Source organism: Coffea arabica, chromosome 8c, assembly GCF_036785885.1.
Source record: "Coffea arabica cultivar ET-39 chromosome 8c, Coffea Arabica ET-39 HiFi, whole genome shotgun sequence".
Classification (NCBI taxonomy): domain Eukaryota; kingdom Viridiplantae; phylum Streptophyta; class Magnoliopsida; order Gentianales; family Rubiaceae; genus Coffea; species Coffea arabica.
Window position 1 is genome coordinate 40317935 of NC_092325.1, and position 60094 is coordinate 40378028.

The following is a 60094-nucleotide window of genomic DNA, read 5'->3' on the forward strand; positions in this document are numbered from 1 at the left end:
TTTCTAGTAGATTTGGCATTGGGGGATATCAGACTAAGAATGACAGAGGAGAGAAAGGGATGCTAATTTTCAAGGCAGCTTTGACCGAAGGATACTTGGGAGACAGTAGATTTCAGTTTTCCCGAGGATGAAGGAATGGGGTGGGGCTGTAGATATTGATTCACTAGCCTCCCAAACTTGAGGAGAGCAAAGGGACTGGCTACCAAATAGAGGAGTGACCCAAAAGACGATGATTTTAAAGTTCCTTCTTCAAATATTTCTTAGCTTAGTAGAGCTTGCTGAGTCTTGTTTTAATTCTGTGTGAAGCTATTGAAAAGATGTTAAATGTGCTTGTTTCTTAGTGGGTAAACTCGACCCATATTGAACAGTTTGAAGATGTAGAGAAATTATTGAGAAAAGAAGAATAATATGAATGAGAAGGAGAGAAATTAACTGGAAGAAGAATGAACAAGGACTGAACAAATCTTAAGCGAACCTTGTATTTAATTACTTATACCTGCAAACCCAGTGAAGAGTATGCCATCAATGCCAAGCTTTTTTCTGTTTGCATGCTAGCAACTAAATGATATCGTGAAGATGAGTTCCTGCTTCAATCATGTAATTAAATGAATTCTTTTCTGTCTGTGGTTGATTCAGGGATTGCTTGTATATGGGAGACAAGGCCGGGAAATTTTTCGAAGCAATTTAGATCCAAATGTCTGCAGAGAGGTAAATGTTCTCTTGCTTACTCCTAGGTCCATAATCACATTTTATTTGTATCTCCGCATGATTACTTGCTTCAAGGTTATCCCTGATAATGATAGCCTATTTTTTGCCTTGTTTACGTGCAGATCTATAAAACGAAATATTATTTGTTTTCTAATTCTTTCACTGGTGTGCTATAAATGTGCGCCTTTTCATGGTTTTGAGCATGTAAACTGAGAGATTGATTAACTGTTATTGGGGAGAGCCTATGATGTTCTAAGCAATTCTCTATCTTTCATTCATACTGATAAACGTGTGCCTTCTCTTGCTCGCAGGCATCCATGTATTCTCTTAAGCATCAAACTCCTCTTATTGCATTTAGTGAAGATCGTTGCTTAACATTATTTGAGCACCCTCTTGTAGACTCACTTCATACAGTATATTCTGAGCCAAAGGTGCCTAAATTGTCAAATTTATTCTCATGTTAATAGTTTCAATCAGTTCATCTCTCAGTTGTTAAATGTGTTCTATCTGTAATCTTTTGACAGGCAGAGATCATACCTACAGTCGACCAGCTTTTGGCGGGTGGGGATATACAGGTAGGTTGTTGAATATGGACAGATTCTTATCCTTTACTCATAAATATTTGTATAAAGAACTTTGTTACTAATGTTGAACCTTTCTCACTGTGTTTGTCAGAATAAACTGTAGCATTAATCTATGGTCTTCCTTTTTTTCACACTGGTTTCTCTGAGTATTAGAAGATTTCATGTAAACAAGGATCAAATTTACCTTTGTGCTTAAACTTACATGCTTCAATTCCTTTATGGTTCCTTTGCTGTTCTTCTTTCGCCACATTTGCAATCATGCCAATATCTATCTTGTCTAAACAAATCTCCAAGGGTGGTGTAATTATGGATTTAATTGTTGCATATCAGTAAATTGATCCTTGGTTTCTATTAATGGGATTCTAGTACCAGTTATGTTGCTCATCTGTTTTATCTATTTATTGTGTGCCATCCTCTTATTTCATTTCTGAAAGTGCAAATTTTCTTTCATTAACATTGCATTACACGTGAACCAAATGCCTTCAATGATGCTTTTAAATTTCAAGTGAAATTTCAAATCATCGGCCTTGTTGGTCAGAGAAATGCATAACTATGTAAAATATTTACCAATAATATTCTTAAATATTCTTAAGTTCGCATGGGTTGACATGAAATTGGATTTTCAGAAACTGATATTCTTAGACTCCGCCGAGGGAGTGGCTACTACTTTGCGGCCATACTGGGCAGAAGCAACTGGAGATTATGCATCTGTAGTTCAAGCTGTTCCAGATATGCTAGAGATTGTTCCTTCTGGTACATCAAAGGGAAGAGGAGTAAGATTGCTTCTTGATCATTTGGGTGCTTCCCCAACTGAGGTATTTGCCTAAATGTTCCCTTCCTTTTTTTCATTTTTTTCAATTTCAGTAACCCCTTGTCATCTTGAAGCTACTATAACCTCTACCCAAGAACAAATTAATTGTTAGAGAACTCTTAGAGATCAAATCAAGATCGTACTAAAAGCTAAAAACCCATTCCTATGTATACTTGGCTACAACTGGTCTTGATGTTTATGCTTTCATCACCACTAAAAAGTTTCACTGGCTTTCCTTTTCTGGATTGTAACCTTGAAAAAGTGTCTGCACTGACCAAATAATAGGTGAGAGGAATCTAAAAAGGATAAGAATAGTATTTGATTGTTGTATTTCAATTTTCATCCTTCACATCATTCATTCCCAAACAAAAAAAAATAGTAGACTATTATGGTGAGCAAACATTTTAAGGTTTGATGCAAAACAATTGGTGATTACAAAACTATTCTAATCCGTAGTTTTTGTAAAAGTTAAACAAAACCTCTATTTACAAAACTACTTTTTCCACCACCAAATGTAGATTATTAGATTATTGTTCAACTTTTACATGATATTAAAGTGTTTCGGATTGGAATAAGTTGAGGATACATTTATTTGAAAAGTTTATTATGGTATGGTTTGAAAGAAAGTCCAGCTTTTTCTTTGGAAGTGGCTGTCCCCCTTTCTGAGCGGGGAAATTGCTGGAACAGAGTCAGAAAGGCCTAATTCCTGGTATAATATGCATTAACCTCCATTGGAGCTGCATAGTGTGTGTATCCTGAGAAGTAAGAGACTCTCAAACACTTAGAACTTAAGCTTTTAAATGAGTTTGTTAGCATCCAGTCATCCAAGAGCTCATCTTGCATATAATGTTACTATTTCTGTTTAGGTAAAACAAATTTATTTGTTGGTTCTTTATTGGTAAAAATTCATTAATGTTTTTGCGTTCTATTCTGTTTGCTTTCCATCCATTATCAGGTGATGGCGATTGGCGATGGGGAAAATGATGTTGAGATGCTTGAATTGGCTTCTCTGGGTGTTGCTCTTAGTAATGGATCTGAGAAGGCAAAAGCGGTAGCCGATGTGGTTGGCCTGAGCAATGATGAAGATGGTGCAGCCGATGCTATCTACAGATACGCATTCTAAGATTTACTAAGGTGAACTTTTTTTTTTTCCTTTATTAAAGGATGATATCCTTGTGATTTTTGCAATTAGAATAGGAAAGAACTCCACCAATTCATAGGGCGAAGAGCTTTTGAAACCCTTACAGGTTTTATTTTAGTGCTATTTTTTTCTCCCTATTTATTATTGGTGTTAGGGAGTAATTTATTACTTTTAGAAGCCTCGTCTCAGAAATATTAAGGACTAGAAAATTAACATCCTTTGTATTTGAATTTTAAAGCAAGACTGTGCCAGTGAATAATTGCAAATACTGCCAGCACCTAACTAGTGATGGCTGGATGGCACCCTGCTGAGGGATTAAAATGCTAGATAGTTAGTTGAATACATTTCTTGAAATTTGTAGTAGCTAAGATTTTCAGTATATCAGAAAATAGAAAAATTTTCTTCCTAAACTTGATGGTTGAAAGTTGTAAAGTGAAGCTTTGCCCTCTCCTTCCCCTGAGTGAATTATCCTTGAGTCGCACTTTCTTTGCTCCAACAAAGTGAAAAACAAGTCTAATGACCACTATTATGTCAAATACAATTCTTGCTGGGGGATAGTTCTTAAAGAAATGATTGACCTCCATGGTATTAATCTGGGAGAGAGCGACAGAAACCTCATCAAATGGATGTGTGTGCCTGTATTTTTTTTTTTTTTTTTTTTTTTGTGGGGGGGGGGGGGGGGGGGGGTAGAGCACTGATGACTGCAGTTATAATTACCACACAACCTGATTCATTGAAATGAGTAAGGCTGGTCTTTTGAAGTTTTAGATGTTTTTCTTTTGTGGTTCCTTTCCTTGCTTTCTCCTTTCGAGGCAATTCAAAGGAGATTCAAGCTGGAAAATACCGATTGGTAAAATTCCGTTGGAATCGGTGTGTTCCTTGCTGTTGAATCATTCTTGCTCAAATTCAAAAAGAAAAAATGGCATGGCTTAATTCATCGCTGCTGAAGAACAGGTGAACTACAAAATGAATAACCGGGATCATAACGTGTAGTCCTTCAAAATGAAAGTAAGCAAGCAGCCTCAATATTGTGGAGAACGAACTCAGCAAATCAAATACTTCTAGCTAAGAAAATTCATCCAAAAACTAAAAAAAAACAAAAAAGTATTATTACCCTTGAAATATTTGTGACTGATTTTAACCGGCATTCCTCCTTTTGCCAGCCAATATACAGTTTTCTCTGAATTAACGAAGAATGCAGCTGCGGATGCTGTAAGGTCAATCAAGAATTGGTTAGATCTCTAAACTTAAATACAAACAATATTATTGTTATACCCAAGAAAAGGAAAAAGTGTTCCAACTAAGTATGGGCATGAACAAGAATTTCATGAGGGCCTGAGCAGTGTAATTAAGGTTAGCCTTTGCATAAGGCATGGTGCGAACAGCAGCAGTCTGAAAACACTAAACAATTATGAGAATCAATCTCGAATTAATTATGCAAATATAATTTCAAGCAAATATTATCTCTTGCTTGAAGAGAGGTTAAACAGCTTTCCCGTTGTATGTATTGTTATCCGCATTTAGGGCGCATTTGAGTAAACTAAAGTTCCGAAATCTGAATCTATTGAATCACTGAATTGTTAATTTGATAAGTGAGCAATTCAGAACTATTTAATTAATTAAAACGTTCTATTTTTAATTATCAAACATATCTGAATACATTAAGTTCTGAATCCATTAAATTTAAGTATTAAATTAAATTACCAAACAGGACATTAGCCATCCAAGTGCGTGACCTGACGATTCAGCAGGAATAGTTTCTTTTCATGATTCAGGTCACTTAACATATTTCTTTTTTTGAAGTATAACTAACACATTTCCGTTACTTCATGGTTCAGATTGCTGTTTTAACAACTTGTGGCCTCTCTCTTAATGCATTGGTACCTGGCTCAAGAAAATGTACCTGGCTAGTAAATAATTTTTATTCAATTGTCACCAGCTCTAAATAAAATGCTCTTCTCTTAGAATAAAAGATTTAATTAACGAAGTCACAAAAAAAAAAAAAAAAAAAAAAACATTGACTGAACATAATTATTCTAGACCATCCCTCAGAGAAATTGATTAACAGCATTATTCAAGTTACTGGTCCTCTTGCAATACCCCTCCGAAGATGATGCTATATGGATCAAATCCAGAAAATGGAAAATCAAGAATGACGAAATTGTCCTAGAACCCAAGCAAAAAGCACCTTAACAAGCGTTTGAAAACAACCAACCAAGGAAGATGTGGAACCGCCACCTTGGGCTTAAGTGAAGCATAAAGATAAGGCAGTTCTGATTCGAATTCTACCTAGAAGAGACATCGAAGAAAGATTTAGGTTAGGCATTACACAAAACTTTGGAAAACAACATCCAACTCATATGCAGTAATGCAGAGGCGGTGGTGGCCATAGCAGGAGATGCACATAGTTACTAGATGTTGCAACTGCAGCAGCAGATCCTCCTTCGCTTTAAGCTGATTTATCGTATTGTGTATTTCTCCTGGCACACTCCAAGATAGTTTTGTCTGCAGTTATAAAGTATGCTGCAATAGAAGCTGCACGAGATTGCGAATCAAGTATGAATTAGCATCAACTAATGAGAGTGTTTTCACTTCTTAATCTTCATCAGTGAGCAATGATGGTCAAAAGCACGCAATTCTTATGCAAGTTCAAGTGTTTACTGAAATTATATCAGCCAGTATACTGCAATGATCTTCCCCAGGAAGCATTAAAAGATATGTACAGTTGAGAGGACAAAAGTCGTTCTCATTCATCTTTCATGACATATATATGCACCTTCCAAAGTTTCTGTACCATCAATGAACTTGACACGCAAATCGGAGTTTAGTCTACATACCAGCAGTACTCAGTTGAAAGATGAAAGTAGAGGAAATTTTTAAGGCTGTTGAAGCTTTTAAGAGATGCAGAATATTTATGCATTACATGGGTTTAGAAAAGATTCGTACGCATATAAGATCCAACCGATTAGTTTAGGAGAATAACAAAAAACTTGAGCCCCAGATCCACTGTGTGGTTCTTGGAATTTACTGGGTTAACTAAACCAGAAGCAGATCTGACACACAGTCTGTAATGTAATCAAGTCTTCCCACTTCCTTCAGGAGAAGAATGCATCGCTATTGAATGTTCTAAATCTATATACATTTATGAAAAAATCTGTGGGTTGCTAATTACAAATTAAAGTTTCCCTCAGGTCTAAATTCATGCACTAGGAAGTGGTCTTATTCTTTCTTCTTGATACCTTACTTGAAATGCGCTATTAAATTTCAAAGAAGTCTTGCATCGTGAAACCTTATTGGCCCGCAAAATGTTTGGTGAAAACCAGAACAAGTCAACTCAGTTTACACACTCGAGTAACTAGCAAGTTATGGAAGCAGCACAGCTTTTACCTTACGAATGCTGTATAAATTTATCATAAGCAACAGAGCAAGGCCCTCATTTTACAGCTACATTAAAATGGACATTAAGATGTGTCATCAAATTGAGAAGTCAAGTCCCATGCTTACCGCCAGATATAATGAGTGCCTGGGCAGTATAGTTGAGATTTGCCTTAGCCCAAGGAATTGTTCGAACGGCAGTCAACTGAAATTGTTAGGACAAGTCCAAAGAAAAAACATTATCAGAGATAAGCACGAGTTTGTACATTTCACCAAAGGCAGGAAATAGGACAAATATGCGGAATCTAATGGAGATCTGACATCTCATATTTCTGGCCCATCTTCTCATTCATGGGACACGAATATGTTTGCTAAAGTGCAGAAGATCTGCATGAGCACATATTGGGTATTTCAAGTTTATCCTAACCATCTAGACAGTAGCTCCACCTCCCACCATCTGCATTCTACTTTCAAGGGGCTCAAAATATAAATATTCGAGTATGTGCTTTAGGGATTAAATTGCACAAGTCGGGAAAATATTAAGCTTAGATCCACGTTCACAGTTGACAGTAAAAAACAATCTCAGTAATTAAACCTCATTATCCTCCAATTTAAAATCCTTAACAACACTGACAAACAAAGGCAGTTTTACATGCTTCGAAAGTTGGAACCAAGCAGACAATTGTAGAGCGATAAACTGCCAGGATTCTCGGGAAAAAAGCCAGGAATCTAACCAGTCCTATGACATATTACCAACAGCCAGACGTGCACTTAGGATTGCATCCCAATACATCCAATCACATATAGCAACACAAATTGCTCCAAAACAAATTCAATACCGTTGGGATAGCACTGGCAACACAAGCAATTGCAGCTGCCTTGGCTCCTGCACGTACACCTTCTGCGAGGAGTGCACAGAAACCATGATTATTTGCTTCTAAGAGCTCTAGAAACATGTCACTTATGCATAGGCACAGAGACATAAAGATCTTGTTAGTGTGTAAAAATAATCATATGCTTTACTAACAACACAAGGAAATCAAGAAAAGTGGAATGCCAATCCCTGGCAAGTTGGAGTCCAAAGCTACACTAACAGGATGTCATCATTCATGGAAAACAAAAGTCATGACAACAGCTTACTACCCTTTTGCTTGGGAAGTCAAGCAAAGATGTCCAAAATTCATCCTTCTGCTAAACAGTAACCAAAAAAAAAATTACTGACAAGTTTTCTTTTAAGACTCAGTAGTCTTAAACTATAGAATAGCTTGTGTTGATGCCTTAAAATGAATATACAGCCTAAAAAAATATACAATTGCTAATGTGCCATTTCCATCCCTTAATACTTCTTTTCAGCTTTCTCTTCAAATTCACATAATTCTCCAACCCCAAAATAGTAATAAAGTTCCCATCTTGCTTTCTCTTTTTCCTTTTTCCTCCAAAATACATCAGGAAATCCTCGCAAGAATTTTTTAAATGCCTATGGAATTGTAAGATTCATTAAAGCATCTGGTCACCTGATGAAACTCAGACAAACATCGCAGAATAAACAGGCCCAAAAACAGAACAATGATCAAAATGCAAAACTTAAAACCAACGAAAGTTTCTTTTCTTCATCAGCTTCCCAAAAAGCTAAAAAAAAAACCCAGAAAAAGAAAAGGAAAGGATTCTTTTTTCCTTTTGGATTCCAACCTCGAGTGCACTCCCTTGATCGACGAATCTTCTCTTCTTCAACTGGAGATGTAATCCACAACGATTCCCTTCTTTTGTTCAGCCAGGTATTTCTCATTTCTGATGGAATTCCCATTTTTTTTTATTTTTTGTTTCTCTTTTTTGTTTCTTTCTTTCCACCTATGCTGCCTCCTCAAGAATCTGTCGAGCAAAAAGCCGAAATAAATAAAGAGAAAAATGTAATTTTGGTCCCCAATATTTAGTATATATGTAGCTTTAGTCCTCAAATTTTTTGCTAAAAATAGATCCAGTTCTCAACATTTAACACTTGTACAGTGTTAGTCCCTAAAATTTTGATAAGAACAAAATTGGTTCTTGATGTATCCAATTTAAAGCAAATTTAAGCGAATTGGAAAAAAAAAATTTCCAATTCACTCACGGGATTTAGTCTGGTTTAGTGTGTCCATTAATTTGAATTTAAGAATTTAAAAATAAAGAAGCAAACTAGCGGCTAATGCTAAACAACAAAATTAAGACTAATTAACCAATAAAACCAACTGTTAAATAAGAAAATTAAATCCAATCAAAGCGTCCAACTCATCGATCCAAAACTCATTTTCACTATCTATCTCATCAACCCTAGGTGAAAAACCCTTTTCGAGTGTCATTCTCATTATTTAAAATCAGGCGTTGTTTTGCTTCTTTTTTAAGAAAAAAATTAATTTGATGAATGCGTAACTAAATTCTATTTATCGAAACTTTTAAGAACTAAGATTGTGAAAATACCAAACATTGTTAAAGATTAAAATAACACATTTGCTAAACATTAGAGATCAAGAGTAGACTTCTCCCATAAATAAAAAGCCCATATAAACGGTCAAGGGGAAGACAAACTCCAATTTGGCTTTCGCTTTTGGAGTTGAATTGAATAAGTAAGTACTTTCTATTTTTGTTCCCAGAGAGAATAACAAAGAAAGAGGAGGATAAGGGCACCGAACTCAAATAGAGTTCTGATATATGAGTAATAATAATTAGTATGTGAAGGTGAATATCTGATTTTAAGTCATCCAACTCAAATAGAACGCGTCAAATATGAAAACCTCAAAAATTAATTGGACCCACTAAATAATATAATAGACTAGTAACCACTGAGCCAAACTCAATAGCCACCGATAAATCCCACTTGTGGGCGGTAGGTGAAGGTTCAAATCCCATCTACAGCAAAAAAAAAATCTAAGAGTGATGCCAAAGTACCCCTTTGATCTAATAAGATCTGTATACATGTTAGTCCCCAACACAAGTTTCTTTACGCTCCACCTCCCCTCTAGTTTAAGGTAGAATATGTTATATAACAATTATCGTTTCCGACAGAAAAAATAAAAAAAAAGAATAATAATAAGCTAGTATATAACTCTTAACCAATCTCTTAAGAAATCTGCCAAACTTGAAACAACGTCTTAATCCATGTTTATATGCCCAGATTAAGATTAACAGATTCCGCATGGAGTGGCCAATCAGCTAGTTTCTGTCATTTTATTCATTGAAGCCTGAAAATCAAACGGGTCTTAGTTTATGTGGTAAACAATAATCTGGGCTAACAGGCTAAGATAAGATGTAAAAAATTTCGTCTGAAGCTGCCAATCAGTTTAGTTTTTATTCATGAAGCCTGAAAATCAAAACGGCAACATGTCAAACCCCAACTACAAAACCAGCAGAAAGAGTTAATACAGCTTCACAGAGTATTTTGAGCCCCAAAATAGCTGAATATTGCTCCACATGTCGAATGACGGAGTGATGCAAGGCTGAGAAAATAACAGGTGATACATTTTCTTCGCTACTATGGAAATTTCTTCTCTGCCTGTCCTGTTTCTTCTTATAGGGTACCCGTCCTTCTGTTCTAATAAGAAGATGCCAAGAGGATACAAATTACTTTGTCCTAAGTTGCCAATAGGATCCAGAGGCCGGCCACCTCATCCCCCAAAATAGATACCGAAATGCTGAACTAAATTGGGCATCAGCATTTCTATGTTAACACTGGAGGAACTCAAGGAGTGAGAGATCAATTCCATAGCCAAGCACTTATCAGATAGATGCATCAGAAAAGCAACTGGATTCAATAGAATTACAATGACGAGGACCAGCCTGAATTTGTAAGTCATGGGGAGGCAATTATTCTCGGGGAGGTATAACAATAATACCCCCCCAGCAAGAGGAGGACCGTCTTCCTTGTTTTTATCCATCAAAATATGGGACCATTGAAAAAAAAAAATTTGCATCTGGCACAGAAAAATGTCACTTGCATGATACAAGAAGCAATCCGCCGGACTATAAGTGACATTCTTTGACATAGAAGGCAGATTGCATAGCAATTGGATGGTAATGGAAATCTATTTTAACAAAATCAACTTGCATTCAAAAACCCCAAGCATCTCAATCAAATCATTCCATTAAGTATCACCCATTTAAAAGGGAGGAAACAGCTTATCATAAGCAAAGAGAAGATACAGTGATGGATAATAATAATTGATACAAGAAAAATACTACATCCTTCACTTTTGAGGTTGAAGCACACGCAGACTCGTCCAAGACCTCCATAATGATATAAATAATAGTATTCTGCAACAAATTCCAACTTCAGATTGAATAAGATAGGGAAAATGGAAGGTCAAGATAATTGTAAGGAGAACGAGATGCAAAACAACATTGAAATATGTCCAATGATTGAGGGAAAAAGGTAAAACAAGCAGCATACCAGCAAGCCTAGAAACTCTGATCAATAAGATAATCACCCAGCCTTTCAACAATCATGTTGCACTGACCGGCAGTCATAGGCTCATCATATATACCAATAATCAAAGCCAAGTTGGTCTTCTTAACAGTAATCCCTCCAGGCCCCTGAAAATTTTGTCTGAAATATGTCACGAAATACATAGTACAATGTAAAAAGACACAAGAGGAGGGAGTGGCCAAGACTCCCCAAAGAGACCATCCAATACCAAAACATTTCATCAGGTTCTGTTCCAACTGCACCCTTGTCTTCTTTCCCTAACTCTTCTGTCTCACTCAATCTCTCTCATCATACCCAAAAATGAACAAAATGTAATATTGAACTTACAGAATTTACTTGTTGAAATTTTGAACAAGCATACAAACGTATCTCCACTGAGAAGAGAAATGCATTAAGAGGCCGAAGTTCAATGGAAAATGTCTCTTTCATCACACACTCTTGTTTCTACTCAGTTTTTCTTTCTTTTTTTTTTTTTAAATAGTACCGCGTAAAATATGGTGCAATTTTTTGAACAAAGACCAATTCTATAGACCTACTGAACTATTGATATCCCAACTTAACAAACTGCAGAATTATGCATTCCAATTTGACGAGAAGCAACTACTTAGTATCGAAGCTGGAAGCTTTTCCATGTGAAAAGTTGTACTGGAATAAACAGATGACAACTATCATAAATCAAGACCCACAAGAATATGTAGGGAATAGATACAAATGTAATACTCCCGCAGACTAGAAATATAACGTCCAACCATTACCTTCTTTCCTCTGATAACAGCCCCTGATTCCCCTTGAATCACCATATACTTTGTGCCACCGAGATACAGTCCAGTTGGAGCAAGGGTCCCAGGTTCAGAAAAATCATTCATAATAGCTGCGATCTCCTCTGGCTTAAACTGTTGAAAAACAATCAGAAAGAAGAATCAGTTAAAATAAGTAGGACAGATTCAATTAAACTACAACTACTAAAATGCAATAAGCATGTCATTATACAAATGAACTAGACCAAAACACTTGGGAAAATAAAATCAAAATCAACAAAACAAATTAGATGACCAGAGACGCATAATTTTACAATAAAACAACAGTGAGCAATTTTCAAGTCGCCATGCCAACGCCTGCATATTTGGTTACCTTCCAATTGCCTTGCACACTAGTTGCCCAACAGTACACAAACCAGAACCATCAACTCGTACACTAACCCAGTTTCATAACAATAAAGTGATCATTGAGATCCTTCTTCTAGCTTCCATGCCAAAGAGACAAGAGTAAATTGATTCAATAAGATATTTCACCCTTTCTTTTACATTTGAAGTTCACAGGATCAATTATGAACTCCAATGCAATATGAGAAGAAAAAAAAAAGCAAGGCACATAAAAGAGCATTCTCAGGAGGTCAGGTAAACATTATACAGGGACAATAAATCATGCAACATATGAACTATAGTAGCCAATAAAGCCAAATTCGACGATACGTACTCATCCCTCCATCCCATAAAATTTGTCTTCTTGGTTTGGAAGCAACTTTTAAGACAACTTCATCGTAAGAAAACAAGGCATTTAAGTTTAAAGAAGGCTATTATTTAAAATACAGAGCATATTAAATTGAATTTTTCCAAAAGTGAAGAAATCATAGATGTTACAGAAAGGGAAAGCATGATTTTAGTAATGGCACAGAGAATATTAAACTGTACAAGATTAAAATTTATATGAAGTGGTTATGACGTGGAACCTTCATTCCGTGCCCATGTGTACCTTCCGAAGCTACAAAGCCTCGAGCCCGATTAGTTAATGATTCAGTCTTTTTTTTAAAAAAAAGGGCACAAAATCAAATTTGCCAAGAGATTGCCTTCATCAAAATTGGTTTTTGCCCAGCATTCCAACTACTCGTAACAAAAATCAAACAAACTAGCCCCAGTAGAACAAAAAAGGTAGTGTCTTTGCACAAACGCAACATCCCTCGAACCCTAAAACTCCTTCCGAATTTCCACTGATACGGAAATCTTAAGACTTTCATCGAAATGACCAATCATCTGCCAATATCACTTCTCACGAAATCCATAAATCTGCATTTATTATTATTTGTTAAGTCCCAAAGTCAATTAATTTGTTGAACTTATCGCTTTCTCCCTCAGACTACAAGCACCCAATCTGAGCCCATCTCAGAGTCAGAACAAAATCACGAGAACAGCTAATTTAATCATACAAATCATAGGAAATCAGTACATCATCTTCTACTGAAATTACCCTAAATTTAAAAATTCAACAAGGGGGGGGGGAATCTGAAATCTGAATTAATCTAACTGAACTAAATTATTAAAACCCTAGTAAATCAGTCCACGGCAATAAAATCCAGTAAAGGACACCAACTTTAAATGCATAAACAAAGGGAGTTCAAAGCAAATCCAATCAAAGGAGAGTTGAACAGAAAAAGAGGTGGACCGGAGGGAAATTAGCGCTCTGAGCCCAAACGGTGCCGTCATGGCCGATAATAGCGGCAGATGTGAGATGGGTCCCCTCGATCTCACACATCAAGTGGTCATCAACATACGATTGCCACGACATCTTCTCCTCCTCCTGCTTCCGCTACTCCTGCCGACTAAGGTGTAGACTTTGTCTTAGATCTTTGAGGTTATTTTGCTCTTCCTTCCTTTCTTATCGAGAAATTGAAGAAGTGGTGAGAGGAGACGACCACGGTTAGGGGATTTATGTTTGTTTATTGGGAGATGGAAAAAAAAGAGTTGCGTTGATTTTAAGCTTTTAATGTTTGTAATGATGGCGATGAGTGATGATGATGATGATGATGGTGATGGGTATATGCTATCGTATTTTGGCAGAATTCTGATGCCTTGAATTACCACAATAGTCCCCTCATATTTTAGATACTGACTAATTGCGCCCCACATTTCTATTTTACCAATTTTATCTTTTTTCTTTTTTTCAAAACAATAAGCAGTTTCTATTGATCACAAAAGCTATACAGTTGCGAGCAATGGCTCGATCAGACTATACAATCACTGTACTTGCACACTAATAGCTAGTTTGGGAGCATAAGATAGAAAAGAAAAATGAGAAAACATTATGAAAGAAAAAAAGAAGAGAAAATAATGGCAGTGATTTTGATGTTATTTGAGAGTTTAAGAAAATAATGAAATGACTTTGGATATATATGTTATTAAAATTTTGTTTAGTGCTCATCTAAGTATAGAATTTGTATTTTGAAAAAATTTGTAGATTTTCTTCAACGTTCTATCCAAATCAGGTAATAAATGAGCATAAAAGTTTTCTAACTATATTTTCGGGCGTGAGTAAACTCACAAATGAGAGAAAAGTATTCCTTGCCCTTACTTTCATTTCTTTTTCTATTAAATCCCATCTCCCAAACTAGCTATTATAGGAAACAAAAGCTCCTCTTTTGAGATTCTAAATTTTATCCATAGTGGTATGTCTGAAATTCTGAATCCCTAGTTCAAAATTGTCTCTTTCACAAATAGTCGAGCATATATTAGATCAATATTATATAGGAGATAAATGTTGGAGGAGTTTCTCATGCTGATTTTGACACGAAAGATAGAAGTAGAAGTTCATATTTTTTGGTCTATATGAATTGGACATTTTCAAAGGTATTTTTTAAAAAACGTTACTATAATTTTGTATATTATAATCTTTCACAACATATGTATTTTTGGGTGTTTTTAAGATTCAAAATTTTGTTAGGATATTTTTAAGAATTTTCTTATCCATCCTCCTCCCCCGCCCCCCATCCTCCTCTCCATTTCTTGTAAGCAAACAATTGAATTTGATCTTTGTCCTAAAAAGATAATCACCCGATCTAAGCCTACCAAAAACGGTACATTGTGTATGCAAATGTATGTGAGTCTACATATATGTGTGTGTGTGTGTTTGAAGGATCAAACTATTTCTCTTCAAACATAAAGGGCAAAATACAGATTTTTGAACCATGTTGGGGTTTTTTTTTTTTTTGGGGTGGGGGGGGGTCTTGTTAGAAATTTCCCTAAGTTTAAAGAATCACCGCAAAATTAGAAAAAGGGGATGTGTAGTGGGGGAGAAAATGAGTTGGTCGTGTCTGAAAAATGTATGTGATGTCGCGTTGTCATTCACTGTGGACTCCACGTGCCCACTTGAGGGGACTACCCTACCTCCTCTTATTTTTATTGAATATTTCAGACTTGTACTTTTCCTCTTGATTTACGCTTTCCTTTCCTTTCCTTTCCTTTTATAGCGGTAATTGGCCCAAAGTGGTCCTTTCCTTTCCTTTCCTTTTATAGCGGTAATTGGCCCAAAGTGGCAGTGGAGCAGGAGGAACCCAATAAATCACCCCCACTATTATTAATTTATTATGGTTGAAATGGAGAGCCAATCAAAAAATTATTAATATGGCTTTAATAATTCTTAATTTGGAAAAATTAGAGTGATTACGTAATGATGATAAAAATAGATACTATTATTTTACTCGTTCATAGATTTTATATTTCTTTTAGTCGTACTTCGTATGGTAGGTCTAAAAATTTCAACTTTTGAACCGTCCGATCGAATATTTAAGTACATAAACATGTCTAAATCATTGCCTTAAAATGAATGCTAATTCAATATTTTCATTCTTCCCCCTTTCCTTCCTCTCATCCTCCTCCAAAAACAAAAAAAAAAAAAAAAATTCAAGGAGAAAGAAAATCAGTCAATCAGAAGAGTAGAAGAGTACCATGGGACTCGGAATAAAAGAATAGACACTCTAGATGGATATTAAAAAGATATTAGCTAGAGATTTATTCGAGTTGAAAAAAAAAAAAATGTTACTACTATTAGTGAAGAAGCTAAACCAACTCCAGTTGGATCATCTATTGGGCTCTGAACTTACATATTGACGTCATTTGATGATCTACCATGATTGGGTCTGTTTAGCCTGCGAACTACAAGCCCTCCTTAAAATGTCCATCCATCACTGCTACTGCCTACTAGGCCCAACACTCAAGTCCACATTCATTGGGTCATGCCACCAGAATCTCGAGTCTGCTATATTACTATAGTTGTTGGAGAAGGGCTGAATCCATACCTCTGCACAGTAAATCCATATTATATACATTTAGTAGACATTAATGCCTTTAACTTTTATGCATTAACACAAAGCTTTTTAAAGTATTTAAAATGTCTTTCTATATAATGAAAACAAGGAGTAATAATATATTTTCTAAAGAAAAAAATTTATGTACCCCAAATTTTATATTAATTCAATGGTGGAATTTCTTTTCTTGTTTATTTTATTCCAAAATTTATGTTTTCTCTGAAGTTGATTTGGTTATTTCTTTTTTCTTTTTATGAGTTTTCTACCTTTATTTTGTTGAATTGTTTTTTTTATACTAATTTACGTATAATCAAAGAGCGGATTTTAGTTTGAAGAAGTCATTATAATTGCATGTTGAACCTTCAAAATTGCGGACATTTTAATTCTATGGAATTGAAATATATAGACATTGTTATTTACATGTTTATTTGTAACTGAAAAATCAGGAACGCTTAATTTGATATTAAATTAAAAATTAAATATCTTTAAGTATTCATAAGATGTTTCAAAATATTCTTTTTATACGATGTAAATATTTTATCTCCTTTTCTATTTTGTCAATATATGTTTCTTAAATCCACAAGAACCATCGAATAAACTTAATAAATACGAGCATTATTCTCTATTTTTTTTTTTTTTGTCAAACGGCAATGTACGAGCATTATTCTCTATTGAGTGCACGAGATGTGGATTTAGCATGGAGGGGCATGAATTTAGCCTTTCCCTACTCCAAAATATATACGTAGAACGTACCACAACCAAGGCGATGGATACGTGGGCAGTCTCGTACTTTCATTTTATACTTGAATGGAATCATTTTGGGTGGTTTTTAGGGATGACAATGGGGCGGGGGATGGGGGTTGTCAAATAACTCCCCCCGTCCCCCGTCCCTTGCCCCCCACCCCTGGTCCCGTTTTTTCCACGGTCTCCCGTTTCCATGTCAGATTAACTCTTTTTTTATATAATATTAAAATTTTAAACCATTTAATTGTCGTAAAATGAGTATTAGTATACAAGATGGCAGAAATTCATATCCAAAGCCCCAGCATAACTTCAAAGCAAGATAGAGCTTTTCCCATTAAATAATAGCATTTACCGGTCTCCTGAACTAATTAGTTAAAGATAACCCGTCCATAATAAGTTATATCCATGACTATCTAAAAGGATTTAATAACTCAGAATTCAACAAACTAAAAACACTTAATAATAAATCAAACTTTTCTCTTCATTAATATAATTCAACAACTTCAGAACATTTGCTCTTCATCAACTGGAGATGTGATAACTCACTTGATATAGCAACTCTGACATTTGATGTTAAAATAAAAGAAGAATCTTGTCACCAAACTATAGTGTATAACAAATAATTGGAGAAAAATAATTTAAATGAATTAAATTTATTTAGTACCTATTCAGTAACACAATCAACATCATCTTTTTCATCCAACAATGTATTACATGACATCCCTCCTGAAGTAGAGCAAGTAGCTGCAGCAAAAAAAAATTAGCCATTGATGAACCAACCCAAGTCAAAGGAAAAGACCAAAAACAACGGGATGATTTTGTGAAACGATGGAAATCAGCTGAAAAATCAAATAGCAAAACTACATTTGGTAGTTCTTAATCTCCAGCAACCTAAACGTGAAGTATTAAAAAAATAAAAGTAAATTTTAAGTACCACGGCCCACGGCAAAGGAAAGAGACATCTAAAGGAATTGACAAAAATGGGATCTTAAGTTTTAAGCACCACGGCAAAGGGATTGACACAAATACAATCATTTATTCACCACGCATGTTTCATTAATCTATCAAGATAAGAATGATAAGGAAGCAAACCTAGAAAGAATTCAAGAGCGGATGAAAGCAAAGCGTTAAAAAAAACGCAGAATAAAGAGGGTAGAAGGTCCAGACCGTGTGACAGTCGGCAGATGATGTGAAGGAGCAGCTTTAGAAAATTTAGAATTATTTTATGTGTGTGTGTATATATATATATATGTTTTTGCGGGTCCCATCCCCGCCCCCATCCCATTTTTACTTTTACACCAATTGCTATCCCTAGCGGTTTTGGACAATTTCAGCAACAACCGGCCAAGGGAAGGGTCAAGAGTCCAAACCATCGACCCTAGAAAGAGGATAATATAATGGTCAACCAAGCCTAAGACAAATGTCTTTTTAACAAATGTTTCGAGAACAAACGCTTACCAGCCCCACATCTTTGGGTAATTTCACACGGCCAGACAGAAAAAAGCGCAGTGGCGCCACCTGTTTTTAATACAACCGGCTCAAAGGATTCGCGGTTTCCTGCTAAAGTCGCGTTCCTCTTCCGCCTCTCCTTCCCCACTTGACCTTCTACTTTTCCAGTCAGTTTTGAATAAGAAAAGCTACTAAAACGCAAAATAATTATCTCTTTTTTAAGAAAACATAAAAAAAAGGAATAGATATAATCTGTTTCTTATACTATAAATAAAATCCATTAATTTGTGCTTTTTAAACGACTAAAAATGTTTAAACAGAAAGATTCGCAACCAATTTCGTAAAACTTCTTAAAAGTGATGTGAAAATTGTCCAACTTACCTCTCATTTTTTGATCATTAAACTGAATCTTTATTCCGTCCTAATTAAAACCACCGTCGTTAAAATTTAGTAAAGATAGCTAACTAAGTACTAATTTGCCATCATTAATGAACCCGTGATTCTTGTCTCCCAAGAAGCTTCCACTGATCCATCCCTCTTCTCTTCTTTCCAGAATATAAACCACCGTCAATAGACTTATAAAAAAACAAAATTCATTTAATTAACTAAATTAGTCAAAAATCTGATCAGCTCTGTTAAGGCACTACTGAGAGGGATGGGGACTCCGAACAATACCGCCGGCGGCGAAGAGAATGGGGTGATGATGAAGGTTGTCGCCGGTCCCGGCGGTTACATTCTCCAAGATGTCCCTCACTTAACCGACTACATCCCCGATCTCCCTGTCTGTATCTTCTTCCTTCCTCTCTTTTTGTATGAAATTGATTTTTCGTGCTTTCGCGCCATGTTATGTAATTATTATACACAAGTGCACGTGGGGACTGGGGAGCGTATTTTTTGAAATATGATGCGGATGATTTGGTTGAAGATGTAATCCTTCTTTGTGGAATAGGTTTTATGTTCGTGTGTCACTATTGGCGAACTTTAGAAATTTCATGTTGTCGATATCAGGAGGTTTTGCTGCTTCTTCTTTTTAATTTATTTTTTATTTGTTTTAATTACGTCAGAAATCGTATATCCGGTCGTGATGTGATAGTTTCTACTGATTCGCATATCGAAGGATTAAGGTGATTAGGTGCAGGAAATTTTAGTCTGAAGGATTCTTGATACCTGAATTTACAGAAATAATTTTTCAACGTATAAGCAATGATCCAATATAATTTACAGGAAAACGGGCGTAGTTTGTGTCTCCAAATTCTCGTTTTCAACTTGCAAACTTGCAAGTGACAGGAATGCTGTCTTCATGACAAATCAGTTCTTTATTTAAAATTAGCGCAATGTTGTAAAATTTCTTGTTTAAGGAGTTTTATGGATTACTTGAGGAACGTGGTCTTATCTGGTCGTAATGAGGTATTATTACCTCTTGAATTTTGTACCTCATGGATTAGGGGTTTCGGTTTTCATTCAAATTAAGGAATTAGCTTTTTGAGTTTCCTTCACATTGACAATCGAAATAGCTTGTAATTATATTTCATGCATGGTGAGCTATATTTATTTTTCCTGTGTTGGATCTCTTGTAGAACAGCATGAATCTGGTAATATGAGTAACTTATTAGTGGAAACAAGAGAAGAATTTGTTTTGCGAGAGTTTTAACTCTTCACTTGCCTTACCATCTTATTGTTAATAATATCCTTAAAAGTTGTTGAACATAACGCCAAAGGGAACAACAAAACTGCAATTGTTATATGATAGTTGTACTGCACATCTGTGCAAGTCAATAGGCACTTTTTGAGCTAGTGCTAAGCATGAATGGTCTATGGAGAGTAACGTTTTTATTTCAGCCAGTAGTCTACAATGCTCCAATGCTCATTCCCATTGCTAGTTCCTTATGAGCACGGTCATAGATTATATGACAATATTCTTGTCATGTGAGTGTCGCACTTTTCTCTTTTCTCTCTATTTGTTTTTTTCTTTTTTAGTATGTGTCCTTATTGGGTTCTTGGTTCCTTGGCAGACTCATCCCAACCCACTGCGGTCAAATCCTGCATATTCAGTTGTGAAGTAAGTCCAGTTAGTTTTTACTTATGCAGAGTGGTAAGTTACCTTTTCTTTGCACCTTAATCAAAAGAAAATGATGCATTTTTTACTTTCAGGCAGTACTTTGTTCACATGGATGACACCGTGCCACAAAAGGTGGGCTCTTAACTCTGCTGGCTGTATTGGGACTTAAATATTGATATTCTTGATTGGTACTTAACTAACCAGAAACCAACTTTTGGGCGTTGGGTTTTTTTTTTTTGGGGGCAGGGGGTTGTGGCATGGAAAGAATTCAGGTGCACGGTTGTCATCCGTGTATTCCATAAAGAATTTAAGAATGCAAAAGTGGACAATTAAAGCTGGATTATATCTTTTTCTTCTGGAGCATAATGGAGTAGCATTCGCTCATTTTTTCCCCTGTATCGTTGTACATGCTCCAACTGATGGATAGAAATTGGTATCAGTTTAGCCCAAACCACAATCTTTTTTTTGAACAAAATATCATTGTATGGTTTAACGTTTTCAGCATGCAGCTAGTGATAGTTTAAGTTTGCTTATCTTTTCTGCTTAGGATAAGGCAATTTGTGTTGATATAACAATCACTAGCATTACATTTGGAACAGGACTAGGTGCAAAGATAGGTTGTCCAAGTCATGCCTCTCTGTTAGAGGTGTTCCAGAAATGTCTGTGATCAAGTAAATAGCTCTACAAAGGAATATCCTTATTATCCCTTCTCATGACACTGATGCTAGACTTATCTAGACAAAGACACTTACTAATATGTCTTCCTTCTAATGCCCCTCTTCAGTTCTCTATCATTTGCTCTCTAATGGTCCTTTTTCGAACAATAAGGCTGCTAATATACTTGTTTTAAAAACTGGTAGCAAACTTAAACGGTCATTGTCTCAAACAGTCAGTCTATCTGCTACCTTTGGTTCCCACGCTTTGTAAAATGTTCTTTGTGCGCCTCTTTGGGGTGTTGCTACAACAGCAGCAACTGAAACATGTTCTTCTTATTTCACCAAATATAGCATTCTCAAAGCATCTTATATGTATCCCTTTACTTATTATTTACCTATTGCAAATGAAGTTCTTGCATCACATAGCTATTTATCTGTATAAGCAGTAGTTTGAATTGGCATACGGATGTGTAGCTGTAAACCAATATGCAGAAAGAGTGACAGAGATGTGCTACTATTAGATTGATGGAATGAGTTTGTTGGGAATTGAAATGACTAATCAGTGTGCCTGGTTTGGGATTGTCTTCCTTTAAATTGTCCCTTGGTACTTATTTTGTCATGCCATTGAAGTTGAGGGTACATCTTTTCTTCTCTATTTGATATGACATGTCTGATCAACGTTTCTTGCACCTTAAGTAACTCCTTTTTTTTTCTTTTTCTTTTTTTAAATATTGCTCTTTATTAGTTGTAAAGGTTGGTATGAAATTTTCTAGCCTTTTTTCCGCATATATTCTTCCTTTGATTAAAACAAAAGAGTGTTGCTGCTACACTTTCATGCTAGCTATTCATATTAGTTAGGCATTTAGAGCCACTGCATGGAATTTTCAACAATATCTTTTCGTTCATATTAATGTATTCACGACCTCTTTTTAGGTTGTTGTCCATAAGGATAGTCCGAGGGGGATACATTTCCGACGTGCTGGACCACGCCAGAAGGTATTGACATTCTTTGAATGTGAATATTGGTTAAAGGTCAATCTAGTTTACATTCACTAATGCAAGCGTTGTTTGTGCTCAGGTATATTTTAAATCAGATGATGTGTCTGCTTGTATTGTGACATGTGGTGGTTTATGCCCGGGGTTAAACACGGTGATCAGGGAAATTGTTCACAGTCTTGATTATATGTATGGTGTCAACAAAGTCCTCGGAATAGATGTAAGTTGAAGGGTTCCTGACTTTGGATTTCACTTCTACTATTTCCACAGTGCTTTTCAAATTGAAAAGCATTGTTTTGAGCACAAACTTCAGTGTATAAACTCAAAAAGAAAAATACTGAGCCTTGAACTTTTTAACAACTTATTCTGCTAAATGAATTTATGCATGAAATGAAATAATATTGAAGCGGCTTTTTGACTTGAAAGTTGCTTTGTTGGATAAGTGATCATGCTCATGTTTACTATTGAGTGAGATAGTTACTTAGATTTAGGAATAGTTGTAATTTTAATAATTATGTTGAAACTAATTTGCATGGTAAATGCTGAATGGAGGATGCAAATGCTCTTACTGCTTGCTTTCAGTGAGTAATATGCTTAAACTAAACACTTGTAGCTTCCAAGGGTATGGGATTGAGCTATATAGTTGTATAAGACAATGACATCATCGGCTTCCTATTTTTATTGCCAAATGTTTTACAGAAATGAAATTGCAAATTTCCCTTCTGCTAAGCTTAAGCTTTTTTCTTTTAATTTACAAACAAGATTTTGGGGCATGATGTGATCCTTTTTTACAGGGAGGCTACAGGGGTTTCTATTCAAAGAATACCATTCGATTAACACCTAAGACTGTGAATGACATACATAAACGTGGGGGGACGATCCTTGGAACATCTCGAGGAGGGCATGATACATCTAAAATTGTTGACAGCATTCAGGACCGTGGAATCAATCAGGTTTGTCAAATTGTGTGGTATAACGTAGTAATTATCTAAAGAGTAAGTTGTGTCACTGTTATCATGACACCGCTTTGGCTCGTAAAAATTCTGGATTGAGTCTGATACTGCAAGCAATTATCAGGTTTATATAATTGGAGGAGATGGTACTCAGAAAGGAGCTGCTGCAATCTACAAGGTATGCCTGTAACTCTGCAAATGAAAAGACCGTTGCATTATAACTTCTAGTGGAAGAGTGTCCATGATGATTCACTTTCTTTGAAGGGGCTCTTATATGGCCTGCATGAAGGATAATTGGCATGAGATGCATAGGCCTCTTAGTTTGAGAGAGCACTGAGATGCTACTTAGCAATTGGTATTTTGCTATTTTGTGATGTCTCTCCTAATAATCGTTATATGTCATGCAGGAAGTTAGGCGTCGAGGTCTTAAAGTTGCTGTTGCTGGAATTCCGAAAACAATTGATAATGACATTCCGGTATTTGTGGTTTAAAATGATTATGACATGGATGTTTTCTGGTTTCTCATGCAAAAGTGCTTTAGTTTCTCCATTTCTTGGGTGATAATTTGGTTGATAAAGGAAAAAGTCAAAATTTAAGTTACTATATTCTCCTGAGAATGTTACATAGGTTTTCTTGCTGATCTTCCTTGATGATTATTTGAACAGTCAAACTAATTGTTTTTCTTGCTTAATGCTTAAATCAATTCATAAATTCACCGAATTAATTATCTGTCTGCAGAGGAGAATATGGAGAAACTTCAAACAGCATTATAATCTCAAGCATGCATACTCATAAAACTGGAAGCAATGGATGTTGTCATGTTAAATTATTGTCTCATTGACATATGAAAACCTTTAATCTTTTATTTTTTAATGACTTATTATCTTGTCTTGTCAGGTCATTGACAGGTCATTTGGATTTGATACTGCTGTGGAAGAGGCTCAGCGAGCTATCAATGCTGCTCATGTTGAAGCTGAAAGTGCAGAGAATGGTATTGGTGTAGTGAAGCTAATGGGTCGATACTGTGGTAAGGTTTCTTTAATACCAACTCAACTTCACTTGTAAGATGAGGATATTTACCAGTTATGGGCATCCATCCTCCCTAGTTTTCCTGGATTAGCATGCCTATTTCCTTTTCGCCTTGACTTCTTTCCCTGCACTTTAAAATGGTGCTAAATTGGACCTCTAGCTTGCAAATTAGCTAAAGAAATGTTATTAACTGAATTCGACCAAAATATTAAGTCTGCTTTAAGGCCTGAAGGAAATTCTGTAAAAATAAGGGTTAATCAAGCATTATTTTCGTCTAATTATGATAAATGGTGAAATGAGGTGAAATTGCAGCCATGGAATTTTTATGCGGCCCTTCTTTATCAACTTTTTAAATGCTTATCACTGTTTCTCATCCCTCGCTGGATTTGTTTGAGATTCTTGGAATTGTATGTGCAGGATTCATTGCACAGTATGCCACTCTTGCCAGCCGAGATGTCGATTGCTGTTTGATTCCAGAGTCACCCTTCTATCTTGAAGGAAAGGGGGGACTTTTTGAGTTTGTTGAGAAATGTTTGAAGGAAAATGGACACATGGTGATTGTGATTGCTGAAGGAGCAGGACAGGAGCTATTAGCAGAAAGCGGGCATGCCAACGATGAACAGGATGCTTCAGGAAACAAGTTACTCCAAGATGTTGGTTTGTGGATCTCACAAAAAATTAAGGTATCTGTTATGATCTTTGTAGAGGTTTTGTTGAATCATCTGGTTCTTTGCTGGTATTGTTGGTCTGTGGTATCTGATTAGTAATTGCTTCATCCATTACTATAGCTGGTAGGCATCCGTACATGTTTGTTTCCGTTAAAAGTTGGTATTCTTCTAACTGCATTCATTTGTTTTGCTGATGCTATTGAGTAGTAAATCTGCTGACTAAATGCCAAACCTCCTGTTGGTAAACACATGTATATGATTCTGCAAATCTTCTGTGGCAATCCTATCCTCCTTCAGGGAAGAGCCCGAATTGTAGTGACGTATAACAGTGGAAGAACTGCTTAGTTTGGCAACTAATCTTGTCTTTCTTTTTCTAGGATTATTTTGCTAAGCAACGTAAAATGGCTATCACCCTTAAATATATTGGTGAGTAACTTTGTCCTCACATCTGATCAGTTGTGAAACATTTTAAAGATTGGGAGCTAACAAATAAATTGGCAGATCCAACTTACATGATTCGAGCTATTCCTAGCAATGCATCTGACAATGTGTATTGCACACTCCTTGCTCAAAGTGCTGTACATGGAGCAATGGCAGGATACACGGGCTTCACTAGTGGACTTGTTCATGGTCGGCACACGTATATTCCTTTCAATGTAAGTCCCTCAGTACCATTAAGCATCTTGTTATTATGCTTAGAAGTCTTTCTACCTGTGGCTGCAATTTAAAGATGTTCTTCTATGACTTTGCATCTACAGTGGGTACTGTACGATACAAATACGCTACTTTTTGAGTATAATCCCTTTCTAAGTCCTCCAAACCAAATTTCTAGAGTATTTGTGGTCTGGCTGAACAAATACGAAAAGCTACCTTGCTATGTATGATCTTGTTCTTTCTTATGTGTTGAATAATATGTTTCATGATTCAGCGCATCATTGAGACACAAAACAAGGTTGTGATAACCGACAGAATGTGGGCTCGACTTCTTTCTTCGACCAACCAGCCAAGCTTCTTGGGTCCTAACGCTATTGTTGAAGCCAAAAAAGAGGAAGCACCGGAAACCCAGTTATTGGATGATGATGGAGCGAATTCAGGTAATGGTGACACGGGTAATCATAAAATAGAAGCACGTGACACTTGAAAAACTCTCCTCTTTCCCCCAGTTTGCCAATGCAATTGCTCTCCCTGCCACCTTTGCATCTGATGCCATATTTTGGAGTAATTTCTGATTAATCGGATCGTGTAGGAATCAACATCGATGGTCTCTTAAGATGCCTCCGCTGCAGTTAGTGACTTTGTAATACCCCAAAAGTTTTGTCTAGCGGAGACTGTGTGCCAGTGAAATATGGCAAAACATTCTGTTGCTTTTTGAGGCCTTGATTCTTTGTATGTGTAATCAGCTATCGGAAGGGAAAGTGAGTCCACCTCTGAGTTGCAGCTTGAATAGTCTTTAAGCTTTTGACTCCAAGAGCCCTTTCCCCCTTTCAGAAATAAAGTAGAGGTTTTCTAATATACACTCCTCTCTCCGTGCCGATGACATGCTATTGTGATTTGTGAGAGGGAGAGACTCGGGGAAGGTTCCGATACCTTTTTTCCCAGTTTCTATTGTTAAATGCAGCTATAAAAGCCCGGAATATTACAAACAAGTCCCATTAACCTCCTGTATAATTGCTCTCCATGCAAAAGAATAAACAAAAAAGAATGTGGGCAGAGGGATGGTTGATTAAGAAGTCATCCGTACACCTGTGATGGTAACTAGAAAACTTCAATAAAAATAAAAAGAAAATTCTTTTGGCAGCAAAAGATTTCCCAAAATCTTCCCGTTTATCTTCTGTTTTGTCGTCCTGTTAAGAAGGGAAGGCTTGTGGCTTTTGGAATGGTGAACCGTGCTTCGCAATGAGCGGGTTGCATTTAATGGGTATCAATGGGTGTCTGGTAGGTCCTGTGCAGGTTCTTCTGGTCACCGCAGCATCTTCTGCAAACTCATCTTCACCATCCCTCTTTTATGCGCAACCGACTGCTGATAATTCTGCCACCGCTAGGACTAGATTTAGTGATGAGATGACCAGAGAAGCCAGTATGGCTGGCTGAGGATTTTGTGCAATCATCAACGCCTGACACCTACCGTAAATGATCCACTGCCTATCTTATCGCATCCTCCGGTATGTATCAACAGTTCCATCGCAAGCAGCTCCATTACAACGTGATGTCCAACCAAATCAATCTGCTCCACCATTCCTTTATCATCCTTATCAAGGAAGCTTCTCTCTGTTCTTTGGTTGTCTACTTGGAGAGAGTGCAGGCAGCAGCAGGGTGACAGTAAGAGCATCCACAATGCTATTACACTTTGTGGAGTGTAATCCACATGCCACGTCAACATTCCACTTTCTCCTCTTTTATTACACTTTCACTCACAATGGATTACACTCCACAAGGTGTAATAGCATGGGTCCACAATTAATCAAATATTTATTTTAATAATGCATAACTCATATCCCATAAATAAATAAAGTAATTTTTAAAACTAATTTTGTTATTTTTAAAAAATAAAGTACTAACTTTCGTTAAATTTTGTACATTTTGAATTTTTTTATTTTCTAAAAATGATATTATTAATTTTTAAGTTTGAATAATATATCTTTTTCTATGTTTCAAAAATAATATATTGTTATTTTTTAAAAAATAATTATGTAGGAAATTAAACAAATATTTGATACTTCAAATGCGAAGATATCATAATAATCCATACTTAATTAATAATTCGGAATGTAATTAGTTGAACTCCATAACATAATATTACATAAGTTAAATCAAATAAAATACAAATAATAACAAAATGAAAGGAAATTTGGGTGCCGTTGGAAAGGAAATATTGGGTGCCGTTGGAAATGCTGAAATTGTACCGTTGCCTAAGCCCACATTCTGAGAATTACACGCATCATACATGTGATGCGTGTAATCTCCGTGACACGGCTCCAATGGAGTGGTGTAACGGGGGTGTATTACACCCCCCATTGTGGATTACACTCCATTGCTAGTCACTTTTTTAAGGCTTTGAAGAAGTCATCATTTCAGTGGTAAAATTTAAGACGACAAAGATATCATGAACAATTGAACATGCTAGAGAGAAATTGTTCCCTAATCTTTATCTTTGTCTGGGGTGGTCTTTCCATCCACCTTAGTTACGGATATATTGGTTAAATAAATATTTCACTTGTTTTTCATCATTGTTTATTATTATTATTATTATTATTATTATTTACCCTCCCTCCCCATGTCTTCTTACTCTCAAGTGCTTGACCTAAGATTTGATCTAAACCTAGTACCAGAGAGAACTCGTCATTGTTAATTAATCATATCAATGAATAACTTCAATAATTTTTAAAAATGGGTTTTATAAATTAGTTAAAATACAATCACCACACATGTTTTAAAATGCAATATGAAATTAAATGAAACTGGAATATATATGAGTAAGTTTTTTATACACCATCAGTGTGTAATTTTTATTACATTAACAAATTTAGATCATGCCACATAATATACATTTAAATTTGAAATTCAAATGGCATACATCCATAATTGCTAATATTAAAAAATCATTATACTATGATTACATAAAAAGCTAATCCAATATATTATATCCTTACCACTAGATAGGATTCCCTCGTTTGGCCACTAAACTTTATATTTAGGCAAAATGGTCCTTCAACTAATTAGAACATACATTTTATGGCCACAAAGTGTATGTTTTCATTAATTGAGTGGCTAACAGTGAAAATTCTATTTAGTTGAGTGACAAAAAATATACTCTTTTATTTGTTAAATGACCATTTTGGCTAAACAAAAAGTTTAGTACAAGTTTTTGCCATTTGCTCTCAATTTAATCTTATAGCAGGTATTACTTAATATGGTGCCCAGATCTTGATTGCCGTTTGATTCTGTAGCATTAATCTTATGCTACATGGTCGATTGTCTTATGGCTACAGAAGTGACTAGATACAGCCTTCTTCACTTGGAAATAGACATTTACTACCGCATGAATGGCAAGTAATGACATTCATGTGTATGCTTCAAGTGTATGCTTAATGGCAAAGTAATGAGAAGAAAATACTAAAGAAACCTTTTCAAACTGAGATTCTTCATATACTTGTTTGAACTGATCGGAGTCACTCTATCATTCACTCCATCTTCCATTTTAGAGCATCTGACCATTTTACACATTAGAATTGCAGCTATAAGAATGATAAGAAATGACACGAAACATAAGAAAGAAACCGCCTGAACTGAGACAGTTATACACTTGGACTAATCGGAGTCACTGTAGAATTCACTCCATCTTCCATTTTACAGCAATTGACCATTTTACACATTAGAACTGCAGCTAAAAGAATAATAAGAATACAGTACAGATTTAACCCCTATATATGCCTGACGGTTCTGCGTTTTGTACAATCCAGGGATGCTCAAGCAACTTGTGTAGTGGAAGCCTCTGTGAAGAATCCTTGACAAGCATCTGTTCATACAAATAAGAAAACATCAAATCAGGTAAAACCCTCAACATCTTTTTCGTTGAAGAGTTGGGGTATTCTAGACAACTAGACCTGGCTAATTAGGTCCTTGGCTGATGCTGATACAACAGGTTTTGGAGGGAACTTCAAGTCGACTTGGACTATCCTGTACATGTTAGAAATTTAAGAAAGCATCAGCAATTGAGTCAAACCTCAAGAGCTCCCTCAATAATTTACATCTATTGCAGGATATTTGTGAAACATGTAAGTAAAGCTGATATCAGCATCAATGACATTGCTATCAAAATTATAGTGTCTTTCTCAGTTTCTTAAAGAATATAAAGACAACAACCTCCTAAAAGATTAACATCAAATATCCTTTTTTGAAGATCAATTTACCTTCTATAAGTATCAGAATGTTCCTTTGCCTCAAAAGGAGGAACCCCATACAGAAACTCATAGCATAGGACACCAAGGCTCCAGATATCCACATTTGCGTCATGCTCCACACTTTCCACTGTATAATTATGGATGCAATACAGTCAATTTTTTAATTAAAAGTCAAAACAACTAAAACCATGCTGGATAATCTAATCCATTACGAGGTATTCTTCTCTAGAAGCATTTCAGACTATCCACTTTCCTATCTTATCATACAACCCAGTTAGGTAACCAAAATGTTAACAAGGATCTGTAAAATATCAGTGTGTAAAAGATCAGCAACGTGCAAGAGTCCAGTACAATTACAACAGCGGTGAAAATGAAATTGATATACCTGTCAGAGGTGATAAAGAATGTAGAATTATTTAATCATTACATGGAGGTATACTAGGTGTTCAGAGTATTTAATCCAATAATAGTTAAGGAACTCAAAAGTGTTGACAAGGATCTATAGAATATGAATGTCTAAAGTATCAGCAACACAACATTATCATACAGTTATATCCATGATGAAATTGAAACTGACATACCCATCTCAGGTGGTAGATAATCTAAAGTGCCACACATGGTACGCCGGCGATTGAACGTGTGCACTGACCAACCAAAATCTGCTATCTTGAGTTCACCCTGGCAGATTCAGATGATAATTGTATAAACAGAGATTCCACCAATTCATCACCAGATGGAAGACTAATAGGACAAGGTTTGAGTATTCACCTGTGCGCCAACCAGAAGGTTCTCTGGTTTAATATCTCGATGAATTACATGCTTTCCATGACAATAGATGAGGGCCCGAGCAAGCGATGCAACATACTGGTTCATTTTCCACAAGAAACCAAAGTATTTATTCAGTACAAGATTTAAAACAGAACAGAATAAAACTTAAAAAATGGAGTGTAAAACTCCATTTGATTGGAAACCAAAACAAAGGAAAAAAAGGTCTAAGATGAATTTCAAACTTGAAAATCCCTGCTGATAATAGAAACATAAAAGACGGACTCACAGTAGCTGCCCGCCTTTCACTGAAATATTTACATTTCTGCAACTCCTTGTAGAGCTCACCCTTAGCAGCATACTCCAGAATCAAATAAACTCGTTTCTGCAATAGTTCTTAAACAAATTAACCTTCTGTTCAATTTCCACCTGAAACAAAATGTTCTCAAGAGTGAATTGTACCTGATCATAGAAGTAGCCATATAGTCTTAGAATATTAGAATGCCGAAGGTGACTCTGTATTTCAACTTCACGGCGGAGCTGGTGTTCAACTTGAGATTGTTTCAGCTGGCTTTTGAATAGTACCTTCAGTGCCACAATATGATTGCTCTGTTTGAATTCCAGGAAAAAAGAAAAAGAAAAAGAAGGTTATGATATTAAACTGTAATGGATTCTAGATACTCAAACGAACACACCCAGAAGCCATTTGTTTTCCTCTTTTCCCCTTGTCATCAATAAAATATACGAATGACAGCAGGACAAAACGTAATTATGGTGCAAAAACAGAAGCGCAGCTAATCCGATACTGACTCAGACATGTAACAACTTGTTAAAGGTTAAAGCATCTGAAATGCAACTTTATGCGTTCTCTAATAAAGATCAGTAAGTTACCCATGGTTAAATAAAACCGAAAGCATCAGCAACTCACCCTCTTTTCCCTAGCAAGATATACATGACCAAACTTTCCTCTGCCTAGAGGCTTCCCAATGTCGAAGTCATTCAAAGTCCACCTCTTTTTCTCCACTGCTGTCGATCCCTCTGAAGAACCCTACCAAAAAAAAAAAAAAAACCTTCAAAAACTAACCAGCGAAAAGGACATTGAAACCCCCAAAAGAATCCAATTTGGTAAACACATTCTCTTGTCTTGTACGTCATCGTAATGTTCTAATTTCAAGTCGATCCAATGAACCCTAATTTTCACAGAGCTACAGTAGTTTAAATCCCCCCCCCCAAAAAAAAGAAAAAGCAAGATCAATTTTTTTTTTCGACGAACCTTGCATTTTCATCAAATACATACACGAACAGGAATTAAAGAACACATAGAAATCCACATGAAAATAATAGGAGACTGGAACTACAAAAATGTTTACGAAAAATGGAAAAAATAAAAAGAGAGAGAGAGAGAGAGAAATTTGCTTCCGAAGCTGTTTGAACTAAACCTAGGTTTAGGCGATACAATCAATAAACCTTTGTTCATACCATAACCAAAGCACCAAATTAGTCCAAGAATATCCTACAACCAAATCCCTAACTTCATGAGCCCTTATAAAAGCAAAAAATAATACATTCACAAATCTCGTGCAAAAAAATCCCAAATGCGGATTCAGATTTCCAAGAAGGAACCAACAAAAAAAAAAAATTTGCTGTTTACTGATTCTCAATTCTTTTTAGACAAAAAGAAAAATTTTACCTTGTGCTCTTGCTGAGCCTCCGTGGCGATCGCCATATGAGAGAGAGGAAGCGAAAAGAATGGAAAAAATTGCAGAGATTGGAAAGAAAAGAGAGAGAAAGAAAGGGGCGGAAGCGGACGAATTCGGGAGAAATGAATTGTGGATGAATTTTATTTTTGAATCTGGAGAGATCTCCAACGGTCATATCTATGTTGATAGCACGTGGCTGATGACTATCCCCTTTTTCTTTTTCTAATTTCTTTTTGTTTTTCTTGTTTTCAGCTTTCAGCTTTCAGCTTTGAGTTTTAGATTTTGTTTTTATTAGGGAAGGAGCCGGGGAGCGTCTCGGTTCATTATTGACTTTGGCAGTTTGCGGGTCTCAACTCCCAATGCATTTTGTTTGCTCTAATCTAATTTCATTTGTTTCTTTTTTTTTCCCCCTTTTTCTAATGAATTGATTTTCTTAAGGCCATACTAATGATAAAATGAATTCAAATAATAATTAGTTTCTTTAAATTGGTCAGTTTGTCCAAAATAGCTTTTCGTTTCATCATTGAATATATTTTATAATTATTTCTTTATATTTTCAATCTTTTTTTTAATTTCAAATACATTAAACAAAAAAAGTCTTACAGTATAATTCTATTTTTTTTTCTAAATAATCTTCTATTCGAATAAATCCATGTTCTCTCTTGATTTCCTTGACAAAAAAATGTTGTGACTTTTTGGGCTTCCATATCTTATCTTTTTGGTGTCATTTGTTTCTTCTAATGTAAAGATTTTAATGGTGCAAAAAATTTATATAATAAGACTAAAGATTAATCTGGCAAAGCTTCAACACTTGAGAGTTGAGAAGACAGTAGTGTATATCTATTAGTTTTTTTTTTTTTTTTTTTTTTTTGCACTCATACACTCCTCAAAAGCATAGGAATAAGACTAGATAACAATTTGGAAAAACTTCAACACTTGAGAAGACGCTGTATTCATTTTCCCGTTGAGGATTTAGACATTGAGAAAATTGCAGTTTGGTATCAAATATTGAGGGTGTTATTTTTAAGGGAAAATCGTTCAAAACATCCTTTATATTTTGTAAAATAACTTTTTTCGTCCCTCACTTTTAAAATATAATTTTACATCCCTTACATATTCACATTGGTCAAATTTGGTCCCTACTTAGGTTTCCGACTAGTTTTTGGTCGGAATTTACCACGTGTCTTGCACGTGATCATATTTTAAAGATAAAATTGTCAAATCAAATTTTATATAATTCGATTTATAATCCCTCACATTTCATAAAATATATTTTTCGTCCCTTATATTTCACAAAATGAACTTTTTTCATCCTTCACATTTTTTAAAATGAAATTTTTCATCTTTTATTGATCATGTGTGTGAATAATTTTTTTAAATCTATGTATATATCTATTTGATTTCACCTAAATAGTACGAATAGCATGTGAAATCAAATAGAGATATATTACATACTATTCGTACTGCTTAAGTGAAATCAAATAAATAAATATATATATATATATATATGGGTTTAAAAAAAATTATTAGTTTTTCACTTATATTCATTTTCTTTTACTCAAAATTTGAAAATAAAGAAGACATTTAATCCTAAATATTATCGAGTGTTTATATCGAATTAAATTTGGACAGAAAAAATAAACAAAAGAAAAGTATGAACAAAAAGAAATAAGTGATTGGCATTTTCAAATTTTAAGACAATCATAAGGCAAGTAATTCAACTATTGGTTTTAAAAGTGTCGAGAGAAATTTCATATTTAAATTGAAATTTGTTAGTACAATTATAGAATTCGAGTTAGAACCCATTAATTAGATGACCTTATTATACAATTCAATAAATAAATTATTACCAAAAGAGAAATGTTACAAATATTGAATATGTTCAAATTGTGAAATCATATAAATATAGACATCGGTTTCAAACAAAATTATTAGTTTTAAACCCCTATATATATCTATTGAATAGCATTTGTATAACTATGATTAGCATGTTTAGATGAAATCCAATAGAGATAAATTACATGTTATTCATACTGTTCAAGTAAAATCAAATCGACTGATACGTGGGTTTATAGAAAAAAAACTATTCATATACATGATCAATGATGGATGAAAAAATTCATTTTGAAAAATGTGAGTGATGGAAAATTCATTTTTTGAAATGTGATGAACGAAACAATTCATTTTGTAAAATGTTAGGGACGAAAAAGTTTATTTTGTGAAATATGAGGGACTATGAATCAAATTATGTAAAATTTTGATTTGATAATTTTGCCCCACATGCAAGTCATGTGGTGGATTCCAGCAAAAAAACTAGTCAGAAACCTAGGTAGGGATCAAATTTGGTCAATGTGAATTTATAAGGGACGTAAAATTATACTTTTAAAAGTGAGGGATGAAAAAAGTCATTTTGTAAAATGTGAGGAACGTTTAGAATGATTTTCCCTATTTTTAAAGTTTGAACAAAAGCAAATATAAGTTTTCAATATTTCAATTTCTAAATACATTTAATCCAATATACTGGTTTTGACAAATTATTACTGGAATTCGATCAGTAGCAAGTACCAATGGCTAAATTTTGAAAAAAATTAGAAAAAGGAAAAAAAAATTGGTGGCCATAATTTGTAATCAAAGGACACTAATTAGTTGCAAGCTGAGTAATTAGTGTTTACTCTTTAGCGACATGGCTACTGTGCATGTGCAAAATTAGTGTGTCATTTAATTACAGATTATGGGTTACAAACATTTTTTCCTTTCTTTTCTATTTTTTTTTTTCATAATTTAACCGTTGACATGTGCTATTTATGTGACCGAATTTTAGTAAAAATTTGCCAAAACCAATTAATTAGACTAAATATGCTTAAAAATTGAAACATTTAGAACTAGATTTGCTTTTGTCCAAATTTTAAGGACTAAAATCAACTATACCTCAAACATTTGGTATCAAAACTACAATTTTCTTTGTAGACATCAATAGAATACCCTCTCTGCATTGTTTTGAAACCCGGGTTGGCATATTAATCATGTTTGCGGTTTGATTCATATTTTGGATTAATTGGATTTAGGATCCGGTGAGAACCGTGCGAATCCAAATGAACCATTGAACTAGTAACAGTTTTTTTTTGTCTGTTAAACTGAAAAGAAAAGGAAAAAAATTCTCTTTAATCCTATAGACTAATTACAAAGTGCCTCCATCACTCACATTCTTTTTACCTTTTGTCTCGTATCAAGTATTCATTTCTCTATTTTCTAGTTTCTTTATTTTCTAGTTTCTTGACTTCCTCTAGGCTCTAAGTTTCATTTTTTTTTTCATTTAATAAAGTTGCAATTTTTAATTCACAAAGACACGGTTTAAAGCTTAATCTCACAATGTTTAATTCCCAACAACATGAATTTTGTTTTATTTCAAAATATTGTGGTGCTTTTAGTAGGATTTAAGATTTTTTTGATAAATACAATTAAGATAAAATTTATTTATTTGAAATTCTATGCATATATATATAATTTATTTTAAAAAAATTAATTGAATCGAAGTTGAACTAGTCCAATCGATTGAACAGTTATCCAATCACCTCATCGATTCCATTCACGGTCTGAGTTTCAAAACTTTGCATCAGTGTTGTCTTTAAATAGCATCAGTAGAATCAACACAAAGGGTTGGTCCTGGATCACCAATTCCAGCAGAATTATTATGCCGTGATGGACGAAAACACCACGGGTCACACAATCACAAACCACATGTCCCCGGGGCATGGCCTAATTTCAAAGTTAAGATAGATCAGAACACAACATAATACCATAAAAATGCAAGATTGAATGACTAGCAACAACCCACACTCTGCTTATTTGGGATGGATGGAAGATTTTGGAAGCAAAACCTGCACCGTTATACGATACAGGCAAAATCTGACCAACCAACACATGCATTGCATAACTAGAACCTCCACATTGATCTATTTATGACACTTCTTGGCTATAGTTTTCAGCCTTCAGCATTGTCGGTAGCTGGGCTTGCAATCTTCATCCTGCCATGATCAAGCTGAAGCTGGTCCGAGCGAGGAGCATTATTTCTAGCCACATACTTGTATATCCATGTCAGAGCAGCTATTGCAGCCACGCAACAGCCACCAGAAAACAAGAATCCCACAGTGAATAAGAAAAGCAATGCAGCAGCTGGGACAAGAATTGGGCTAAAAATAACCAAAACTGGGGTGGCCAGGATCAGGGCCAGCACCGTCCCGGTTAAGATCAATGCAGATAATCCAAGCAACGCAGCACCTATAGTTGTTGCTGTTATCAGCCTAACGACTTGCTTTGATGTTTGAGTTGGTTCAGGGAGCCTCTGGGATGTGGGATCTTGCTGATCTGTGGGCTTTTGCTGATCAGACATGATTGATTGTTGTTGCCTTCGGAGGAAGTCAAGCTATGCCTGAAAGGAAATCAGGAGCTCTGTTTCCTCGGGTGTATCACACGCAGGATGGAGTTTCCAGTGGCAGTGTGGCACTACCATATAAACTCATGATGATTTGGGACCAGCTGACACATGGCAAATTCCCAGGACATCATCGCCTTGGGTGGTGTGGCGATCTGAAACTTGGGATAATTTCAGAAACCTTCCCTAAGGTTTTTAAAAATTTCACCGAGTTCCCTCATGATTTAAAAAATTACATTTGCCTTCCTTATCTACCTGATATGATAATAGAAAAAATACCGGTTTTCATCCCCAAACTTTGGACACAAGACACATTTCGTCCCTCATCTTTCGGGCATGACACATCTGGTGTCTGAATTAAGAATTTTAGACCAAATGTTATCCTCAAACGGCAATTTATCCACCATTTAACGAAACCGGTCACGTGAGATTCACGTACCGTTAAAGCTCCTGTCCGAAAGAACCCAGGTGGAAAAGGACGTTGTCTCCACTTTACCTTTTCCTTTCCAAATCTGAACTCTCTCTCTCTACAAGCTCGCTTATATTTGTGTAAAACCCTTTTCCCCTTTTCTTTGCCTTTCAATTTTTACACTTTCAAAAGCGCATTCCAAAAAATCATTGAAGATCGAAGAAGAAGAAGCTGACCTGCTGGCATCCACTAAGTAGCAGAACGAAAAAATATATCGGTGCGAAAGAAGGAGTTGAACGATTGTGCCCCACCAAATTATGGTAAGTTGTCCAGGGTTTAATAATTTGTTGATTAAAGTATTAATAATGAAAATATTGACCTTTTAGTGGCAAGCCATATAGATGTGGTCCTTCACATGGGTGTTTGTGATATATTATTATTGTTTTTTTTAGCTGAAAATACTAGCAGCATTGTTTGAATTAGGCGGCCGAAAGTAAAAACAAATCTCATGGATCCATTGTTTATTCCAAATGAAGTGATACTCGAGTACGGTTATCCTTTGCCCAGTAGCTACATAGCTGGTTCATTGTGATATATTATTGTTAATGCTAGGTCCAACTACAAAGTTTGAACTTTTTTTTTTAATATGATACATAGGGTCCTTGATGTCTATTTTACAGGTGTAAATCTTATTATTGTTTAGTCGACATTGTTTGAAAAGATTAATTTTTGTAATGGTTAGAACATATGTGTTTGAATTATAAATCTATGGTCCCCAAATTATTGCACTTTGCTGTCCTCAAATTATTGTTAAGCTTATAATAATAAGTTTATCCAATATTGTTAAAATATAAAAGTAATGGTTTGGTTGCTTATTCAGTATTTGATATATTCTTTTTTTTAACTATCAGAAAAAGGTAGCTCACTGATTACACTAAAATATCATTGTGGAGGGTTGATATTTTACACTCCCCAACCGCATTATAAGGGTAGAGATGTATGTGTCCTGGATTATGTTGAGAGTATAGGCTTGAGTATTTTTGAAATGGACAGATTGACTGAGGATGCTGGTGTGTTTGGTCACAAAGTGTACTATGGTTGGGAGAATAATAGCTTTAAAAGGATAGACAATAGTAGAAAATTGCATGGATATATTCTAAAGACTGCTGGTTCAATTAGGGAAGTTATCTTGTACCTTGAAATCTCATTTCATGAAATTTTGGTTCAACAACTTGGCAATGATGCTTATAAGGTTGATAAGAATGAAGAAGGTCTTGCTAGTGGTAAAGATGGTAAACATGATCATGAAGAGAGAGGAAATGATAACAGTGATTCTGATTCAGCCAATGAGTCTTTCTTCTCACCAGTAGATTCTGATTATAATCAAAGTGAAGAAGATGATGCTGATTTCAACGATAACATAGATACAAATGCTGAATGGTTTGGTGTCTCATACTATAAGGAATTGAAAACTAATTTGGCAAAACAAGGACAGGTTGAAGCTAATTTGGTTCAGTCTGAGGATAATGATGTAGCCCCTGACTCTGAATCAGATTTTGAGAGTTTGCATGGGTCTGATGATGAAAATGGTAGTAATAGGTGTGTTGTGTTCAATCCCAAGGACATGGATAATCCAAAATTGAAATTAAAGATGTTTTTTAGTACCATCAAAGAGTGCAAGTTAGCTATTACAAACTACAGTGTAAGACAGGGGAGGCCTTGTAAATTTGTGAAGCAGGATTTGGTTAGATTGAGGGCAAAATGTAGAAGTGAAGGCTGCAATTGGCATATTTATGCTAGAAAATTTGATGGAGAAGGAAGTGTGCAAATTAGGACATTTGAGGACACTCACAAATGTGGCTTTACATATCAAAATCCACTTGTAAATTCTGGTTGGGTTGGTAGAAAGTATTGTGAGGAGTTTAGATCCAATCCTAAGGTAGATGTAGAGCATTTTAGAAAAACAATGATGAAGGAAAACAAATGCTCCTTCACAAAAAAACAAACATATAGGGCTAGAAAAAAGGCTTTGGACATTATTCATGGTAGTGAAAGTGACCAATACAGCAAGTTAGGACCGTACATGCATGAAATTCAGAAATCTAATCCTGGTAGTTCTATCATATTAAAGACTGTAGATGGCACTTCAAAAGGGCAACAAAGATTCCAAAGACTTTACATGTGTTTTCATGGAGTGAAACAAGGATTTTTGGTTGGGTGTAGGACATTGATTGGGGTAGATGGCACATTTTTGAAAGGAATAGCAGGGGGTGTTCTATTGATTGCTGTTGGACTAGATGGTAATAATGGCATTTTTCCTATTGCATATGCTGTAGTTGAGGGTGAAAACAAGGAATCCTGGACATGGTTCTTCAAGTTACTCAAAGAAGATTTGAAAATTGAAAGAGATTATGAATGGACAATCATGAGTGACAAGCAAAAGGGACTAGTTCAGGCTTGTATTCATGTTTTTCCAAATGCAGCTCATAAGTTTTGTGTAAAGCACTTACACAGCAACTTTTCTACTGCTGGGTTCAAAGGGGAAGCTTTAAGGAGAGCATTGTGGGCTGCTGCAAAGGCAACTACACCAGCAGAATTTGTTAGGAAAATGGAAGAAATGGCAGCAATTGACTTGGATGCTGCCAAGTGGTTTGATGATAAACCACCATCTCAATGGAGCAGAGCTTACTTTAGCACCCATTCGAAATGTGATATGCTATTGAATAATATTTGTGAATGTTTCAATGGCAAGATTTTGGATGCTAGAGAGAAACCAATCATTGAAATGATGGAATTATTAAGGTTGTATATGATGCAACGAATGCAGCAGAATAGAGACATTGCAAGACAAAAATGGAAAGAGTATATGTATTGTCCTAGAATCATTGAGAGAGTACAAAAGAGAATGGATAAGGCAACACAATGTTTTCCTTTCAAGTCAAACGATGATTTGTATGAAGTTTCCTGTCCATATGGTGATCATTATGCTGTGAACATTAAAGAGCAAACTTGTTCATGTAGGAGATGGGAGCTGACAGGAATTCCTTGTCCCCATGCAATTGCTGCACTTTGGTTAGCTCAAAAGGATCCCATGTTATATGTATCCAGCTGATATACAGTTGAAACATACCTAAAGAGCTATGAAGGAGCTATTTGTCCAATGAATGGGGAAGGAAATTGGGAGAAGACTGATATTGATGGTCCAAAACCCCCTTTATATGGTAAAATAGCTGGAAGACCAAAAAAACAAAGGAGAAGGACTGCTGATGAGGAACAACAAGCAAAGCAAAAAAAGGCCAAGAAAATGAGTAGAGTGGGGCAGGTAATAAGATGCAAATACTGTCTGCAACAAGGCCACAACGTGAGATCTTGTAAGCTTAAAAAGGATGAAAACAATGCCTCAGGATCTGGTATAAAGAGCAAAGAAGCTGCTTACAATACAAGATCTGATGAAGTTGACAGTGGAAACTACGATGAAGTTAATTGCACTGAGATTCTGGTTACATGTACTCCCCAAATATTCGACAAGAATCCAAATAATAAGTCTACCAAGCTAGCAGTAAGTCTTGTATACAATTGTTTTGATGTTAAAGTTTCATTTTATCTCCTTCTATTCAATAGTCTATAAAAATTAAATTACTTTGAGTTGTTTTTCTTACTTTGCAGAAAAGTTCACATGCAGAAAGTAGAGTTCAAGATGGATCAATGCATGATGTAACAAAACTTGCAACTTCAACTGTGAGTACTGTACATGCTCACCACAGCAGCAAAGTTTATCATAGCAAAGTTGATGTTGAGGCAGGCACTATCTAATGAAAAGTAACAGGGAATTTGTTTTTGTCCACACATGGCCAACCGTTCATTATATATTGGAGTAATTTCTGTTCATTGCATCTGCCTTCATTGAGGGGTTTCCTTTTAGAGTCTTAAGTCCTTTCTATATGATCTAGTCACTTATTTGTTATCCACATACCATTTCTAGTGGTGCCAATACAGATTTTTTCTTTGTAATTTATTTATATCTAGTTGTTTTCCATATGTAAAGAAGTTCTTTATGTCATTTATCCTGATTGAAAGAAATTTAATACATGTTCTTTAATACATTTAACCTCTCAGGAGACTAACCATTTAGAAGATGTTGCTGTTACAAGTTCAGCCCCAACTTCTCATGATTTGTATGAAGTTTTCGGTCTAAAAAGAGCTCAAGTTAAATATAGTCAACCAGTACATGGAACAAAAGAGAAAGAGCATGTACAGATGCCTGTCAAGACCAAATCTGTCCACAGGGAAGTTGCTGTTGCTGTTGCTATCAAAAGAGTTGTTGGTTCTTCAAGAATGAAAAGGAAAAACAAAGTACTATAAATATTGATAGTAGAGCCTTAGATAGTTTTTTTTTGTTTTGATGTAGATTATGGACTGAGGTTGACAATAGGAATGGTCCTTTTTTGAAGCAGACATCATATTTTGGTGTGGTCACTTTTTTGTTTGATGTCCTCAGAATTAGTGCTACGATGTGAACACATGGTTTTGGTACTTTATTAATGGAAATTGTCTGGTGAAAAATTTGTCTTGTCCATATTCAAGTGATTGGTACATTTCTTTATCTTCAAACTAATCTTATTGACAGATTATTTGTAGTCGAAACAAGAAAAAGAACAACCAAATTATCAAACTAATGCTACATAAACAAAAGAGGTATATAGAAGCTCAACATTCCACATAAACAAGAAAGATACAAAGGATCAAGACCTAATCCTATATTCTCACTCGGTAAGTTAAGTTAAAACATGCCACCATTTGCAACAACCAGTCAATACTACTACTGCTGCTGCTAATCCAATCAAAATTGTACAAACACTGAAATGAACTAGATTTAATAGCTTCAATGGAATAGCTCACTCCAAGCTTAGCACTAATTTTCTCTCCATTGCATGTCCAGTCCTTTTTACAGTGACAGATATAATTAGCAGCATAGCCAACAATATGATGACCACAATCAAAATTTTTTCCCTTTTACGGCTTTTTGCAATTGTTTCTTCCATCCGATTCACCCTTCTCAGCAAACCCGGTATAATATTCCTCCCTCTTGTACAAATTGATTCATCATGCCATTCAAAATATTTACACCTGTCAGGTCTCTACAAATGTAATCCCATTTATAAACATCAGCAAAGCACAGTCACAATTCAATTTGAGTTGAAATAGTAACAAAACTAAAAAATTTCTTATGGCCATCTTGAGCAACCATAAAATCGTCTCCCTGGATTATCATCCCGCCAATATGTTGCCATTTTTGGCCGCAATCCACAACCACACAGCCGGGCGTTGCTGTTTAATGACGATGATGATGATGACTCAAGATTTCTAGATCTCATTTTAGGGAAATACAGCCACAATGCTGGGTGTTGCTTTATGCAAGTTTCTACTTTATTTCTTGGCAGAATTTGATTTGGAAGAGGGGATTTGCTCTCGGCAAAATTTTCAGATGGAGCTTGAGCTTAGGCTTGGAAATTTGCAGAGGAAGTCGCTGAAGTGAAAGGAAAAGGGAAAGGGGAAAGTGAACTTGTAGAGAGAGTGTGAGCTCAGATTCGGTTTTGAACAAGGAAAGTGGAGACAACGTCCTTTTCCACCTGGGTTCTTTCGGACAGAAGCTTTAACGATACGTGAATCTCACGTGACCTGTTTCGTTAAATGGTGGATAAATTTACGTGAATCTCACGTGACCTGTTTCGTTAAATGATGGATAAATTGCCGTTTGAGGATGACATTTGGTCTAAAATTCTTAATTCAGACACCAGATGTGTCATGCCCGAAAGATGAGGGACGAAATGTGTCTTGTGTCCAAAGTTTGGGGACGAAAACCGGTATTTTTCCTATGATAATATTAGCCTTAACATTTTAATAAAACTCCCTTGTTGAATTTGCATCTATGAAGAGTGAGATTTATAATTATTTTTTTCCCTTTTCTCTTTTTATTCCTCCTTTTTTAATATTTTTTTGCCAGTTAAATTATAGAATTATAAACGTTAACCCCAATTGTTAAACAAATGACTTTTTTTTTTGAGATCTTTTAATGTGATTCAATTTTTATTTGTCAATCTTTTTTGTTTTATATCAAAAGCAACAGTAACTCAAAAAAAGGGGGCCCAAAACTACTATCAAACTATGATAATTTCATCAATTAAAAAATCCACAAAGTTTATTTTGTCATAATTGATAGACAATTGCTTATCAAACAATAAATTTGGTATTGAAAACTCGACAAATTTTTCTTATATTTGTGTGAAATATGTTATTATTGCTTTAGAAAGTAATTGAACTTTATCAGATGAGACCATTTTGAGGTATTCATTTAAATTTTTGACCAAGTCTAAAATTTGACCATCAAAAGTGTCAAATCAAAAAAAAGTACGTGTAATTTTAAAATCTCAAAGGAATTTAACGAAATTGTCAGATATCGCAAGGGAAGTTTATGAAATTATCCCCTAAAACTTTGTGCTATTATGGTGGTGTGATCCATGTTGTGTTGAGGTAGATTCGCATAACTACAGTTGGATGTTAAATAGTTAAAGTGCTTAACAGGTAAAGAAGCAGAACGTTTGATGGATGCAGTAACAGTCATTGCTGGTTCAAAGTCGAACCATAAGATAAAGCAGTTCCCAGTTATTGCCCAAGATTTAGTCATCTTATGAGATTAAAGACAAGGGACAGCAAAAGCAGATCTGCGGCTATCCCAAAACTCACACGAACCTATTCTGCAATCTGCGGCTATCAACTTAATCAAAAATGTATCCTCCAGCTTGACACCCCACTGCTAATTGTAAGATTACAAACTTGGTTCAGAACAAACACAAAGTAGACATTCATATGCATATCAATCACATTTTCCTCGAAAGATAAGGAGTATCTTGTTCAGAGGCACACGTTAATCTCATTTAGAAAATCCTCCAGCAATAAGCTGCAACATTTCAAGTCTGAACTCAAAACATCATTGTTCCCATTTTGTAGCAGAAAATGCAGCTATGAATCTTTAGCTCCACGTGACTCTTGATTCTTCGATAGAAGGTATGGTGGGAGAAAAGATGGGATCAGGAATGCAATAACCAAGCAAAGCAATACCAATATCGCCACATACCAGGCCTTGTGAGGAATGCCCAAAAATAGTTCATCACAAACTGCCATGTAAACAATCAGAAGGATCAGAATTATGCAATGCAAGATGGACTCTGAGATGCAGTTATAACTGATAAGTAAAAGATACAAGAAATAGATGCATATGAGACGCCAAATGGCAGATGAACAGCAAAGCAGCAGAAAAGCCAAAAGGAAAATTAAAAAATTTTAAAAAAATATTAACAAGTCCAAAAATAAACTGACCAAGTTTTAAGGATTACAAAGGCTAAAAGAACATCTCAGAAGAAAGGTTTGCGGACAATTAAAATTGAATTCAGTGAATATAATCAAATGCTGTCCATACATGTTATGAAAGATAAAAGATTAGGATAAAGGATCACAGCACGAAGGAATTACAGCTTTAGCGTAGTACAAAAGCGAGGTTATAACGTTGAACAAGAGGAAATGGGGCGGGCATCAGAGTAGAAATGAGACTTAAGGTTTTAAGACTCTGCTGAAATCAAAGTTTCTTCTAGTATTGCGGAGTCACAAAATGATAGGAATTGCTGCAGGTGTCTCAAGTTGCTCTGTAGTCAAATGTTTCCTTGCTCACTTTTTTGCCTATGAAAATCACCAGTTTGGTAGTTGCTTCAACTGCACTTCACACTGTACCTCTAAAATTGATTAATTTTTTCTCTTTTTTGGGAAAAGAGACTGCTCAGCAGGGAAAAACAATAAAAAATAGAGATGTTTTACATCTATAAAAGCTTTGAAATGCATAAAGCTTCACCTAGATCAGAAATTAGAACACTTAAACAGCCAAACAGAAGATGGTAGAGAAATTGTGACATGCACAGCATCAGATTTATTCATGTACACAAGAACACATAGGAAGGAATCCAAACTCTCAAGTACCTATGTTAAATAAGATGTACTTTCTCTCTTTTGCTCCTGGTATGGCAACAACTCCCTCTGGCATCACACTCACTAAAACATATAATCCACCCTGAACAGAACCTGAAGATTTAGAATCTTGACCTTAAGAAAAGCACAAAAAAATTTTGTTGTTTGAGAGACATAGTAAGGACCTGGTCAGCCAGCGATTCCAGATTGTCAGTTTTGAAAATTAGCTTCTCTGTATTCAGCAATTTCCTTCCAAAGTTCAGCTCCAGATCAGAACTTGCGTTTTTAAGTTCTATAGAGAAACTAGCCGGTATCTGCAATTCATTCACTGGCATTTGGACAAGTTTTGACCCAGAAAGTCCAAACTCACCATTGCAAAATTAAAATACAACTTTACATACAGAAGCGGGATATGATATCTTCACTTCATACCACATATTTGATTTTAGCCCTTGCAGTTGATATAAGCAGGAGCCACTTTGTAGTGGTAGAGTTTCCTTCAATAGCTCCTTGCCGACATGCAACACTTTTGTGTTGACCCTACATCATCAATTCAAAAGCAGTCAAGTAACGTCCAATTTGCTAGTGACACATCGGCACAGCAGAAGCTAACATTGCAAAATTTGTCAACAAAAAGGAACAGTAAATCAACAGATGCCTACATCTTTGTAATTTAAACCAAATAATCTCCACTTAGTGAAGGCCTATCCAGCTATCTCGCTCCAACAGCATGTGATCCAAGCATAAAGGAAGACTAAAAACATGAGCTCTTATTTGCACTGAATATCTTTTTCAATCTCAAAACAAAGCATGAAATGACTTACACACTGCTCTGACTGAATGCTGGGGCAGCGAGAATGAGCAGAAAAAGGCAAAAATGCTGTAGGCTTGATTGACAACTCATTTTGAAGCGATGAAAATCTGCCTGGCCTCGAAGTTTTACCTTGAAAAAGCCATAAACATCAACTTTCAGTCATACCAATGAAATTGAAGAACGCTAATAGCAGTATGGATTAACAGATTTAGTTAACTAATTCTACATTCTTAACAAAGAACGGTTTGTTTGGATTGCTTCATATTTTCTCAATTTTATTTGCTTACATCATCTTTACAATTTTTAATACACCTTTTTACCTTCCCAATATCTTTTTATCTCACATACATCACATCACAAAAAATGCTACAGTAAAAATATCTCAAATAATCCCAAATAACTTACAATCCAAACAGACCCATTGATATTCTCTTGGGTAAGCTTAATGATGAACTAGTTCTAACAATGTAAATCATTCTTGCAACAAAACCCAGGTTAGCAATATACTGAAAGAATGCAGTTGAAGCAATACTTCAATTGGGCATTCTGTCAAACAGTTAGTAGCCATTACAAACAAAAAGGATGTTCCCACAGTACCCTCTCAGGAAAAATTTAAATATATAAATGTACGAGCGGAGAGTTTTGATCACCTGCTAAAAGTAATGTTAGATTGTAGAAAGAGTTAGAAACTTGTGAACAATTAAACTGTTGTAGAACTCAGGGAAATGGAGACTGGTGAAGTTTTACGGGTATACCAGTTGAATGGGATGCATGAGGCTGTCCAGGTCTCAAGTATTATTAATTGTTAGCATTTCTTTAATGAGACCATTACCCACTGATTTACTTTGATGGAAGCATTGGTATTTTGTATGTAAGTACTTTTACTTGCTAGATGTAAACTATTATCATCAATCTATACATTCAGTAATTATCAAAAGTTCTTCAACATTTTAAAAGGATAAGAAACAAAAACTTATCTGGATCTTTTCTTATTTGGCAAAAAAGAAACACTTGATTCATTATGTTAAGCAGTATCTTCGACTGATGCCAAATGTGAATCACAATTACAATCAAAGCAGCAAGAACAAACAAACAAAAATGAATAGTAAAATTACACACAGTCAATACTTAACTTACCTAGTTAAAAAAAAACTGTAAATTTTATATACATAAGCTTTGCACTGAATTCAAGAAACAGAAAAACAAAAGCAAAATTTTACATTAATGAAGCAAAATGGTAAAACTTGCTAAATAAATTATCACATAAAAAGATATGAATAAACAAAAATTCGATGCTTTCACAAACAATATTACTAAAGGAAAGCTCCATGCAAACAATATACAGAAATACCATCAATTTCTTGATTGATAACTTTTCAATTGTCATCATCTGCAAAACCAGAACGGACTTGGCTAAGGTAACCAAGAAAATAAGTAGTAAAACTGGTAAAAGAAATGAAGCAGCAAAGCAACCTCTTGAGTTAGATCCATTAAGGCTGTTAACTCTCTAACAGAAGCATTTAGGAGTTAAGCATGGATCATACTGCAGACGAAAACAAATCAAGAAATGTGTGTGGTCATTTAACAGGGATAGCCACCAATTTTGAGCCAGATGGTTACCTTACTCATATCATTAAAAACAATCATAACCATATCCATCAAACTTACCGTTTACCAACAAGAAAAATATGAGACAATTCTTCTTGCATTAAAATTACCTTTACCAACAAGAAAAAGATGGATCTGTAATCATTTAAAGAATGAGCCACAAACAGTTTTTAACTTGTCATACTCTAAATGGTTTTAAAATAAGCCACAAAAATAGTTTCCCACTCATCATACACAAAAATGCTTTAAATTCATTCGTTTCTTTTGTGCATCACAAAAACCTCATGAAGTACCCCCGAAACTGTTTGTTCCAACTTCCAACAAAGCTAGATTATATGTAAATCCGTATTTACAATTCTATCCGTGACATGTCTTCAGCTCATATCTAAACTTGACCCTAAAAACACTTTCGGATGGCGGTGAATTTAGCCATCAGCAAAGTGCGATTAAGTGAAGATTAAAGAAATTAATATTTCCACGTCCACTTTCTGACTAGTGAAACTGAAAGCAAATTCTGGAGCGTCATTATTAAAACAAAGTGATCAAGTCTACTAACAAAAGTTCATAATCCAAGAAGCAGAATCATGCCCAGAGGGCCTTACAAAGGCACTAAATGCTAATGGAAAGACTGATAAAGTTATTAAGCTTCGTAATAAGAGTGGAAGTGTATACTTGGCTAGATATAATTCGACCCATCAGTATAAACATCAAATCCAATACACACTCAAAAGACAGCTTCTATTAAACTCTTTCCTGAGATATAGACAAGCGGTTTTAATAGGAGCAAACAGACAAATTACAATAATTAGATAGGAGTAAACTGTCATAAGCATTATAAGAGATATCTTAAAATAAATCAAGTGATTTCAATTGGCATTTGCAAATGTCTTTGAACAAGGAAAAGAACTTTGTATTTCAATGCATACCAGAAAGCTTGGTGGAGTAACCCTAGTTCCAGTGAGTCCGACACATCCTAGCAAATATTACAAAGATCTCGAGTAAGTGTGAGTATTTAAGAAGAGAATAAGGGTTTGCTGCAGCTTGATTTGGAGTTTGCCGCTGCTTCCCTCTAGCGGAGGTTACAGACAGTTCTGGGTGGTGGATGGAAAATTAGCGCGAGGACAAAATTCTCCTTCAAGAAGCCAAATAAAATTACAAAACAGTCCATCTGCTGATTACAGTCCACCTATTGATTACCGTCCTCGTCTCATGGTCTCCATAGATAAGGATATAAATGAGTTTAATCACGGCGACTTAACTAGGGCTGGCAACGGGTGCGAATGCCCGCGGGGATAGGGCGGGGATAGAAATGGAGTGGGGCGGATGTATATATATAAATATATACAGACACACATAAAACAATGCTAAATTTCCTAAAACTGCTCCTTCACATCATCTACAGACTGCCACACGATCTGGACCTTCCACTCTCTTTGTTCTACGTTCTTCTTCACGTTTTGCTTCCATCCGCTCTTGAATCCTTTCTAGATTTGCTTTCTTATCATTCTTATCTTGATAGATTAATGAAGCACGCGTGGTGAATAAATGATTGCATCTGTGTCAATCCCTTTGCCATGGTGCTTAAAGTTTAAGATTCTATTTTTGTCAATTTTTGTCAATTCCTTTAGATGTCTCTTTCCTTTGCCGTGGGCTATGGTATTTAAAACTTACTTTTGTTTTTCTAATACTTCACGTTTAGGTTGTTGGAGATTAAGAACTACCAATTGTAGTTTTGCTATTTGATTTTTCAGCTGATTTCCATCGTCTCACAAAATCATTCCGTTGTTTCTGGTCTTTTCCTTTGACTTGGGTTGGTTCATTTTGGGCATTTTTTTTATGGGTAGATTGAGAACTCTTGCTGATGGCGTTTGATTTATTGTACTATTTGTTCCTTTTGTGATCAGTCCATTTATTGTGCTATTTACTTTTTTGTCTTTGTAGATTTCTTATCACAATGAACCAGTCCAAAAATATAATTGCATCTGAACAGGGGGATAATTCATCAACTCCACAATCAATGAATGTTAAATCAATTTACTTGATAGTTGCAGTAGAAGAAGATGAATACGAAATTGAAGGAGAAAAAAGAAAATTAAAATCGAAAGTTTGGATACATTTTGATAGAGAGAAAGGTGAAGATGGCATTTTTTATGGTGTGTGTAAGTATTGTAAAAAGAAATACAAGACAGGTAGCACTCATGGAACCAGTACACTACATGATCATTACAGAAAGTGTGCTAAAAGGCCTAAACAAGATATTAGGCAAATGTTACTTCGAAGTGGTAGTAAAAAGAATGATGGCAAACAAGAATTGCACAAGTATGTGTTCGATCAACAACAATCACGCCATGAATGTCAGGGTTGCTTTATCAAGTGAGTTATCACATCTCGAGGTTGATGAAGAGCAAATGTTCTAAAGTTGTTGAGTTATATTAATGAAGAGAAAAGTTGGATTTATTGTTGAGTGTTTTTAGTTTGTTGAATTCTGAGTTGTTAAATCCTTTTAGATAGTCATGGATATAACTTATTATGGACGGGTCATCTTTAGCTAATTAGTTCAGGAGACCTGTGAATGCTATTACTTAATAGGAAAAGCTCTATGTTGCTGTAAAACTATGTTGGGGTTTTGGATGTGAATCTCTGGCATCTTATGTACTAATACTTATTTTACAGCAATTAAATGGTTTAAGATTTTAGTATTATATATAAAAAAAAAAAGAGTTAATCTGACATGGAAACAGGAGACCGTGGGGGAAACAGGGCAGGGGCGGGACGGGAGACGGGGGGAGTTATTTGGCAACTGGACAGGGGATGGGGGAAGGATCCCCCTCCCCACCCCCACCTCCACCTCCACCCCCACCCCATTGCCATCCCTAGACTTAATGTCCTAATGTTAAATGAGTCTAGTCAAATACAACATTGTTAAAATTATACAACAGTTAATCTATTGATTATAGAACAATTCAGCTACTGCAACTCATGGTGTCCATAGATAACAGTGTAAACGCCTTTAATCAAATAGTAAAGTAAATGATTTTATATAAAGCAAAAAATGGATAAAAAGTAGATCCGACTAGAATAGATTGATCTAGACGAACTCTAAGTATACTCCTACGAAATTATAATATTCATTTTATTCACTTAACCCCTCCCAATGGTTTTGCATATACTTAAATAATCCTTTTATGATTCATGCAAAGTGGTTAGACCCCTTAAGTAAGTATAATATTAATATTTCAATCCATGATGTTATGCGGTTTGCTTTTCGTTAAATTTTTCACTTTACATATAACTACAAAAAAATTATGTTGATATTTTAAAACGTTAAAGGGATTAGATGGGAAAAAGAGACACATGGCAGTTATTGGTAATTTATCCTTTTTTGTTCTAGAGTATTTGCCAAAGGGCCATATAAAAAAAATATAAAACGATGTTGGATGATAAATTATTAAGAGTGAAATTACTATAATGAATTTATTGGTTATAAACTAGTTATCTAAGGTTCAAAGGGGTAAAACAACCCCATCATTTCATACCATGTGGACGCAACACATGGGCAAATTTCTTGAAATAATGTTAAAATAAAAAAATTATTACAAAAGTGGTGTTAGTTGAGGGGTGTTTCTGGTTAAAGGGTCGTTGCAAATAGGAAGTGATCTTCATAAAAAAAAATGGTTTAATTTTTACTCTTTTTTTCCCAACAAGGTTAATGAAGTGTTTTTTTTTCTTGCAAAACCTTCGTCACACATGAATATTATGTTAAAAAGGAATCACCGCAAAGCTCATGTGCGGCGATTTCTTTGTTTATATTTTTTTTTCATAAAATCCTAACCCCTATCCCTAACCCTAAAACCCTAATCCCTCAACCCTAGCACTAAAACCCTCATATGTAAACCTAAACCATGGAAGTCTAAAATTTAATTTACTTACAAGAATTGTGCTAATTTCATAAGCTGGGATTAAGCATGCTATAAAAATTCGTTAAGGTTTCGGTTGAAAATACAAAACTAATTAAAAATGAAATTTGGCCAAATCATTCATTTTTTAATACTTTGATTTTAATGTTAATTTAAATAACGATAAATAATGCAGCATTCAACGATAAATGGATACAATAATTAAATAAAAACTTGAATGATAATAAAACGAGAGATTTGACAAGAAAAATTCTTAAAATCTGAATATCACCTGCCAATGTGCCTCTTGCCCTTATCTCATGGAGTGGTGGAGTAGCCATATTTCCATGGATATGGGAGTAGGTATTTCACTGAAATGACCTCCGAAAAGCTGGAACAGTTGGAGGTGTGAAGAAATCTTATTTCTTTTTTGGCCAATTGCTGCAGGGACTTGAATTATCATACAGGTGTACTAGTCCCTGCTGTAGGCCAATTGCTGCATTAGATTAACTATTTTTACGGATCATACAGTGAGACAATTGCTATATGAATGGCATAATAATCCAAGATTTTTCTACTCTAAGATGGCCACCGACATTCGCAATTTTTCCACCATAAAACTAAGGATAGAATATTTGTCTCGTTCCAATGTGTAGATTATTATTCGTTTAGGTTGACAAAGTTTCAATGGATTAATCTTTCGAGTCCCTACTGCATCAATTGCCATCAATTGCTACACTTGGAGGTGTGCTAGTTAAAAAGCTTTTCTCTAACGCGCACATCTGATGTGCGGTTAAAGAAAAAACTTTTCCAAATTGCGGCAAATCAGATATGCAATTAAGGAAAAAAAATATTTTAATTTGTTTGCCGCAAATTAGTATTGCGGCAAAAGATTTAAAATTTTTTTTTCTTGCTCCTTCAAATCACGACCCTTGATCATATGTTAATCAACGGTTCATTTTTGGCTAAGATAAAAAAAATGCAACCAAAAATCTTAACTTCAAAAATTCTTAAGCTGTGAAAAAAAATGAAAAACAAATCAAACAACCTTTAAGTCGATATTGTGACTTGTGGCGACCCTTATGATAGACAAACTCCCTACAAAACACTAATTTTGTAATAATTTTTTATTTTAACATTATTTCGAGAAATTCGCCCAATTTTTTATCACAAATCGGATAATTGATTTTAACATTATTCTGAGAATAATGTGGGTAAATTAAATTTTAGGCTTCCATGGTTTGGGTATACATATTAGGGTTTTAGTGTTAGAGTTTAGGGATTAGGATTTTAGAGTGAGGGTTAGGATTTTACGAAAAAAAAATTAAACAAAGGAATCGCCACGCATGAGCTTTGTGGCGATTCCTTTTTAATACAATATTCTTCGCCTCTCATGAAATTTTGCCAAAAAAAAAACGCTCCATTAACTTCGTTGGCAAAAAAAAAAAGTGAAAATTAAAACAATTTTTTTATGAAGCCTCACTTTCTATTTGCGGTGACTCTTCAACCAGAAATACCCCTCAACTAACACCATTTTTGTGATAGTTTTTTGTTTTAACATTATTACGAGAAATTCGCCTATCATATGTAATTGTTAGACATCATCTCTCAATTAAAAATACCCAATTGAGACTCTTTCTTCATATATATATATATATATATATATATATATATATTGAAACTTTTTTCTTCATACATATCTATATCTATATGTATTCAGGAAGGGATTTTTAGCAGAAACCCTCTCAATGCCTTCTAAACTTGTCATACTTTTTTCTAGATTTTTGTATTTATTTTAATACATAAAAAAGTAGTCGGTTATAACCCACCTTATCACCAATCAATATTCTCACTATCCCACTATCACCAATCAATATTCCCACTATCCCACTATCACCTTATCACTAATCAATACTCCCACTATCTCACTCCCACCATCCCACTATCTTAACTCATATTTTTGTATTTATTTTAATACGTAAAAAATTAGTGGGTTATAATCCACCTTATCACCAATCAATATTCCCACTATCCCACTATCACCTTATCATCAATCAATATTCCCACTATCTCACTCCCACCATCCCACTATCTTAATTCATCCTACAATTACTCCTACAAATTCTTCTTTTACTGATCGACTTAATTAACTTATGAGTTAATTCCCTCACCCTCTCTCTCAATTTCTTATTTGTTTTGGGTTCTCTATTGATTTTGTAAATGTATTGATTTTGTTTCTTTTGTGAGCAGTAGTGGAAGATATTATGTGCAGAGACTGCAGCAGAAATCAACCTTCTTGCGGCCGGCTTAATTTTCCAGGTCAGTCCCCTCTGTCTTTTAAGTATGTTTTGCTTTTGCTTTGTTTTTTGTCATGAATGATATTGCATTGATTTTCTGATCATCCATTATTTCTAAAAAATTTTTACAAAATCTTATGAACGGTTGTTTGCTTATTGTTACACTGTAAAGCAAAGATAAAAAGGTATTGCTTGCTTATATAATTGCGGATGGTATAGGTTCATGATTAAGGGTTCTACTATTTCTAACATAAATTGTATATTATAAAAATTTATTTGTTTGTATTACTGAAATTTTTTAAATTATTTTTATTGCACATTTATCACATAAAATAGGTGTTATGATAGTTATTTTCATAATTTTATTCCAAAAATGATCGTGCATGAAATAAAAAAAAAGATTTTTTGATAATTAAAAAAAATAATTAAAAATGGTTTATAATTGGAGAAAAACAATTCAGATACTACTAATAACTAAGACACTATACGTCCATTATTAAAATTGGATTAATTTTTAATTTCGTCAGAAATCCTTTTGGCAAAATTGCATTCTAGCCTTTCTTTTCTTTATCAACAATGACAATTACAACTACGTGATTCATCTATCTAGCAACAGTACAATTCAACTCATGGAATAAATAGTTCATTGCTTAAAGTATTTAAACGAAAGGTTAGAGCCAAGTCCTACTTAACACTTGCAAGTAATATATTACAATTAGAAAAAAGAAAATGATTCAAGAGGAGTAAAAAACTCACCAAGCCCCTGACATATGTGCAATCGTCAAGGCACTTTTGAGCATTTAAAACTACATTCCTTAGTTCAGGTAACCACTTCTTTGTAATTGTTTTCATTTGATTACAATGCAATTCTATTAAATTCTATTGATGCTATTTCTATATTAATTATTGTATTTTTTTGGTTAACAGTTCTCATACAATGTATCATTATTTACACATAAAATAAATACATAAACTATTGATTTTTAATTTAATATATATTTTATTTCTAAATCAAAGAAATGAAAAATCTAACTATCCTCAAGATCACCAGGCATCCACATCACCAATGATTTTGCGTGATCATGGTAAATATACAGTTTCTTATATCGTCATACTCATCTTACATACTCACTTTTTGGCTGCACTATCTTGCTAAATCAACTCTAGATACAATACAATACAATTGTATTACAATTGTTCGATTACAATACAATTATATTACATTCTATTGATGCTATTTATAGACAACTTAACAATTTTATAGATTAGCAATTTATTTTATTTTATAAATTACCAATTACTACATGTACCAAAATATTTTTATATAGGGATTGCTTCTTTAACTATGGGTGCTAATAACAATTCAATTGGTGCGTATTTTTCATTTGATTACAACACAATTGTATTAAATTATATTGATGCTATTCTATATTAACTATTGTATTTTTTTGTTAACAATTCTCATACAATGATAAAAAAAATTCTCATACAACCGAAAAAAGACGGTTCTTGAATGATATATACATTCTATTATATTTCAAATTATTGTTCAATAGATATTATATTTTAATTTTATTGGTAAAATTTTTTCACCTTTATTTGTTCACAATTTTATTTTTTTTTAATAATGTCAGAACCGTGCATAGCACGGGTATTCCCACTAGTATATTTGTATGTGTGTTGGGGGAAGGGGTAGGGAATTCAAACAACCAAACCACGTGTTGAACTTTTGTTTTTGGTCATTTTGCAACGTGGAATAAATAATCCTGTAGTAAATACTTAGGCCATCATCTACTCTGGTTAGTTATAAAGTTGGATTTGTGCATATGCACATACTCGTTCTTGATTAATCTGATAAACAGAAATTTGTGACTCGTCGTGTTTTGTGTCTTATAGGAGATGATTTGCTGCTAATGACCATTTCAAAATTATTAATGCATCTTGGTTATTGGTGAATTTTTTCGTAAGGATGATAGAATACAGTATTGGCTCCAAAAGTTTAATTGCAATTTAGTACTTGACCTTTTAGTGGGAGCTATTATGTGTATAATTAAATTTGAAGGCATAAAAATAGAATCAAATAAGCTTCTGAGACGAATTTAAGGTTTATTTAAATCGATCATCAACCCTAGCGACTCAACTTATTCTTTACACGATTAAGAGAGACTTAAGAGAGAAATTTCTAATAAATATCTTGGGCACATGTTAGTAAGCATAAATTATACGTATCTTATCATGTGGATGTATAATATCACATTCATTACATCCTTGTTCATGAAGTTTCTTTCTCAACGGATTATGAATATGAGAATAAATGATCCAACCAAACACTCTGAGATGGCCAATAAATGGTCGTTTACTATTCTAAATTTCTTCAAGGTTGTTCCAAGAACACTCTTGTATAGCACCCATTCAACAGATAAGGTTTATTTAAATTGATTATGAATAGGGTTAAAAACAAAAAAATCCCCTGGCATACCTAATACACAAAAAACCCCCATAGTTTCAAAACATACAAAACGACACCTCATATTTTGAACTAAATTATAAACTAACAAAATTCTTTAAAGTTAATGAAAATAACGGTCTCGGCTGTTAAACTTACTGAATTCCGTTAAATTTACCGTTAAGTTTACCGGATTCCGTTAAATTTTCCGTTAAATTTACCGAATTCCATTAAATTTAACAAATTCTATTAGTTTACAAATTTAGTTCAAAATATGAGCATTTTGTATGTTGTTAATGACAAGACGTAAAGTTCCTTTTCTCTTTCCAAATGACTCTTGAGCATGTGCAGCTGAAATTCTTGTCTGAAACTGAGGTGGAAAGTAGTGTGAAAGCATAACAAGTGGCGGAGCAAGTTATAGAATTTTTGAGCAGAATACACGATCTTAGAACATGCGACCTCAGCTCGCGTATTCAAGGGTCACGTATTGTCCTTGTTTACGTTTTCTCGCTTCTTCCTTGCTCCAGTTCATCTCTAATGCCTTATGCAAGATGTTCATGTTTTTTTTCATGCAGTCCACCATTGATCCTTGCAATTGATGCTCTGCTACTGTCCACATTTGTTGTTGAATCAAGCGCTAAGGACTTCGAATTGGATCCATCTTGAACCAACGTTGAGAGTTCACCTCAATTCCTACAAATATAACCAACTTTTGCACATTAAGTAACTCAAATAAAATTCACAAAATTTATAAACTTAGGAGCAAGTTACATCTTAAATCATCCTAATTTGTACCAAAAATACGCACAAAATGCTACTAATAACTATGTATAACATGCACTTATTAAATTTTCCCATACTTAAATCATTACTTGTGCTCAAGTAATAAGAAAATTTTACTCAACAATGGTTTAAGAAATGAAACAAATCAAGTGAATCCGAAATTCAAGTTTTACTCAACTTAGCAAACTTTCATTATGCAACCATTCATATCGCTTATAATACTCGTCATATCATGTAAAAGAGAGACAATTATACCTGAAATTCAACCAAACAAATTCAAACTCTCTATCTCACCCAATTTCACAAATAAGTAACCTATATAATCACCTTAGAGTTTCTTCATTCAAATTGAAGTTAAACCTTTACGAACCTCTAGAGGGGAATGTTCACTTTCTTTTTCCTTTTATTTACTCTTAACTTGTGAAAATATCTTTTGACGCGAAAATCGATATTTTTAAATAAAGATTCCCGATTACTCAAAACTTTCACTTATTACTCCTTTATAACAGTGAGAGGTAACAGCGAAAATGTAATCAATAGCCAAATTTTGAATTTGCAGTAGCCAAATATCACATTCATAAGGGTTAAAAACAAAAAGCCCCCCGTAGTATACCTAATACACATAAAAGCCCCCTATAGTTTCATTAGGGTGGTGATTTTTGGTGTAAGAATCATTAGAAAAGGGAGATTTTTAGTCATTAGGGTGGTGATTATCAGATTTTAGTCAGAGAGAGTTTGGAGAGAGTCTTTTTTTGTTCTTTCTAACAAGAGATTTGTGAGAACAATTGGAAACTTCATTGTACAACTTATTTTGTTGAAGAAATAGAAGATCATTGGGAGCTTGTTCATCATTTTGGCTAAGCTTCCTTTATCTATTTTTTTTACTTGTGATTCAATATGTATTCATGCAATGAAGCTATGTACCTTCTTGTCATATATCATATGAGTAACTAAATTTCTAGATTTAGAGAGTAGATGAAACTTATGGCTACTTGATATGAAATGAATATGATTTGCACTTGTTATATCTTGTCTTAACTTGTTCATTTATGCATATTTATCACTTATTGTTGCTTGATCACCAATAACAAGTTATCAGTTGTTATTATTCAATGAAAATTGACAATAATGATGGAACAACATAAATGGAGCTTAAGCAGTATACTCATAAGAATGGAGATACACTTAAGTGAATTATCTTTACATTTCATGACTCGCAAGTGGATTATCCAAATGACTCGAAATTTTCACTTATCACTCCTTTATAACGGAGTGAGAACCTTTATAATTTGGCTACTGCAAATTCAAAATTTTCACATTGATTCCATGACTATTATAAGATTGCATATATGCTGGAGATAAAAATTGAATTGCTTCAATTGTTTTATAGGCCAATACTAGCCAATGGATGTTGGTGCAAATGAAAGGTATTCGTATCCCTTAATCATGGGATTTTGAATTCGAAACATATGAAAATGGATCGAAAAATCAATATTGGAAAATTTTCCTCCACAAGGTGCCGCACTAAACTCAAACATGATTACTCACAAACCTTAAAATGGATGTGATACCTGTGGTTTATTTAAAAAAAAAAAAGGCCAATACTCATTAGTATTGAAATTGTTTAAATTAGAATATTTTGAATTCCTTAGGAGTTTAGTAGTTATCGCTCTCCTCACTGTTTCATCAACGGTTTTGTATGCTGAAATTTTTCAAAAATAATTTTAGTATAAAAATTCAATTTGAGCATGTTTTATTTTCGTGATCTATTGATATTTTATGTGAGAGGTGATCTCATGCCTAAAAGATTGTGGGTGGTGCTTTCATGAAAAACTTTGCTTTAATTAACTGTCTTGACTCTTGGTTACGTTTTTATGAGTTGATGGGATGTTTGTTCCTCACTCATAGTTAGACATGTCAATGGGTAGGGTCTGGGTTGGATTTCTTTAATCCAGATCCAAACCCATTTAATTTAGTTAGATTCAGACCCAGATCCAGACCCTTTTGGGTCTGAAAAAGTAAGTCCATATCCAATCCTTATGGATCTGCGTATTCAATGGACATCCATGGGTATTTTCTGAACATACTAAAGTAAAAATGTATTTAAAATATATAGAGTTCATAAATAATGTAAATACCATTCAATTTTTGTTTTCAAATAATAAAATTAACATTCAACAAGTTGAATGCAATATTGTGAATTCAAAGAAAGAATTATTACTGACTACTTCTATATATTTTCAAAAATTCAACTGCATCTACATCCAATATTTCATTTGTTTGTCTTTACCTATTATCCTTTTCTTGAAAAGTTTGTATCAATTACAATGACAATTAGGACTAGTTTTTAAAAAAAGAAAACAACCACAACATATATAAATATTTAGTCTTATTAAAAAAAATGTAATTTTGTACCTCTTTTTCTTATTAAACTTTAATGTTGGTAGATGTCTTGCAATCCAGCACTAAAATAGTGAATGAGATAAAAGTCATTTGACTAAGGACCGATGGCAAATAAATAATAGAATAAGAAAATTTATAAACACTTACTCATTTTTTTTATTCAATCCAATCATCAGTAATTACTAATGTTTCAACAAGCAATTTGGCACAAGTCTCATCAATCACCCAACCACCAATACTAAATGCAGATTCTAATGCCATAAAATCTTACTGTATTCGATCCAATAGTCATAAAATATTATATTATTTTATAAATTTACTAATATATATATATTATTTAATTAAATAAATATGGGTCTGGATAAGGTCCGATATGAATCTGGATTTGGATATGGATTATAGAAAACCAGACCCTACCCAGACCCATGACTCTCTCACTGGATCTGGGTCTGGGTAGGGTCTGGATTTGAGAAATTAAATCCAAACCCTACCCAAATATATTGAGTTTGGGTTGGATTTGGATAAGACCCGACCCATTGACATGTCTACTCATAGTTAAGGTTGAAACTTATCGAACGTCTTGACCCTCTTAGTGCTTTATAACAGTTAGAATGGATATCCAAAATTGCAAACAAAATTTAAGGGTCCTTAAACCCATTAGGCTATTGTATTAACATTAAACTATATTCAATTGATCTGTTGTGAAAATTGAATAAAGCTCCGGTCATTGATACATGTGTGTGCGTGTTTGCATGGTCTGATTGATACTAATCTGAATTGCAACCAAGTATTCGTGTAGGTACGTGCATGCTTCAACTATGAAATGAAAATTTTTTATTCTACTGTTACAAACAGTCCATCAGTCCACCTATTGATGGTGTCCGTGGATAAGAGTGCTATTGATTATAGACGAATTTA

The 60094-nt window shown here is 34.6% G+C and overlaps 8 protein-coding genes across 14 annotated transcripts in view; 3 read left to right on the top strand and 5 right to left on the bottom strand.

Annotated features, from left to right (window-relative positions):
- The window catches only part of LOC113706798 (endoribonuclease YBEY, chloroplastic), a 6890-nt gene extending 3236 nt beyond the window's left edge, over positions 1–3654 (top strand). For both annotated transcript variants that reach the window (XM_027228807.2, XM_072062968.1), the window contains exons 8-12: positions 637–708; positions 1020–1139; positions 1233–1283; positions 1919–2107; positions 3059–3654. In XM_027228807.2, coding sequence (XP_027084608.1) covers positions 637–708; positions 1020–1139; positions 1233–1283; positions 1919–2107; positions 3059–3226 — 600 coding nt within the window. In that variant the 3' untranslated portion in view covers positions 3227–3654. The remainder of the gene's footprint in view (positions 1–636; positions 709–1019; positions 1140–1232; positions 1284–1918; positions 2108–3058) is intronic.
- Positions 3655–5383: 1729 nt separating this feature from the next.
- LOC113706800 (early nodulin-93) lies at positions 5384–10520 on the bottom strand. The gene is made up of 4 exons (XM_027228810.2): positions 8309–10520; positions 7459–7520; positions 6749–6824; positions 5384–5779 (listed from the first exon to the last, which is right to left on the bottom strand). The coding sequence occupies exons 1-4, from the start codon at positions 8421–8423 to the stop codon at positions 5694–5696; spliced, it is 339 nt and encodes a 112-aa protein (XP_027084611.1). The 5' UTR covers positions 8424–10520; the 3' UTR covers positions 5384–5693.
- Positions 10521–10677: 157 nt separating this feature from the next.
- Positions 10678–13858, bottom strand: LOC113706799 (profilin). Of its 2 annotated transcripts, none has more exons than XM_027228809.2 (4): positions 13515–13858; positions 11831–11968; positions 11040–11182; positions 10678–10919 (listed from the first exon to the last, which is right to left on the bottom strand). In XM_027228809.2, exons 1-3 carry the CDS (start codon positions 13635–13637, stop codon positions 11048–11050), a joined length of 396 nt encoding a protein of 131 aa, XP_027084610.1. In that variant the 5' UTR covers positions 13638–13858; the 3' UTR covers positions 10678–10919; positions 11040–11047. The 2 variants fall into 2 exon arrangements, with proteins under 2 accessions (XP_027084610.1, XP_027084609.1); XM_027228808.2 differs by having other exon boundaries at positions 10678–10903; positions 13515–13855.
- A 4945-nt stretch (positions 13859–18803) lies between these two features.
- LOC113706720 (ATP-dependent 6-phosphofructokinase 6-like) lies at positions 18804–26218 on the top strand. 3 transcript variants are annotated; one of them, XM_027228673.2, is made up of 14 exons: positions 18804–19126; positions 20358–20404; positions 20497–20536; positions 21994–22056; positions 22139–22276; positions 22851–23009; positions 23134–23187; positions 23417–23485; positions 23907–24036; positions 24456–24721; positions 25084–25132; positions 25208–25362; positions 25635–25800; positions 25953–26218. In XM_027228673.2, exons 1-14 carry the CDS (start codon positions 19001–19003, stop codon positions 25994–25996), a joined length of 1506 nt encoding a protein of 501 aa, XP_027084474.1. In that variant the 5' UTR covers positions 18804–19000; the 3' UTR covers positions 25997–26218. The 3 variants fall into 3 exon arrangements, with proteins under 3 accessions (XP_027084474.1, XP_027084473.1, XP_071918643.1); XM_027228672.2 differs by having other exon boundaries at positions 25635–26060; XM_072062542.1 differs by lacking the exon at positions 18804–19126 and adding an exon at positions 20253–20271 and having other exon boundaries at positions 25635–26060.
- A 2754-nt stretch (positions 26219–28972) lies between these two features.
- On the bottom strand, positions 28973–32221 carry LOC113706372 (serine/threonine-protein kinase Aurora-1). The gene is made up of 9 exons (XM_027228263.2): positions 32063–32221; positions 31301–31420; positions 30835–30981; positions 30662–30757; positions 30376–30471; positions 30189–30285; positions 29617–29734; positions 29311–29383; positions 28973–29222 (listed from the first exon to the last, which is right to left on the bottom strand). The coding sequence occupies exons 1-9, from the start codon at positions 32096–32098 to the stop codon at positions 29121–29123; spliced, it is 885 nt and encodes a 294-aa protein (XP_027084064.2). The 5' UTR covers positions 32099–32221; the 3' UTR covers positions 28973–29120.
- A 3833-nt stretch (positions 32222–36054) lies between these two features.
- Positions 36055–36462, bottom strand: LOC113703443 (oleosin Ara h 15.0101). The gene has a single exon (XM_027224811.2). The coding sequence runs from the start codon at positions 36460–36462 to the stop codon at positions 36055–36057; it is 408 nt and encodes a 135-aa protein (XP_027080612.2).
- Positions 36463–36910: 448 nt separating this feature from the next.
- On the top strand, positions 36911–41489 carry LOC140013877 (uncharacterized). Of its 2 annotated transcripts, none has more exons than XM_072064096.1 (4): positions 36911–37233; positions 37825–40472; positions 40580–40787; positions 41030–41489. In XM_072064096.1, the coding sequence occupies exon 2, from the start codon at positions 37959–37961 to the stop codon at positions 40023–40025; it is 2067 nt and encodes a 688-aa protein (XP_071920197.1). In that variant the 5' UTR covers positions 36911–37233; positions 37825–37958; the 3' UTR covers positions 40026–40472; positions 40580–40787; positions 41030–41489. The 2 variants fall into 2 exon arrangements, with proteins under 2 accessions (XP_071920197.1, XP_071920196.1); XM_072064095.1 differs by having other exon boundaries at positions 40580–40651.
- Positions 41490–43520: 2031 nt separating this feature from the next.
- Positions 43521–48983, bottom strand: LOC140013706 (uncharacterized). 2 transcript variants are annotated; one of them, XM_072063599.1, is made up of 7 exons: positions 48278–48983; positions 47095–47133; positions 45754–45872; positions 45331–45469; positions 45115–45243; positions 44942–45032; positions 43521–44088 (listed from the first exon to the last, which is right to left on the bottom strand). In XM_072063599.1, the coding sequence occupies exons 2-7, from the start codon at positions 47131–47133 to the stop codon at positions 43934–43936; spliced, it is 672 nt and encodes a 223-aa protein (XP_071919700.1). In that variant the 5' UTR covers positions 48278–48983; the 3' UTR covers positions 43521–43933. The 2 variants fall into 2 exon arrangements, with proteins under 2 accessions (XP_071919700.1, XP_071919701.1); XM_072063600.1 differs by lacking the exon at positions 47095–47133 and having other exon boundaries at positions 48278–48974.
- Positions 48984–60094: the final 11111 nt, after the last annotated feature.

What these genes read in the sequence shown, in the direction of transcription:
- LOC140013706 (XM_072063599.1), bottom strand. Translation starts at nt 47,133, where the DNA reads ATGATGACAATTGAAAAGTTATCAATCAAGAAATTGATG. An exon ending in GCATTCAGTCAGAGCAGTGT is followed by an intron (nt 45,470 to 45,753) that starts GTAAGTCATTTC and finishes TTGATGATGTAG; the next exon opens with GGTCAACACAAAAGTGTTGC. An exon ending in TGGAATCGCTGGCTGACCAG is followed by an intron (nt 45,033 to 45,114) that starts GTCCTTACTATG and finishes GGTTCTGTTCAG; the next exon opens with GGTGGATTATATGTTTTAGT.
- LOC113706372 (XM_027228263.2), bottom strand. Translation starts at nt 32,098, where the DNA reads ATGGCGATCGCCACGGAGGCTCAGCAAGAGCACAAG. An exon ending in ATGGCTACTTCTATGATCAG is followed by an intron (nt 30,758 to 30,834) that starts GTACAATTCACT and finishes GAACTATTGCAG; the next exon opens with AAACGAGTTTATTTGATTCT. An exon ending in GTGAAAGGCGGGCAGCTACT is followed by an intron (nt 30,472 to 30,661) that starts GTGAGTCCGTCT and finishes AAAATGAACCAG; the next exon opens with TATGTTGCATCGCTTGCTCG.
- LOC113706799 (XM_027228809.2), bottom strand. Translation starts at nt 13,637, where the DNA reads ATGTCGTGGCAATCGTATGTTGATGACCACTTGATGTGTGAGATCGAG. An exon ending in AGAGCGCTAATTTCCCTCCG is followed by an intron (nt 11,969 to 13,514) that starts GTCCACCTCTTT and finishes GTTTTTCAACAG; the next exon opens with TTTAAGCCAGAGGAGATCGC. An exon ending in CTGTTATCAGAGGAAAGAAG is followed by an intron (nt 11,183 to 11,830) that starts GTAATGGTTGGA and finishes CAAAATTTTCAG; the next exon opens with GGGCCTGGAGGGATTACTGT.
- LOC113706800 (XM_027228810.2), bottom strand. Translation starts at nt 8,423, where the DNA reads ATGGGAATTCCATCAGAAATGAGAAATACCTGGCTGAACAAAAGAAGG. An exon ending in ATCAAGGGAGTGCACTCGAG is followed by an intron (nt 7,521 to 8,308) that starts GTTGGAATCCAA and finishes CACTCCTCGCAG; the next exon opens with AAGGTGTACGTGCAGGAGCC. An exon ending in GGCACTCATTATATCTGGCG is followed by an intron (nt 5,780 to 6,748) that starts GTAAGCATGGGA and finishes AATCTCGTGCAG; the next exon opens with CTTCTATTGCAGCATACTTT.
- LOC140013877 (XM_072064096.1), top strand. Translation starts at nt 37,959, where the DNA reads ATGGACAGATTGACTGAGGATGCTGGTGTGTTTGGTCACAAAGTGTAC.
- LOC113706720 (XM_027228672.2), top strand. Translation starts at nt 19,001, where the DNA reads ATGGGGACTCCGAACAATACCGCCGGCGGCGAAGAGAATGGGGTGATG. An exon ending in GTGCTGGACCACGCCAGAAG is followed by an intron (nt 22,057 to 22,138) that starts GTATTGACATTC and finishes GTTTGTGCTCAG; the next exon opens with GTATATTTTAAATCAGATGA. An exon ending in GGATCTCACAAAAAATTAAG is followed by an intron (nt 24,722 to 25,083) that starts GTATCTGTTATG and finishes TTCTTTTTCTAG; the next exon opens with GATTATTTTGCTAAGCAACG.
- LOC113703443 (XM_027224811.2), bottom strand. Translation starts at nt 36,462, where the DNA reads ATGTCTGATCAGCAAAAGCCCACAGATCAGCAAGATCCCACATCCCAG.